The 72,089-nt window shown below is 40.8% G+C and overlaps 3 protein-coding genes and 1 pseudogene across 3 annotated transcripts; 2 read left to right on the forward strand and 2 right to left on the reverse strand.

Moving 5' to 3' along the window:
* Positions 1-18,399: 18,399 nt before the first annotated feature.
* LOC134624241 (nuclear factor 7, ovary-like) lies at positions 18,400-20,752 on the reverse strand. Its single transcript, XM_063469203.1, has 2 exons — positions 20,597-20,752; positions 18,400-20,495 (listed from the first exon to the last, which is right to left on the reverse strand). The coding sequence occupies exon 2, from the start codon at positions 20,476-20,478 to the stop codon at positions 19,084-19,086; it is 1,395 nt and encodes a 464-aa protein (XP_063325273.1). The 5' UTR covers positions 20,479-20,495; positions 20,597-20,752; the 3' UTR covers positions 18,400-19,083.
* Positions 20,753-31,942: 11,190 nt separating this feature from the next.
* On the forward strand, positions 31,943-34,185 carry LOC134620730 (gastrula zinc finger protein XlCGF57.1-like; annotated as a pseudogene).
* An 11,746-nt stretch (positions 34,186-45,931) lies between these two features.
* LOC134620738 (gastrula zinc finger protein XlCGF57.1-like) lies at positions 45,932-58,954 on the forward strand. The gene is made up of 5 exons (XM_065470120.1): positions 45,932-46,130; positions 49,637-49,766; positions 49,918-50,220; positions 51,451-51,544; positions 57,700-58,954. Exons 1-5 carry the CDS (start codon positions 45,932-45,934, stop codon positions 58,882-58,884), a joined length of 1,911 nt encoding a protein of 636 aa, XP_065326192.1. The 3' UTR covers positions 58,885-58,954.
* A 2,878-nt stretch (positions 58,955-61,832) lies between these two features.
* On the reverse strand, positions 61,833-65,081 carry LOC134624240 (E3 ubiquitin-protein ligase TRIM35-like). Its single transcript, XM_063469202.1, has one exon. The coding sequence runs from the start codon at positions 64,825-64,827 to the stop codon at positions 63,424-63,426; it is 1,404 nt and encodes a 467-aa protein (XP_063325272.1). The 5' UTR covers positions 64,828-65,081; the 3' UTR covers positions 61,833-63,423.
* Between the last annotated feature and the right edge of the window lie 7,008 nt (positions 65,082-72,089).

Genomic DNA, 72,089 nt, shown 5'->3' on the forward strand with positions numbered 1-72,089 from the left:
ATTCCAGGATAAAGGAGCAGATAATGAGGTTGGGAGTGAGCAGGCGTGAATGGAGAAAACCCTCATAGGCAGACAACAGGACTGCCACATTGCATTCGGAAGAAGATAGCCATAATAATCATTTGTTATTGTCGCAGTATAAAACTGAACAGCCCAAATCAGGGTCAGACAGCTGTGTTCACATCGAGGTCCAGCGCTGTAAGTTTTAATTCCAATTGCAGAAGCAAATTTTTAAACATCTTTAAAACATCTCACTCTCTCTTTTAAACATCTTTTTAAAAGACAGAGATTTCTCCTGTACTTCCTTCTGAATAAATTCAGACATAACTAACCTGAGAGAACACTTTAATGTCTCCATTCCCCAATTCCCCACTCAAGGTGGCAGGGTTAGAAGAAAAACACACTCAACAACCTACCATTATTCTAACCCATACCATCTGCCACAACCAGCTGAAGCCACGCCAATTAGTATACATTCAGTTACAGCGTTTTACAGGCTTTGGCCTTGAGGTTTCATTGTTGAGTTGTGAATGCAAAAATAAAGAAATCAGACTAAAGAAAAGGTCACAACTGGGTGTCATATGAAAAAGAAAAAGAAAAAGAAATACTATTTTAGCTCTAAACTGTATCTACATCACTGACCTCGGACTTTCAGCTCCACTCGTTTCTTTATCTTGATGTTTCCCCCCCTGCTGATGGTGCAGGTGTAGGTGTTTGTATCTCTGTCTGTGGGAAATTTCAGGGTCAGACTGAAGTCTGCAGGTTTCAGAAGGTTTCTCTTCATCTCTGTTCGGTCTTTGTAATCCTGGTGCTGTTCTTCAGGCTGATCAGAGCCGTTCTCATACACATGAACCTTCCTGTTGTCTCGGTCTTTCCACTCCACGTTAGTGTCTTTAAGAAAGTTAACTATATTTTTGCAGGGCAGCTGGACAGACTCCAGCCCTGAATCCACCTCCACCTTTTGGTAATCTGAGGACAACAAATCATAAAAGAATATAAACTGCACAGACATTAACAGAAGCACTACTGATGGTCACATGACCTCCCTGTCCCCTCCTTGTCTTCTAGTCTCAGTCAGATTGTGTCTCAGTTTGTTCCTGATGTGTTCCTGACTCGTTCTTTGGTAACTAGTCTGCAGCATCCTGTAAAGTGCTGCAGACATGTTGGATGAAGAGCAGAAGAACAGACAGACTGAGCCTCCACAGTCGGCCATGTCTCACACACATCATCACAGAGACCATGAAGACCTCATGTGTCTGCTCTGAACAGTCAAAAGACCACCACAGGACACCTGTTAACCATCAGCATTATGGGTAGTGTAGTAGGAGACACTCACCTGACATGAAATAGTGCCGGAAATAAAATAGAAGACCTCCAGAAACCACAAGAAGAACCAGGAGAACCAGGAGAGCTGTGGCCCAGGATGGAAATGCTTCTGTAGAAAAATAAGAAAACAAAAAGAAAAAAAAACAGAACTTCTAATCTCTGACCTGTATCTACAATATTAACAACTGACCTGCATTTATTACACTGACCTTTGACCTGCAGCACTACTTTCTGTCTCAGGATGTCTTTGTCCCTGTAGATGGTGCAGATGTATCTCCCACTGTCTCTCACTGTGGGCTGTTTCAGGGTCAGACTGAGGTCTCCAGTTCTCAGCAGGTCTTCATTCATCTTTGTTCGGTCTCTGTAAACTTCATCCTGAGTCATGAGGTCATCATTTCTGTTAGAATACTCATGGACTGTGATGAGTCCCACTTCAGAGCGAGTCCACTCCACTGTGGTGTTCTTGGGCAGGTCAGGTTTTGTTTTGCAGGGCAGGATGACAGACTGTGACCCTTCCTCCACCTTCACCTCCACCTGCTGGTCTGAGAGGACAAGAAACCATAACATCAATTTTTGAAGTAGCAGCAGTCATATTGATGGTAATGTGAGCATCACTTGATGTCTACATTCCTTACCTCTGACTCTGTCGTGTAACCAGAGCACACATACACTGCTCAAAACAGTAAAGGGAACACAAAAATAAGACATCCTAGATCTTAATGAATGAACTATTCTTATTAAATACTTTGTTCTTTACATAGTTGAATGTGCCGACAACAAAAGTTATCAATTGAAATCAAATTTAGCAACCCATGGAGGTCTGGATTTGGAGTCGCACTCAAACTTAAAGTGGAAAGAAACACACTACAGGCTGATCCAACGTGATGTATGTGCTTAAAACAAGTCAAAATGAGGCTCAGTAGTGTGTGTGGCCTCCACGTGCCTGTAGGACCTCCCTACAATGCCTGGGCATGCTCCTGATGAGTTGGCAGATGGTCTCCTGAGGGATCTCCTCCCAGACCTGGACTAAAGCATCTGCCAATTCCTGGACAGTCTGTGGTGCAACATGGCGCTGGTGGATAGAGCAGGACATGATGTCCCAGATGTGCTCAATTGGATTTGGGTCTGGGGATTAGGTGGGCCAATCCATAGCATCAATGCCTTCATCTTGCAGTAACTGCTGACACACTCCAGGTATGCTAGAGGACTAGCATAGTCTTGCATTAGGACTATCCCAGGGCCAACCACACCAGCATATGGTCTCACAGGGGGTCAGACTCCGTCTCATGCTACTATTAGAGTGAGATCACTGCCAAAATTCAAAGGTAACCAAAACATCATCCAGAAAGCAGAGGTACTGAGAAGTGGTCTGTGGTCACTAGGGATGGGTACGGGTGTCCGGTGCCATCATAAACGGTAGTAACCAGACTGAAAAGCAGCGCACATTTCGGTGCTTTTTTTTGGTGCTTTTTTTTCCTGAGCCAATTCTAGCCAATCATTTTACGTTTCCGAGGATAGTAGGCGGGTCCAGGCACGTACGTTCTTTTAGAGCAGAGCTACAGATTAAAAATGCCCAAGGTGAAGCCATCAAAAGTCTGGCTGTACTTCACAGCAAAAGATGCAAACTCAGCAGCCTGCAACAAGTGCTTTAAGCTGATACTGTGCAAAGGAGGTAACACCTCGAATCCGATGACACACCTGGCGACGCATAGCGTTTTTTTTAAAAGCCGAGAAATGCGCCATGTTTGATAGCTTGCTGCGAGACCTCACACCGAGCACATCTACTGCGGGTGTGGTGCCTGTTATCGGAGTTAGCAACATCCCCCAAAAACCCGAAGGGTAGAGTCTTGGCCCCTAGCCCTGCCAGTGTAGCAGAAATGATGATGATGATGATGGCAGCAGCAGCCATTCTTCTCTGCGTGAGTAGCTTAATGTTGTTCGTGTGTAATTTACGTTGAGTACACTAACCACATTATTACATTAATGCATGTAAGGTGAACTAGCAAACACCATCATAGTTACATGCAGCTGTCTTCTTGTTTGATGGCAGATATTCCCATCACCCTGGCCAAAAAGGCTAAAATGACCAAAGAAAAAGTGGAAAACAGTTAAACATGAGAGGTTTTTGAACAAAGTTTGTGTTTATTCCATTGTTTAAGCACTGCTTCCAGCCAAGAGTGATACCATATATGCCCTATAGCTGCAGAAAAGGCTAACATTGTTATCTTTTTACAAAAAAACAGCTGAACATGAGAGGTTTTAGGACCAATTTTGTGTTCTCCATTCTTTAAGCACCGGTTTGAGCACCGTTTAAGCACCGCACCGTTTCAGAAGTACCGGTTTGGCACCGGTATCGGATAAAACCTAAACGATACCCATCCCATCCTAGAATTTCCACCTGTTGTCTGTTCCATTTGCTCAACAGCATGTGAAATTGATTGTTAATCAGTGTTGCTTCCTAAGTGGAAAGTTTGATTTCACAGAAGTGTAATTGACTTGGAGTTACATTGTGTTGTTTAAGTGTTCACTTTTTTTGAGCAGTGTATTATAATAATAATCTTTCACTGTATTTGTTTTGAATGGTAACTAAACTGGAACTGAGGAGATGATGCTACAGTTACAAACTACTAATCATATTGAAGGTTTTTGAAATCAGGCCCATAAAATCACTCATCCTGACACGCTTTTAAAAGAAATGTATAAGTTTCAGTAAGATGCAGTTATCTTCTGCTTTGTTGTTCATGCTTCTACTGAGGTCAGGTCTGAGCTAAATGATGCTACTGGTCTCATCAGTAATTTTAGAACACTCGAGGAAATAATTTGCTTCAGTTTGACCTCTGATTACTGTATTGTATTTGACCTGTAATTACAGCAGGTGTTGGGTTTGTTGCCGACCTTTGACCTGCAGCTGGATGTCTCCCAGTCTCCGTTCTTTTCCTCCAGCACTGATGGAGCAGGTGTAGTTGCCGCTGTCAGTCTTTGTTGGTTTCCTCAGAGTGAGGCTGAAGTCATTCGTGATTAAAGCGTAACGATTCATTGACGTGCGCCCTCTGTAACGCTGGTTTTGTCCTCTAAGATTGTCTCCTCCTTCTTGTCGTAGGTGGATTGAATTGGGATCGATGTCACTGCGAGTCCACATCACTGTGGTGTCCTCTGGTATAAAACCTGAGTACAGACACAGCAACAGGACAGACCTTTCCCCCTCATTCACCTCCACCACCACAGCCAGAGCATGCTGGGAAACTGTGAGGACACACAAAGAGAGTTATGAACCAATGTTTGAAAAGAAATACTCCCTTATTTCCTAAGTGGGGCAAATCAAAATAAGGTAGCAACTTCAAAAATATGTTCAAGGGAGTTGAAATCTCTGCATGCCAAGAAACTACAGACACACCTATTCATTTCAAAAACAAGCAGGTCTAATGAGGGATGATGTCCTAACCAAAACAACACAGTGTAAGTGCAGATTTTACAAATTTCTCTCTGAAGTAAACACTGCAATTCAGATGAATGAGAAGCAGCTGTAGGAGAATATGGTTTTCACATGGGTACAAACTCCACACTGTACCCATACTCTGCTAAAACTTGCTTGTTTTTGAAGCTTAAATACTTACGCATACGTTCACGTACAAACACCACTCCAGCTTTAGATTGTTCTCCAGTTATTGGGTTATTATTGTATAAGTCAACTTTTTTCATGTATGAACAAACTCTTTTTACTCGCTCAATTTTTGCTCTGCCCACACAAATCATACATCAAAACAGAGGTATTTTTGTAGGCTGTCAGAAAATGTGACTGTCTTTATTGTGGGAGTTACACTTTTTTGCCAAATCGTCTGAAAGCAACAAAGTCTACCCACTTTCTATAGAAATACAATGAAAATGCTATTTCAAATCAGAGCTTGAAGTCTCTAACAGGACAGGTTTTCGAATCGTCATATTGCCTAAACCATGTGATGTTTCGACATGAGCCTCCTGACCCTCATGATTCAAGATTTATTCATTTTTTCATATACCTTTTACCGTGTTGCCATGAATTATGTTTGTTCAGGGTACCAAATCTGTCCTCCTCAGAGGTTTCAAACTCTGCAAATGAAGCCTTTTTTTGTCTCATTATGTATCTTAGATAGATTAGCGCAGAGACAGGCAACTTGTCATGATTGTTCACCAAAGGCTGCTGATTCTTAAGGTGAAAAAACAGATATTGATAGCCCACATAGTTTACAAGTTACAAAACATTGTCTTCTCATCTATTTAGTTAGGGTATACATTTATAATTATTATTATTATTATTATTTATTAATTTATTCATTCAACACTTGAACATCCTCCATCTGTGTTTTTAACCCCAAAATCCATTGTTCATATTGTTTTTGACTAAAATAATAAAATTAAAAAACAAACAAACTATGGCCCACTCTGACTGCTGAGTGTACCTGCCTCTACGACAGGGATGGATGTCCACTCCAGTGCCTGTATAGAACACCGCGCAAGTTAAACCGTTTGAATAATGATCTTGTCATGTTTCTTATAAACTGTTATTATCACAAGGTTTTATAGGTTTTAGACCTGAGGTAATTTACATTACCTGAACTCAGATCATTTCAAATCTGTTGATCACCTGGCCTCAGTCACGAAGTCACGCCCATATTTTCCCTAGGTAGAAAACGTCTACTTTAGCATACTCATCTAGCTTCTTCAGGTGTTCGGTAGTTGTTTCTGGGTCCTGGACTGTCTCTGACCATCCATGATACTTTTACAAGTGTAGCCACTCATCATTAAATCGTAATATTCTGGCACCGCGCGGGTTTACCTGCGCGACTGTGATCAAAATGCACAGCTGCTGCAGGTAACACAGTCCCCGTTGAAACAGCGTCCAGAGGGAGTTTCTTACCGTTTATGAGGAGCAAGAACAGCAGCAACATCCCCATCCTCCTGTAAAAATCACTAAATCCAGGACAAAGTCTCGATAAATCCTCTGCTGACCGAACGATCCGACACCTGAACACACCTGCAGCTACTGCTAACACACAAAGGAGCGGTTACTTTCTGTTTTACAGGGAGCATTCTGGGCCAGAGAGAGAGACCAGTTGACTCCGCCTCCATTACAACCAACTAGACGTGGAAGCAGTGACGTTTTACTTTAGTGAAAAAGTCAAAGATGAATGTTGTTACATTACCGTTCATTTTTTGTGGGTTACAACAGAAAATGATACATTTATTTAACTCACGTGTTATTTCAACTAACTGAGGACATGTTGCCTGATAAGTATTTGTATCCTCTTGTGACTTCACTGTCTAAAGCGCTAACACCTCCAAAACATCAGGAGTAATATGTCATTATAAGAAGTTTTTGTGAACTAAAAATCAAGAAGGAGGGATACTGTTTGTTTGCGATTTAGACAGCCCAGTGCGTGCTCCAACACAGGGGAACCATTCTGTTGGGGATACCTTGGCACAACATTTGTGTGTCCCAGACTACTGTTAACAGCCCATACCTGATCTAATTTTAGATCAGGTATGGGCAACTCCAGACCTTGAGGGCCCGTGTCCTGCAGGTTTTAGATATCACCCTGGGTTAAAACACCTGAATCAAATGATTAGTTCATTACCAGACCTCTGGAGAATCTGCTGACCTTCTGGGATTTCCAGAACCATCACACAACCATCTCTAAGGTTCGCAGAGAATGGTCCAAATAACATAACCAATGAGCAGTAGGTATCTGGGAGAAAATGCCTTGTTGATGTCAGAGGTCAGAAGGGGTGAGGTCACTAACGTAAAGACTGCTGAAAACACTTAATGGGGAGAGGGTTAGTAGCTTCTCAGTTTTATTGGAATTTCGGGAAGCTGTTCTGCCGGATAGGGTTAAAATAGGATGCATGAGTTTTCCTGTTAGAGCCTACGTGCCGCCGCCCCTCAGGTGCTATAAATACCAAAAATACGGTCACATTGCTGCAGTTTGTAAAGGGAAACAGAGATGCCCCAAGTGTGGGGGTGAGCACAGATTTGACGAATGTGGGGATAACGTTCAGGAGAAATGCAGTAACTGTGGGGGGCAGCACAGGGTAAGTTATGGGGGGTGTGAGGTAAGGAAGAAGGCCATGGAGGTCGAGCAAGTTAAAGTAGCTCATAACGTAAGCTATGGAGAGGCTGTCAGAAGGGTTCAGAAAATGAAGGACGGAACAGGAAGAGTCCAGTCATCGGAACAGGTGCAACCGCATGGAGCTAACCCTGGACTGACAGTTGAGAAGATGATTTTGTTCATGCCTATGTAATAAATTGCACCGATCAAGTCAAACACAAAACGGAGAAAATTAAGATAATAGTTAAAGGAGCGGAGAGGTTTTTTGGTATTAAAGATATTTCTTGGAAACACATCAATAAAAGACTTAGAGGGGAGGGGAAAGCGGAAAGTTCAGGGGAGAGGATAACATGATTATTTTGCAGTGGAACGCCAGAATTTTGATAGCTAATGGTCAAGAGTTTAAGGGATTCATTAGAAACTGTATAAAGAAACCAGAAATTATCTGTGTACAGGAGTCATGGCTTAAACCGACTTTGGAGTTTGTTATTAAAGGTTATGATAGTGTCCGGATAGTGTCCGGATAGTGTCCGGTGGGGACTTTAATGCACACAGCACGTTGTGGCGTAAGAGTAATGATCGGAATGGGGCAGTGATTCAGAAATTAATGGAGGTAAAGAATTATGTGTTTTTGAATGATGGAGGTGGGACTAGGGTCAATGTTAGGACGGGGGTCGAATCATCAATTGATGTTACACTAGTGTCAGACTCTTTGGCAGGCATTTGTTCATTGGAGATATTAAAAGGGACTACAGTAGGGAGTGACCATTATCCTATTATGATTAAGGTAGAGCTGGGTGTTGAGAAACAGGATATGAGTGGTGTCAAGAAATGGTGTTTCAGTGGTGCTGATTGGGATACATTTAGATTAATTAGTGATCAGGAAGTGCAAAGGATCGATGTGAATATTGAGGTGGATGATTTAAACGATTCTATTTGTAAGGCAGTATTGGAGGCTGCAGGTAGGGCAATAAAGAAGAAGGAAGGTATAAGGGAAAAGAGGATTGTACCTCGGTGGACAAAGGAGTGTGAGGACATGATTAGACGTCGAAATAAGGCTTTTAAAATTTTAAAGCGGAATCACAATTTTCAGAATCTTGTTGGATACCGGACGTTACAAGCTAAAGTAAGGCTAACCGTTAAAAAAGCAAAGAGGGATTTCTGGAGAGGTTTTTTTTAACTCAGTTGGGAGGGAGACCAAAATACACAGTGTGTGGTCGATGATTAGAAGGATGAATGGCATAAAAAGGGAGTATGGGTATCCAATTCTGAGGGATGGAGAAGTAACAGCGGTTAACATACGGAAACCAGGAAAGGATGACACCAATCCAGAAAATTTTAGACCCATAGCTTTGACCTCGCATGTTTGTAAAGTAATGGAGCGTATCATAAATGAAAGATTAACGTACTATTTAGAAACTAGAGGCTTTCTCTCTAAACATCAAAGTGGGTTTAGGAGAGGGAGGACTACCATGGATCCAGTGTTGTGTTTCGAGCATGAAGTTAGAAAAGCCCAAATAAACAAAGATGTGTAGTTGCTGTGTTTTTTGATATTGAAAAAGTCTATGATATGATGTGGAGGGAAGGCCTACTAATTAAACTCTGTAAATTGGGTATTAGGGGGACGATGTAGAGGTGGATTATGGATTTTTTTTACTGGGAAGACAAATTCAAGTGAGGATTGGGAAGGATTCTGAAAGGTTTTTGGTAGAAAACGGTACACCTCAAGGGAGCATAGTGAGCCCTTTGTTATTTTCTTTAATGATAAATGATGTGTTTGATGGCATAGAGGGTGGAATGTATAAGTGGGGTTTTAAATTATAAGTGGATAAGACCAAGACAATGTTCTTTACAAGGAAAAGGGTTAGTGAGGTGGTTAAGCTAAAGTTGTATGGTTTAGAGTTAGGCAATTTAAGTTTCTGGGAATGTGGTTGGATGAAAGGCTGACATGGGGGGTTCGTATTCAGAAAACGGTGGATAAATGCAAAAAAGTATTAAATATATTGAGTTGGTTGGGAGGGAGTGGGGAGCAGACAGGAAGTCCTTGAGAGCCATATATGTGGGGTTGGTAAGATCTGTGTTAGACTATGGATGTGTAGCATACTGTTCGGCTGCAGACACAACTCTGGTTAAGTTAGACATTATTCAACATCAGGCGCTAAGACTTTGTACATGTGCTTTTAAAACAACTCCGACTGCAGCTTTGCAGGTGGAGATGGGGGAGATAACTCTAGGACTGAGAAGAACACAACTTGTACTTAATTATTGGGCAAATCTTCAAGGCCATGGACAAGATCACCCAACATGAGCAGTTCTCAACCCTTGCTGGGAGAAAGAAAGGCGGAAATCAAAGAGCTTTGGGTGGATTGTGGGTGGAAGAGCAAGTGAATTTAAACTGGATCAGTTGGACGTTTGTCAAAGAGTTTCGTTACCAGCAATATCTCCCTGGATACTTCCTGAAGCCATAGTTGATTTCACTCTACTGGATAAGAAGACTAAGGATGGGGCATTTATTTTAAATTCCTATACTGTGCAGGCTTACATTGACCAGTTTTATGGTTATGTTCAATTATATACAGATGCATGTAAGGATTCAGCCAGTCACATTGGTGTAGCAGTTGTGGTCCCGGAGTTCATGGTTAAAATAGGAAAAAGGATTACTGATAGTGTAAAGAGTTTTCCTGTACTTCAACTCAGATTGGAATAAATGACACTCAGACAGGTTTTACAAATTAACGTGCACGGGAGAGAACTGGACAGGCGCCGTTCCTTCGCTTGACCTCAGTTGCTCTCGTCCGCTCTCCCGGAACACTGCTCTTTATTGTGGTTACATGTAGATGCATAGGTTCATTAACATATGACATCTTATAGGTATACATGTGAACAAAGAATACCTTGTGTGTGTGTGAGTGTGTGTATCTGTGTATCTGTGTGTGGGGGTCTTCCTGGGACCCCAGGAAGACTCCCCAAAGCTGGTGCCAGGAATCTAACAACAAAATAAACTATCATAGCTATGCAGATGACACACAAATATATATCACATTGTCACCAGGAGACCGAGGCCCTGTACAGGCTCTTGGTAAATGCATTGAGGAAATTAATGACTGGTTGTGCCACAATTTTCTCCAGCTAAACAAAAACAAAACTGAAGTAATAGTCTTTGGTGCCAAAGAAAAACGATTACAGGTCACCAGAGAACTTCAATCTATACACCTAAAAACCACAAACCAGGCGCGAAATTTGGGTGTAGTGATGGATGCAGACCTAAACTTAGAAAAACATATTAAGACAATAACAAAATCAGCTTACTATCACCTCAAGAATATTTCAAGGATAAAAGATCTGATGTCTCAACAGGACCTGGAAAAACTAGTCCATGCATTCATCTTTAGTAGGCTTGATTACTGTAACAGCATCTTTACAGGTCTACCTAAAAAATCAGTCAGACAACTACAGCTCATTCAGAACTCTGCTGCTCGAGTCCTCACTAAGACCAAAAAAGTGGACCACATCAGTCCAGCTCTGAGGTCTTTACACTGGCTGCCTGTCCGTCAGAGGATAGACTTTAAAGTTCTGATGCTGGTTTATAAAGCTCTGAATGGTTTAGGACCAAAATACATCAGTGACCTCCTGACCCAGTATGAACCTTCCAGATCCCTCAGGTCATCTGGATCTGGTTTCTTATCAGTTCCCAGAGTCAGAACCAGACACGGAGAAGCTGCATTCAGCTTTTATGCTCCATATATCTGGAACAAACTCCCAGAAAGCCTCAGATCAGCTGAAACACTCAGTTTATTTAAATCCAGATTGAAGACCCACCTATTCTCAGCTGCTTTTGAATAAATCACCAAATCCACACTTTTAAGCTTAAATTTCAAAACTTACATTTTAACTACTGACTTTATCTACTGTTCTGATTTTATCTACTGTTTTGATTTTTGATTTTAAATACTGTTTTGTTTGTTTGTTTGTTTGTTTGTTTGTTTGTTTGTCTTAATCAATTTTAAATCATGCTTTTTATTTGTTTTTGTTTTTAATGTCTCTGTAAAGCACTTTGAATCACCTTGTTGTTGAATTGTGCTATATAAATAAACTTGCCTTGCCTTGCCTTGCCTTACATCTAAACAAAAGGCTCTTAGACTCAAACAGATATACGTGTGTTTGTTATACCATATATCAGCAAGAGAAGTTACGACGTCTCCTAGGAGACGTGTGATCTATGCCAGAACACTCTGAGGAGGAGTGAACGCACTCCCCTCTTCATGCTGCACAGAGTTGTTACAGACCTCCTAGGATGAGACATTCTTTCAATCTACAAATGACTATATACTTCTAAGCATATATGAGATAAACAATAAGACAAGGTGTGTGACCTCTCCCATGATCCCAGGATGTGGGTGTGAAAGTCAGGGAGCTCTGGAATGCACACAAAGCTTGCACAACGTAACTTCTCTAATAAAAAGAGCAAACACATCTATAAAACCTTAAACAAAATGTACTTCTAAACATAAACATAATAAAATCTTTCAACAGATAGACTCTCAGTATTCACTGGAGAATTGCTTGCAATTCTGTTGGCGATTCAGTGGGTGGAAGATATGAGGCAATTAAAAGCTATTGTTTGTTCAGACTCAAGGGCATCATTGCTTAGTTTACTGTGTAGTCACTCAGATGCAAGAGCAGATATTCTAGCAGAAATTCAGCAAACACTATTCAGAATAAACATGATGGGTCTTACAGTTGTGTTTCTATGGATTCCAGCCCATTATGGAATACTGGGGAATGAAATGACAGACAGAGCGGCGAAGCAAGCCACAAAACATGCGATGGTTGACCTGACTGTTAGTTTTGGTCAAGCTGAAGTGAAGAGTATAATACGGCAAGAACTGAGGAGTAGATGGCAAAAGCAGTGGGAGGAGGAAAGGAGAGGACAGTGGTTGTATACAATACAAAAGGGCGTAGGAGAAATGAGGACCACTGGAAGGAGCAGGAGAGAGGAGATGATCATATCAAAATTGAGATTTGGACATACTGGATTAAATGCTACATTATCCTTGATTGGGAAACATAATGCAGGGAAATGTGCCTTCTGTGGAGACACAGAAACTATAGAGCATGTGATATTGCACTGTCAGAAATATCAGGTGGAGAGGAGACAATTATCTCAAAACCTTATTAATATGAAAATGAAATTGGATCTGGTTGACCTATTGCAAAAGGTTTCTGGAAGTAAGAGTTACCAGGCTTCATTTCAGTTTTTTAAAGCAGGAAGAGCGTTTGAAAGGCTTTTAGGTTGGTTTTGTTTGTTTGTTTGTTTCAGGTCAGAAGACAGTGGTAAGACTGCTTTGAGCTAACAAGAAGTCAACAGTAATTCAAATAAACACTTGTTACTAGGGATGGGTACCGGTTCTGACATAAACGGTAGTAACCAGACCGAAAAGCAGCGGTGCTTTTTCTTCCTGAGATGTCATACACTTTGGATTCTAGCCAATCATTTTACCTTTTCTAGGATAGTAGACGGGCCCAGGTACGTACGTTCTTTTAGAGCAGAGCTACAGATTAAAAACTGGCTGTACTTCACAGCAAAAGATGCAAACTCAGCAGCCTGCAACAAGTGCTTTAAGCTGATACTGTGCAAAGGAGGTAACACCTCGAATCTGTTGAAACACCTGGCGACGTATAGCATTTTGTTAAAAGCCGAGAAATGAGCGTTTTTGATAGCTTGCTGCGAGACCTCACACCGTGCACATCTACTGCGGGTGTGGTGCCTGTTATCAGAGTTAGCAACATCCCCCAAAAACCAGAAGAGGAGAGTCCTGGCCCCTAGCCCTGCCAGAGTAGCAGAAATGATGACAATGATGATGGCAGTAGCAGCCGTTCTCCTCAGCGTGAGTAGCTTAATGTTGTTTGTGTGTAATTTACGTTGAGTAGGCTAACCACGTTATTACATTAATGCATGTAAGGTGAATTAGCAAACACCGTTGTAGTTACATGCGCCTGTCTTCTTGTTTGACGGCAGATACTCCCTTCACCCTGGCCAAAAAGGCTAAAGTGACCAAAGAAAAAGTGGAAAACAGTTAAACATGAGAGGTTTTTGGACAAAGTTTGTGTTTATTCCATTGTTTAAGCACTGCTTCCAGCCAAGAGTGATACCATATATGCCCTATAGCTGCAGAAAAGGCTAACATTGTTATCTTTTTACAAAAAAACAGCTGAACATGAGAGGCTTTTGGACAAAGTTTGTGTTCCCCATTCTTTAAGCACCGGTTCCAGCACCGTTTAAGCACCGGCACCGTTTTAAAAGTACCGGTTTGGTACTGGTATTGGATAAAACCTAAACGATACCCATCCCTAGGGAAGAGCTCAGTGAGGCAATTGAAAAAGACTTCTGCTCTGCCTCAAAGCAATTCTGGCAAACAGTCAAGTGACTCAGGAGGGCAAATAAGTGCTCTACTCACACGGTGTATACTGAGTAGCGATGTGCAAAGCACATTTGTATTCCAGTAAAATTCATAATAGGCGTAAAAATCCAATTTTTTGCATTACACTTCTAAATAACATTATAGTGTAAGTATTCTTTATTTATATCCATTTTAATAATTATGGACATGCAGTATTAGTTGATGTGTTTCCATAAATCCAGCAATGAACATGTAACGTGATTGAAAAGAAAATAACAGCCATCGCCTCATCCATGGTTAAACCAACAACTAATAAAATACCATTGTGAACATCATGAACCCCCGTGTCACTAACCCATGTCAGTCACCTCACACGTCACTCACTCGTCCTTCAGCCTGCCCAGCACAGATATAAAAAGGTTGTTTGGTCACCAGTTATCCAGTACAAGGATTTAGGACCAAGACTGTTAAACCCTGAAATAATGTGTGACAAATGATCATCTGTCAGTATTTTATGAAAATATTTCTTTTAGAAGCAGAGCTTAGCTTACAGAAAATTGTTGCTAAATTCTAAACCCATCTATTTACACAATAAACACTATCTGCCTCATTTGACTGATTCAAATTGAGATTTTGGGTTGAAGCAAGTAAGGTAAGGTATATACCATACATCTCCATTCCTCGAACTCAACTATCACAATTGGATATCATATGAAAAAAAGAAAAAGAAAAAACCTGTACACAATGACCTTTGACCTCTTACCTCTGACTCTTAGCTCCACTTCTTTCTTAATAGATTTGTTTCCCTTCTTGCTGTAGACAGTGCAGGTGTAGGTATTTGTGTCTCCATCTGTGGGGTACTTTAGAGTCAGACTGAAGTCTCCAGGTTTCAGTAAGTTTCTCTTCATTTTTGTTCGGTTGTTGTAAATCTGGTCCTGTTCATCATGGTGGTCAGAATCGTTCTGGTAAACATGGACTTTCCTGTTCATTCTGTCCTTCCACTCCACTTTAGGGTCTTTGAGGAAGTTAACTAAAGTTTTGCAGGGCAGCTGGACAGACTCCACCCCTGATTCCACCTCCACCTTATAAACTGAGAAAACAACAAAGCACAACATTAACTGTACAGACATGAGCAGCAGCTGTGATGGTCACATGACCTCCCTGTCCCCTCCTTGTCTTCTAGTCTCAGTCAGATTGTGTCTCAGTTTGTTCCTGATGTGTTCCTGACTCGTTCTTTGGTAACTAGTCTGCAGCGTCCTGTAAAGTGCTGCAGACATGTTGGATGAAGAGCAGAAGAACAGACAGACTGAGCCTCCACAGTCGGCCATGTCTCACACACATCAGCACAGAAACCATGAAGATCTCATGTGTCTGCTCTGAACAGTCAAGGAGCCACCAGATGACTCCTGCTAACCAGTGGTATTATGGGTAGTGTAGTAGGAGACACTCACCTGACATGAAACAGAAATGACATAAAAGACCTCCAGAAACCACAAGAAGAATCATGAGAACCAGGAGAGTTTTTGCCCAAGATGGAAATGGTTCTGTGGAAAAACAAAAAATATGGCTTCTGATTTCTGACCTCTGTTTACAACACTGACCTTTGACCTGCAGCGCTACTTTCTGTCTCAGGATGTCTTTGTCCCTGTAGATGGTGCAGATGTATCCTCCTGTCTCTCTCTGTGGGCTGTTTCAGGGTCAGACTGAGGTCTCCAGTTCTCAGCAGGTCTTTATTTATCTTTGTTCGGTCTGTGTAAAGGTCGTCCTGAGTCATAAGCTCATCATTTCTGTTAGAATACTCATGGACTGTGATGAGTTGTGATGTGTTGTTTTGCACGGCAGGATGACAGAGTCTGAGCCTTCCTCCACCTTCACCTCCACCTGCTGGTCTGAGAGGACAAGAAACCACAAGATCAACTGTATAAGATGCTGCAGTCATTCTTATGGTAACTGGACCCGAATCACTACATCTACATCCATGACCTCTGACTCTGGTAACCAGTGATCATATACAGTAATAATATTTTCGCTCCTTTTATTTTTAATGCAAATTGAATGGATTATTTTATAAAAGGATGCTACAATTACAAAGTAATGAAATAATATAATGAATGTTTTGATGATCAGATTGTTAAAATCTCTGATTAGCATAAAACATTGATTCTGACACACTTTAAAAAGATCTCCCAATGTTTAAAACATCAGTTAGTGATAAATATATTATGTAAATATATTCATATAAGTGTGGCTGAGCCCACATCTCTGCACAGCAGCTGAAGGACCATAAAGAAAGGGACCTCATGTACTCCAAAGGTTGTAACAGTAGGAGCTGCTTTGCTGTTCATGTTTTGTTGTTTCCACTGTTAGGTTAGGTCTAAAAAGCTGCTGACTTCATAAAGTCTTTCACAACAATTTAAGATTTTTTTTTTTAATTTGAACTCTGACCCTTGTCTGTAGTACTGACTTATGATCTGTCTTTGTCTTTGGGCAGGGGTGTCCAACTCCAGGCCTCGGTGGCCAGTGTCCTGCAGGTTTTAGATGTTTCCTTGAATCAATACAGTTGATTTAAATGGCGATTCATTGATGTGCGTCTGCTGTAACGCTGGTTTTGTCCTCTAACATCGTCTCCTCCTCCTCCTCCTCGTTGATGTACAGATTTGGGATCCAGGTCACTGCGAGTCCACATCACTGTGGAGTTGTCAGGTATAAAACCTGAGAACAGACAGGGCAGCAGGACAGACCTTTCCCCCTCATTCACCTCCACCACCACAGCCAGAGCATGCTGGGAAACTGAGGACACACAAAGAGAAACTCAAGTCAAATACATGTTGTTGGTTTGACTCAATGTTAAAATGATGGAATACAAGTAGCATCATTTCTTTTTTTTTCTTTTTTTATGATCCAAACTTTGTTAGATTTTAATATAAAAAAAAGAACAAAAGAAGAAGATAACAGGATGGATATTCCCAGTTACAACAACACAACAAATTGATAATCAATGTGTATTTCCATCAAAACAAACAAACAAAAAAAAACAAAAAAAAAAAAGCCCAACAACACAAAACACAGCCTAAATACACACTGATGCCAATATTTCACATAGACCCAATTACAGCTATCCTATTTAGTCTGACACCTTAACTACTTTAGCCGGATACGTCACTGACCTGTATGTAAAAAGTAGTTAGCCCACTTATCATTATAATCGTCCTTTACAGCCCTGACCAGCATCCTGCAGCATCTGGAGCAGCTGTGTGGTGCTGTCATGTCAATAAGGATCAAAATCTGTGGGGATGTTTCCAGCAGGGGTTATAACCTGCAGTCAGCAAGGTGTGCCTAATGAAGTGGCCGTGTTTATGTCACAGGGCAGCACCATCAGAAAACGGTGGTTTACATCTCTGTTACAGGAAACCTGAAGAGTTAAAACACAAGAGAAGAAAATCTAAACATTACACAAAGAACATAAAAGAACTAAACTTCATAAAAACTTCACAAATGAAGCTTTAAATGAAAAATAAATCCCTGTAAATAATTCAACGGGTCACATATTAGAACCACCTTAACTAAAACTCTGTAGCCGCTCACTGTGGTTTGTCCCAGCAGCTCTTAGGAAACAAACTGCTAACTTCAGTGTTAGCACACACTGTTAGTAAACTATGCAACACAGAGTTCAGGTTTCAGTTGTGTTAAGTTGTGAAGTTGTGATGAAAGTTTTCTTACTGACACAGGTAGGATGGTCAGGCGTCCTCTGTTCCTGCACCGTTCATGAACTGTCACTTATAAAATGCTGCCAAACATCAACTCCACTCAATAACTAAACGTGTGCAGGTTAAAGTGATGGACGCCCAGATCTGCACTCCAAATAAAAACAGACTAAAGGTGTTTCCTTCACAAACAAAGACAATATTTACAAAGATCTCACAGGTAAACTGTGAGCGATCACAGCAGCATCTCATCCTGACTAACAGCTTTTAGATGCAGGGAGAGCGTCGTGGTTCAGAGGTGCTTCAGCAGATGATGAAGGCCTTTCTGTTGCATTGTGTAGTGCTGTGGATGCCATGATGGTTGACTGGGTCTGGTTCTACTGAACTCACAAACACTTCTGAGGTATTTACACCTGAAGCCTCATTTAATGTGAGTCAGAAACAAACGGCTCACCTGTGATTAATGGATGTTTCCCTGCATTTATATTTGCACACAGTTTATTTCTTACAGCAGGAAAACTGAACAGAATGTATGTAAGAGGTTAGAGTGAGGATGACGTCACTTAATACAGAAAATCCATGTTTGTCTGTTTTGATGATGAAGGACTTCTTTAGCTCTGTAAACAGCTACACTTGAGAGGACAGAGGTGATTTCATGGATCAATAACAATGTGTTTATCAGCTTTCATCATCGCAGTGCAGACATGACGTCAGATCTATCAAAGTGAAGGCCGTCTCTCTGATGACGTCACAGAGCAGAGTCGTTCTGTCCAATAAAGGATCTCAGATCAGCTGCTGCCATCTTGTGGCCACAGTTGGTTACTGTCTCTGAAAGTTGTCTCATGTTTCCTGTTGTCCTGTTAACAAAGGCTGGAGCTCATCATGCTGAGAGGGGAGCAGCATTTTTTGGCTCTTCACACATGTTCATTATATTCTGATGATCCTGGATGGAGACAAACTACAGATAAGTGTGTTCAGCCCAACTAGTTTATCTCATTACAGCAGTTTGATGTTTCCCTTTGAATCCCCCTGAAGATACTGACAGTGAAGCACGTACATAATACTCCAGCCTTTCAACTCTGAGCTTATTTAGTTCTATTAATACACTGAAATCTCATTTGTGTCATGAAGAAAGTCTTTAATCAAACAGAATTCAAAGATCAGAAACATTTCATATATGGAGTTAAACATGAATCATTGTTTCAACAACATATTTATTGTTGTCATAAACAGACAAGAAGACAACAACAAACTGCTCCTCCCATTCAACACATGTCAGTCCATATCCCAGCAAACTAAATCATCTCCATTTACACACATCAAATAGAAACATGAATCACTTGTAATGATTAGAAACTTGATAGAATTTCAAATCTAGTTTGGGGAGTCATTCAGTGAGAAACAGTGAAATGATTTTCCATGTGAAAAGGTGGACAGCAGAAACAGAAAGAAACAGTGAGAACTAAAAGAGAAACAAAGAGCTTTGGAACAACGAGGCAGCAGGAGGACAGCTGCAGTTTAACAGCTTCAATTCACTGACAGGAAACAACATTAGAAACATCATCATCCTCAACTCATCTGCTCCACTGACACTGACACCTTCAACGGACACACCTTCACTTTACCAGCCAGAGTGCTAATGTATGGAAACATCCTGTGAGTGAAAGTGTGTGTGAAGGTGTGTATGTGTGTGTTAGTATCAGGATCAGAGAACGACAGCTTTCCTCTGTTCCAGTCCAGATTCACTCTGATCCTCTGGAGCTTCTTCTCTACTGAGAGAGCAGTGAGAAGAGTTGATGGTGAGTGTGCTGAGTATTTACCTGTAGAAAACCATATTCTCCATAATCCGGACTCTATGTATCCCTTCCTCTGCACAGACTCTGCTAACACACCCAGTCCCCACCGTATACTGTCTCCAACATCAACATCCCAGCTGTGAGTCCCTGAGTTAAAGCCCTCAGAGCCCAGGACAGAGCAGAATAATCCATCAAACCTCTCTGGATTATCAGGAAGCTGCTGCTTCTCTCCTCCTCTCACACTGGTCAGATCTTCAGACAGGATGAGGTTTGGACCAGCAGTGTTTGGGTCCAGAATGAGAGGAGTGTAGGAGACCGTGTCCTTCATGTTGTTCCAGATGTTGAAGGTCAGGTTGCCCAGGTGTTTGGCCTGGTCTATCAGAGCTCCTGAGGGCAGCTGTGGATCATCCAGCAGGGGGCAGCGCTGGACTCTTTCCACTGCAGCCTTGTAGTTGTGCAGGAATGAGACGTCTTCAGCTCTCAGCTCCTCCTCTGTGGCTCTGACTGTGTCTGAAAGAGCTGCTATCTCTCTGCTCAGAGCCTCCATCTTCTCCTTCATCATCCCACTCTTCTGCTTCTCTTCCTCCCTCAGTGCAGTCAGCCTGGCCTCCTCTTCCTCTGCTAGAAACTGCTGAAGCTTCTTAAACTGCTCCTTAATCTGCCTCTCTGTGTGTTGGGCCTGGACCTTAATGTGTTCTGCTGTTTGATCAAACTTCACTTGAACTTCTTCACAAACCTTTAACTTCTTCTTTAAGGGCTCCAGAGTTTCCTGAAGTTCCTTCTTGTGTTGTTGTGCAGCTTCATCGATGGGTCTGAATCTGTGATTGGTGTGTTTTTCTGAGTCTCTGCAGACGACACACACTGGCTGCTGATGGTCCAGACAGAAGAGTTTGAGTTTCTCAGAGTGCAGACTGCAGAGAGCCTCTGAAGCTCTCTGATCTCTCTCCTGTAAGAACGACTCACACAGGTTCTTTAAAGCCAGACTTAAAGGTGGATCTTCCCTTGAAGATCTTCTCTTACAAACTGGACACTCGTGTGTTGGTCTCTCTCTCCACCATCTCTTCAGACAGTCTGTACAGAAGCTGTGGCTACATGACAGAAGAACAGGATCTCTGAAGACCTCCTGACAGACCGGACAGCAGAGATCCTCCTCTGATCTGGAAGCCATTGAGTCTGTGAGTGAAGCTGAAAACAGCAGACAGGAAGTACAGTCAGTCCTGGCTCCCCTCCCTCCTCTACGACCTTCACTGAAACTTCCTTTGAGTCGTGTTTTTGCTCAAACTCACATTCAGTGTGTGGAGCGTCAGCAGCTTGAAGCAGCAGTGTTGGAGTTTCCACTTTTCTCTCCTGTAGCTGGACTCACTCAGAGGAAGCTGCTAGTTTGGTCTGAACTCAGTCTGATCGTCTGTGCGTCTCTCTTTACTGAGGACGAAGAACTTCCTGTTTCCTGGTTTGTCACATTTGAGTGACGTGAGGGGAGGAGAAAAATGTTGCTGTTTGACTTTTAACTAAGGTGTGTTTCAATCCTGCCTGTAGCTCAAAACCTGTAAAACAGGTTTTGTGTCTTTTCACCTCCACAGGTCACAACATGAAACCTGTTGTGAAGTTTATAAAATAAAGTGTCACTCGGTGGTGCAGCTGTTTGTCAGCTTCTATTTTAGACTTTGTTCTGGTTCTTGTTCAGGTTCCCAGCAGTGGGAGTGTAATGCAGTCACACACACAGGTGGTATTAAGGTGGATTCACTTTGTTACAGACAGTGGTGTTATTTCTTGTGACTAAGGGTGTTTTTCACTCCAAAGTTCAGACATTAACCTGCCAGAAGTTGTAAAAGTTACTAATAAAGAGCTTTTATCTCATTTCACATGCAGGTCAGAGCATGAAAGCTGTGATGCAGCAGTTTGAGAAAAATTGCTGCTGATATAAAATATTTTTTGTGGTTTTACAAAGTATATAAAAGAGCAGAAAGAAAAGAAATAAGTGTAAAGAGTGCAGCAAAATGCATGTTTTAGTGTGAGTTGGTTCATCTGATCTGGTTGTGTAAAAGTCACTGCATGACACTGAGTGTTACTTTTGTGTTACTGACACTCATCTCTGACTCAGAGAAACGATTTCTCCCCTGTGATGTTCACACAGTGGTGAGTTACATGTGTGTGGAATTTTTACTCTTTTATAGAATTAAAGTTGTTCTTTTCTCTTACTTTCTTTTTTCTGTTATTTACTAAAAAATCTCTCAAAGAAATAATGAATTCTCCACACGTGTTTGAAGGTTGCATGCAAATATCATGTGATCTAAAAGTCAAATATCTGCTGATGGAGCAAAACAAGATGTTCAGCAGCTGTATCACTGCATGGCATCAGCCCACAGCAGCAGAGACCGTGGAGCCAACATGTGAGAAACAAAGCAACACGCTGAACATCTGAACCACAGCAGGAAGTGCGACTCTTTGTAGACCTGTGGACAGGAAACACACAGCAGGTCCTGATCAGTAACAGGGTCCAAATACAAACATGTGTTTATCAGCATCTGTATATATGAGCACACAGAGAGCTCAGCTGGACACACACTTCAGTCCTCCATCAAACACAACACACCGACACACTGTTTCCACCAGCTGCAGCACAGTCCAGTCTTTACAGTCAGGGAGGGCTTTTAATTTGAAAGGCACCACACAGGAAGTTTCAGAGGAACAGAAGAAGAACCAAAGGATGGTCTGTGATGTTAAGGTTAGTGTGATCAGCATCAGCTGGAAATGTGAAACATATCAAACATGTGAGGAAGAAGCAGCAGCAGCTCACACGTTTACCACAACCACACACAGTCCTCTGAGAGCAGCGTGGCCTCCATCTTTGAAACACACAAACTCAAACGCACAAACTCACTGATTGATTATTGATTGATTGATTTTCAGAGATAAGTAATTAAAGTTTATTTATTAAGCTCTTTTCACAGCGGTCACAAAGCACTTCACACAAAAGGCTCAAATAAACATGAACATTAAGTGGCAAAAAAAGATTCAATAAGACAGTAAAATAAACAGGTAGTTTAAATAAATAAATAATAATTCAATAAAATGTTTGTCATTAGAAAGCCTGTAAAACAGAAACATTTGAACAGCTTTTTAAAGAATCCACAGAGTGGACTAAACGTAGTTGTGGAGGCAGACTGTTCCACAGCCTTGGTGCCACAGACTGAAAGGCTCTGTCACACTTAGTCTTTAGTCGTGTACAGGGAACAACTAACACATCATGAGTCCGTGAACGGAGGCAACGAGCAGCATATATTTTGTAAGAAGTTGAGATAAATAATCTAGGACGTCATCATTTAGTGTTCTGTGTGTTAAAACAAGAATTTTGAAACAAATCCTGAAATTTATTGGGAGCCAATATAAAGAAGATTAAATAGCAGTAATGTGAGCTCGCTTGTTAGAACATGTTAGTCGTCTGGCTGCAGCATTTTGTATAACTTGGAGGTGAGAACGACATGATGTGTCCAGGCTGGTAAACAGGACATTACAATAATCTAAACACGATGACACAAATGTATGAACAGTTTTTTCCAGTTCAGCCGAGGAGACCATATGTCACAGTTAGAAATGTTCCTTAAATGAAAGAAACAGGAACGAGACAGATTTTATATGTGAGTTGAAGCCCAGAGAAGAATCAAATATTCCACCAAGATTTTGAATGTTGGACTTAAAGTTGAACAAAAAGAAGCAAGAACCAATTTTATATTTGTAGTTCATGAGGAGCTGTGATCACGGTCTCAGTCTTGTTGGTGTTTAAGACAAAGTATTTGCTACAGAGTGAATCAGTCCCCTGATTTAAGCAGTTTACAACATAACAGGCCCGTGTGCAATCAACCCACCTTTGTCTACAACATGTCTCAAAGCCTCTGTTTGCTGCCCTGTAATCTTTGTGCTCTACAGCTTTTAACTGAACTCTGCTTGGATTTTGCCTTTTTGCTTTTTCTCCACCTCCTGACTTCTGTATTCCTTCCCTGATCTGAAAGACAAAATCAGATTCATCTAAAACTCAACACTTCAACACCGACCTGCTGGATGATTCACTAACAGCCACTCTCTTCTCTGGCCCTTCGTTACACCTTTCCAAGGTCCCCAGATCTTATGGGGAATATAAAACATCACCACTGCTGATTAAGTGTATTTCTAATTAGTTCGTTTCTAATTAGTTGAGTTAGTTTCTTAGCACGTCACTACAGCCCCCTCAGACTGTGTTTTCTGCCGTCTAAAGGTAATATTGATAGTGTGTGGATTTACAGAGCTGGAGACTTTCTTTTTGCCGAGGTCATTAATCATGTCAAACCGCAGACACACTGACAGAAGACCGCTCGTGAAAACGACCAATCTGCGGATCCACACACGATGAACACACAGAGTGGAGTCTGTAAACAAATCTAACAGTTAACCTGCAGCACAGGGTCACGTGCCTCCCTCAGTTGGGAACTCTCCTAAAATAAAGTACTGGAACGCACCGCGCGCTTTATGGCAACTTGGCTCCGCCCCCACACGTTAGTAATGTCACGTAGTGTCAGTCGTGGGTTTTGTCACACCAGCCCTCATACTTTCACAAACACAGTCGCTCTGTGTGAATCAAACTGCTGGTTCACAGTGTGCATTCAAACAGCGCTCAGAGTCAGTGTGTTCATGAGGAGCAGGAACAGCAGAAACAGCTTCATCCTCCTGTAAACACGCAGAAAACCGGCCGAACGTCCCGTTAAATTAAATGTGCCAAACTTTGAAATGTTAAATGAGTCATTCCACCGAATGGGTGCCATTTTCATCCCCTGGAAATTATATTTATAAATTCTGATGAAGATTAACTGTAAAACACATTTTCTTATTAAACAAAATGTCACACATATTGATCTGATTGAAAATTTAAGATATATGTTGTGAAGGAATAATATAAGAACTGCCTTGAATACTGAAAAAAACAGTATTTGTCACCTGTCCTCATTACATCTTAAAATGAAACATATTGAATACAATCCTAAAGAAATGTTGGGTTTTGTGCATTTTGTGGTGACTGCATTTCCGCTCTATGCATTGCATAAATCTTTGAGTCTTGAATCTTGAATATTTCCATAGAAACCTATAATAATTTTGTTAAATATACACTTTAGTCATGTCCCTGGGTTTTCACCCAGTCCTGTTACACAACAGGACGTTGCATAAGGTGAATCTTTTAAAAGCCATGCAAAGACCAAAAGTACGTTTTCTCATTTATTTGAAATTTAACTATGGCTGAATATCCACATGCAGCCCCATTACCTTAATTATATCTTAGTTGTTATTTGATTATTTTAAAAAATAAAATGTTGGGGAAAATCATTAGATTGTGCTCACTGTCCTCATACTAGCAAGGATGCCATGTGGCTATATTGCAAACTGTATGCTAAAAACTCACTGCTATTACTTTCAGTCCTGTTACTCATATAAAAAGTAGACTGAGTACCAGTTACAGGAGTGAGTAGAGTCAATGGATTAAATGAGTTATTAATGTGAATATTTGTGGATTTTACTCTATTTACCTGATTTTTAAGTTGTACAGTTAAAATTACTCGAGTTGTTGAGATTTATGTTCAGTTTCGTGATATAAATAAATACTGATATGAAGTCAATGCAAAGGTGGAGAAAGACACAGCATAATATCAAGGGAAGAAAAGAAACTGAACTGCACCTTGTTACCCCTCGAGACTTATTGGGACACATATATGTGCAAAATGCATGAGAATCTGGGTTGTTGTGCAGAAGCTTCACCACTTGAAAGTGATCACTGTCGATCTGGATGATCTTGTGAAAGCCATCACACAGAAAACAAACTGCATGTACGGAGAATGTTCTGAGTGCAAGGATCTCTCTTCCCAGTCTCCATCCAGTACAATGCAGAGAGTCAAGTGACTTATCTCCAGCAGGCAGTAGTGGATTAGGAGCACAAGAATGACCCCAGTGGCAAAACATCCAGAGTAACAATCAAAAAAGAGACGAGGCTTGAAAGCACATGAAGACTTGATTCATGTTGACCTCTGAAAATGAGCTCTGAAAATATAGCACAGAGATACAAGCAGTCCACTTCAGAACATCACACCAGCACACAGATGTGCTTTATATACATACATCCTCCCATCCAACGTCCTTCTGCACAGTGTCCCCATCAAGACTTAAGGGCCCACCAGCAATCTGGCAGCACTTGTCACCAGTGCTCAATTACATGCAGAGGGCACATTCACAATCCACTTTTGCAGTGATGCTTTCAATAGAGACAGAGAGGGAATTGTTTTATGTTTTCTACTGAACTGTTCAAACTAGTATTCACTGCTGGGACATGAAACGGCGAGCCACAGAAGGGTCCACTGGATGGTGTGGGATGAACCCTCAAGAGGACAGCACAGAAATAGCACCAACTGTCTTGTCAGCAACGGGAAATTTCAGATGCTGCAGAACTGTTTACTGTGTGGCACAATTTTATATGAGTGCTTGATGATCGTTGTATATTAGCTGCTATGGCAACTCAGATTCCCTCTGGGATTAATAAAGTCTCTTTGACTCTGAAAAGGCAGAAATGGCAATCAAGTTGTTTGAAGCAGTTGAGAAAGCAGTTCAGGAGATGGCTAAAGATGGGCCATCAGTTCCATCCACTGAGGACACATCAGGCAGTTCTCATTTCCCAAGAACTGACATACAGGGATGTCAGCTGCCAGTGCACAGCAAAACAAATTGTGACCTGTGAGTGCTTTAACCTCCTAGGACCTGCCGTCCACATATGTGGACATCACATTTTTGGTTATTTTGACCAAAATACTCAATTTTGCTCTACATGGGGCTGATATCCACTTACAAGGACATTATACTGCTACTGTTCTATCAAAATTTCAAATGAATATCCTCATTTGTGGCTCTCATTTTTCTTAAAAAAAATAAGGTATACAAAAAAATCTGGAAATTCTTTGTTTTTGCATTCGTCAGGCCCCAATATGCTCAAATATCAAAGAGAAATTAAAAATGCATGTCGTGGAAGAGTTCGGGTCTTAGGAGGTTAATACAAAGCATTTCACATTCAATCAACAGACAGCACCCACAGCCACAGAAATTGTGGCAAAAAGGTCACACAAGTTTGTTTTCACAGAAAACTCCCACACACGTGCACACTAAAATCCAAACACACTCAGGACATGTTCAGTACTGTTACCCAATATTCATTCCTTGTTACTTTCTGCAAATATGTTTGGTTGATCTTTCATCCAGTTGGTTAATAAATTACATGATAATAAATTTGATAAGCTTGAGGTTTGTGTCTACTTGAATTGATAAGTGTGCCTCTGGATCGATATGATTTCTGCTTATATGGGGCGATCGTGGCTCAAGAGTTGGGAGTTCGCCTTGTAATCGGAAGGTTGCCGGTTCAAGCCCCAGCTTGGACAGTCTCGGTCGTTGTGTTCTTGGGCAAGACACTTCCCCCGTTGACTACTGGTGGTGGTCAGAGGGCCCGGTGGCGCCAGTGTCCGGCAGCCTCGCTTCTGTCAGTGCGCCCCAGGGTGGCTGTGGCTACAATGTAGCTGCCATCACCAGTGTGTGAATGTGTGGCTGTGTCCCAATTCAGGGTATGCACGCTTGAAGTACGCATTTCAAGTGCGAATACGTCACCGCCACGCGATGACGGCAAAAAACGGCAGAAGGGAGCTGCTGAAGAGTGAACTGTCAAAAGTAAGTACTGTGAGATTATTATGCTATCATAGCCTATCTTATATCTGTAGTTGAATTATGTTAACTGCTGTAGATCATATAATATCCTTTAGTCTAGATTGTGTGCTCTGTATGTAGTTTTAGTTTGCATTATACTTCTGACTTAAAAGAGTGTGAAAATCATTAGATCTATTGGATTGACCTGTATTACTCGACACTGTTGAATGTGTTACACTGTTTCTTGACATTTCATACTGCTGAAACATGAAGAGAATGTTGTGTGCAGGAGACCTTGTGTCTAGGACAGGAGAGACAGACCACATTCCATACCCCCACCTTTACAGAGAGCAGAAAGACAAGGAGCCGAGGTCATAACTTAGGCGCCGGGAGAGAGAAAGAATGTGAATGTTTAGGCTTTTACGACTAGGTGGGGGCTACTAGAGGCTATAAAAGGCTGAGTGACCCGTCACCATTTTGAGACTTGCTGTGACCCTCTGCAGGCAGGTCTCCCCATCATGATGGTTTTGTGCTCATAAGTGTTGAATTGTATGGAAATAAAGTATTGTTGATTGAGCATTTATACACCGAGTATTGTCCTTCCTTCAGCCCAAAGATTAAAAGAATTGGGAGATTTTAACAGTACTGAATATGATGTCACTTATTTATGTGCGAATGTTTAATAATGAAGAACATTAAAACATTACTGTTGGCCACATGTCTGCAAAGTTATGTGACATTAGTGATGTTTGTACTTTCAGCGTTAACTTGGTTTTAAAGCCTTTACTTCTAAATATATATATAGTTGACCTTAATCTTACAGAGAATGCGATGATTTTATGGATAATTAAAGTCAGTCATATATCCACAAACACAACAAGCTGAAAGTCAGTGATGCTGCTCGGTTTGCAGTCCTGAATATCGCGGCACAAGCAGGATTCACTGCACTGTTAATGTTAGCTATGTTATATTGCTGCCTCTGTTCGGTGGTGTCGAGCCAAACGGACTTTAACGTGTGTTTGAACGAGCTGACGGTTCACTCGTTAAGCTGAAAGAAAGATGCTTTAATCACAGGAGTCACACATGTGTCCACTGGACCATCTGGAACTCTTCTTGTTTAGCACTCGTAATAACACAGACACTAAATCCTCCTTCTCTTGTGCTGTTTTGTAGCAGTGTATACACCTGAGACTGTCACCTGTCTGTCTGTCCTGCACTCTCTCTCTGTTTCTTTCTCTCTGATTGTGTAATAAAAGTATGAACATGTATTTATAAGTTACACTTGTGTTTGAATCCTGCAGCTTATCACATATTTGATTTCCACGTGTGACGACTGCAAGTGTCCAGAGTGAGGACAGACTGAGGGACCCACTGCTGCACATCATCTGTGAGGCTTTGCACCCCTGATGATCCACCAGGACAAACTCAGCAGTGTGTGAGGAAGAGGAGGAGGAAGAGCCAGCAGCAGCTGACAGATGGAGAGAATAGACAGACTGTTCTCTGTTTGTGAAGGACTGCTAGGAAAGTTTAAAATAACTAATTATCTGTCCTGAATCAGTCTTATTAGGTAATGTTCAAATAATGTTATCATTCCAGTGTTTTCAGTGTGGGAGAAAGTACTCAGGGCCTTCAAGTTACACACTATGAAAGGCAGCAACAAGTTTAATATTCAGAAACCTAAAGTATGTATCAGCAGCAGAATGGAGCTAAAAATAAATGTTTGTTTCAGTTCTATGAAGCTTTGAGTGTTTTGGATTAGTAGCACTGCTGTGTTTGTTGCATCATATTGCTGTAATTGTTTATATGCTTTATATATTCTGAGGTAAGTTGATCTATAGTGTTACATCATATTCTATAAGGATGTTATGTGTTTGTTTTTTGTGCCCAGTTTGACCCATTTAGCAGAAGTCAGCCTGTTTAAGGCTCTGATATCTATTCTGTGTGACTTAAAGCAGTTATGACATGGTCTGATTTTCAGACCATGTCATATAAATATAAAAAAATTTCAGAGGTTCATCCCTCAAAATTGTAAATGTAAAAAAGTTGCATAAAACAGTTTCCAAATTAATTTTGAGAGTCTTCATAGTTTTATTTTTGAGATACACCAATTTGTATATACTGCAGCCACCAACTTTGAAATTCTCATTTACATGACTTATTTAAACGTTCTCCTCTTGAATGCAAAATTCTTAAAAACATCTTTTATCCTTTAAGAGTAAATAAATCTGAAAGCTGTTCCATCCTAAAAGAGTACAACAATGTGTAGTTTATGATGTTCTAAAGGTTTCAGCATCTTTTTGAATTTGTCACATGTGTGGAAAGGTATGAGTGAGCCTTTGTATCATACTGTGAGTGATGCTCGTCAGCACACAAACCCAGAGTTTCTCTACAGGAACACAGAGAGAGTTATTCCCTGTACTGTAAGGACACATTCAGCATTGTGCAGTAAATCCAGATCATCCCAGTTAAATGATTACATGGATGTGAGTGTGGTCGTCAGAGCAGCACTGATCAGTGTCAGGTTATAATGACCAAGGTGTTCACAAACACTAAGTTTGAGTGTGTGCAGTGAGACTTCAGTCAAAGCATTTAACTGAGGTGTGAAAAATAAGCTGAACTCTACAGCTTGTTGTGGTCCCCTGTGGCTCGACAGCCTTCCAGCTGTTCTCCAGCATTTTCATTTACAGTCATAAAATATCTCCACATGTTGCTCCTCTTTCTCTCTCTCTGCAGTCCAAATGCGTCTTCTGAGCGCATCTGAGTCACGTGACGGCACAGTAACAAATCCCAGCAGGGCAGGAAGAAGGGGGCGGAGCAAAGTGCGTCTGCCGCATAAGAAGAGGTGTTCACACAGACAGAGCTGCTTTTTCATCCACAGCGAGTAAATAGTGAACCTCCAGGAGAGAAACAAACTAAAGTATCGATCATATACCACTACCAACGTTTGGATCGATATCTGCATCGATCTGCACACCCTTGTCTCCTGGATCGTAGCTGAGATCAGCGTGAACCACGTGGGTCTCTGCTCCCTGACCTGTTTCCTGTTTGGAAAGAGTTCCAGCTTCATCACGGAGTTTCTCTCGGTTTGTGGGCTCATCTAAAGGTAAGCACCGAGCTAACTTCAACACTAGATTTACTAACCCTGCGCAAATTTGCAGAAATCCCTTGAACCCAACACCTACTAGAATTACTGACTTTTTTATTTTCTGGTGCAAGTCCCGAGGTGTTAATCACCCCTGCTGAGATTTGTACAGGTCATATGCTCGATTCACATCCTGCTTTTGTTGTGCAAACCACCCATTGTCTTTGAGGCCTGGCACATTTGCTTTTGCACACACATACAAACGCTGCAAATCTGTGTTTGTTTGACAGTGTAAGACAAAAGCAGCAAAAATAAAAACTGTACCAAGAGTACAGTCTTAATGGCTCACTATACAAACAATCTGGAGACATAAATATTGACACGTGTAGGGCTGGGCTATATCATACCGTTCACGGTAATACCGGTGTAATTTTAGGCAACGATAGGAAAATGAAATATTGCGATAGAATATGGGTAAAACGCGCATGCGCAGTGCATATGTTTACATACGCACATGGTGGCGAGAAGAGAATTGTGGGTCGTTAAATGAAACGGATGAACCAGAACCGGTTTGTAAAAATGCAACTTCAGTGGTGTGGAACTGGTTTGACTTTCGTCCGTCAGATAAACAACAAAACACTATTTTTGGTAGAGCATGCTAGCGGGCCGTCGTTATTACCGTGTTTTTGGAAAATACTGCGCACTTAAAATCAATCCTTTGATTTTTCTGAAAATCGACAGTGCTCCTTATAATCCCGCGTGCCTTATGTAACTGTGATTCCAGTCATATTTAACTCTGTCAAATGTTTCAGTACGACTTTGCTCAGCTACGAAGCCGCACCGCTTGATGGTAGTGGTGTGTGATAGTGCATATTTTGGTATCGATCCGATACCAATACAGATACGATACTTTTCAATAAATAGGGTGGATGCCTCAGTGAATTACTAAATCGCAATTAATTTTCATGACCTTAAGTGTTTTTTGTGATGTTTCCTTTGGTATTATTAATTAGTTAAAACCCAGGACATAATTAGGAGAAATAATTTATTTTTTAATTAAATAAAAAAGGTCTTATTATTGTGGCGGCTCGTGGTCTGCGATGCCGCTGCAGGCGAAATGGACTCACCTTCACTTCATCTACAATGATGCCTCGCCGGCTTAAAACCTGTGTGGTGCTTGTGCTGTTGTTGTTTTTGGTGTATGTGTACAGCTCGCAGCAGGAGAGCTGCAGCCGTTGAATGTAGGCTACTGTTACAGCAACCGTGTGATCACTGTAAGGGTGGACAGCACGCGGCTCGCGGTGAGCCGGAGCAGTGGAGCCTGCCGCTTAATTTGACTCAACACGTCAAATATATATATATATATGAGATCTCTGCAGCGTCACTCACAGAGTTCTCAACTTTTGTATATTAAAGTCCAGCCTCACAATACGTAAGCAGATATCATAATATGCGTCAGTTTTTTGACTTCTATAACACTTAAAAACCGTCCTCACTGTCTCACACTCTGTGTTTCCTGCTGTTGTTTCTCCTCGTACACGTCTCTGAAACATCCAGAGTACAGTCTGTGCTAATCTTACTGAGCAGGCGTACAGGCACAGCCAAATGTCTCTAATCTTTGCCCTAGAAACAAGTCTAATATTTATCTGTGTCTGTAAGCGTGTTTGCATTGATCCTCAAAATACTGAATGCCAACTCTCATGAGCACATTTGCAATGTGTGTATGAAAATAATTATAAATACTTATTTAATAAAAGCTCACAAAATACCACTAATAAAAGGCCGGTTAGAATAATGTATTTCCCACAAATCACTGCCTCTGTTTGCAGGGCCAACGTGGATCGAGAAGTCAGCGCTCTCAGGAGGCCGACAATTTTGTTGAAGAAAGAAGTGGAAGAAAAAAATACAACCGTGACGAGTTTGGGAAAGATTTCACTGTGAAAGCTTCCCTAAAAATGCATCAGGTCATCCACACCGGAGAGAGACCATTCAGCTGTGGAGACTGTGGAAAGTCTTTTACCCACTCTGGAAGCTTAAAAACACACAAACTCATCCACACTGGAGAGAGAACGTTCAGCTGTGGAGAGTGTGGAAAGTCTTTTACCCACTCTGGAAGCTTAAAAACACACAAACTCATCCACACTGGAGAGAGAACGTTCAGCTGTGACGAGTGTGGAAAGTCTTTTACGCAGTCTGGAAACTTAAAAACACACAAACTCATCCACAGTGGAGAGAGACCGTTCAGCTGTGACGAGTGTGGAAAGTCTTTTACGCACATTTCAAACTTAAAAACACACAAACTCATCCACACTGGAGAGAGACTGTTCAGCTGTGACGAGTGTGGAAAGTCTTTTACCCACTCTGGAAGCTTAAAAACACACCAACTCATTCACAGTGGAGAGAGACCGTTCAGCTGTGACGAGTGTGGAAAGTCTTTTACCCACTCTGGAAGCTTAAAAACACACCAACTCATTCACACTGGAGAGAGACTGTTCAGCTGTGATGAGTGTGGAAAGTCTTTTACCAAGTCTGGAAACTTAAAAGCACACCAACTAATCCACACTGGAGAGAGACCATTCAGCTGTGGAGACTGTGGAAAGTCTTTTACAAAGTCTGGAAACTTAAAAACACACCAACTCATCCACACTGGAGAGAGACCATTCAGCTGTGGAGACTGTGGAAAGTCTTTTACAAAGTCTGGAAACTTAAAAGCACACCAACTAATCCACACTGGAGAGAGACCATTCAGCTGTGGAGACTGTGGAAAGTCTTTTACCAAGTCTGGAAACTTAAAAAAACACCAACTAATCCACACTGGAGAGAGACCATTCAGCTGTGACGAGTGTGGAAAGTCTTTTACGCACATTTCACACTTAAAATCACATCAACTAATCCACAGTGGAGTTAAAGCGTACACCTGTGATCAGTGTGGCAGAGCTTTTACTCACAGTTACAGCTTACAGAGTCATCTAGTTACCCACTCTGGAATTAAGGCTTACAGCTGTGACATTTGTGGAAAAACTTTCAGCCGGATAGGGAGCCGAAATACACACCTACGCATTCACACCAGACATGATGTGTACAGCTGTGATCAGTGTGGTAAACAATTTACTACAAACGCAGAGTTACGGCGTCACATGTTTACCCACACTGAGGAACGACCTTATAAATGTGACCTGTGTGAGAAGACTTTTAAATCTCCACATTACCTGAGAGCACACCAACAGATCCACACCAGAAAGACTCTACAAGTGCAGTTACTGTGAGGTATGTATTTATATTTTTATCTTGTCAGCCCGACTGTTTGAAACAACTCTGCTCATCAAAGTGTGTTAGCATGTTAGCAATTCTACTGGCAGCTCTGAATGATTATTCAGACTCTAATCACAGGTTTTTAGGGATAGTGTTTGAGAATTGTGTTATTGTTATTGTAGCATTAAACTAGTATTACTTTAACGTTTTTACTCTTATATTTTTTATAGCACATTAAATTGAGCTGAGTGTGATAATGTAAACAGTAAAATGTAATTGGACTTTGGCAGAGACGCTCTTTATTTCAGGTGACGTTCAGGATAAAAATGTTAAGGACTGACTTACACTGTCTTTGTGTTTTTGTTTAGAAGCAGAGCGACACAGATGGATCAAGTTCTCAACCCTGTCATCGCTGTGGGGAAGACTTTTGTTGTGACCTTTGTGGAAAAACTTTAACTAATTGAAGGACTCTGAAAATACATCAACGTAGACACACTGGAGACAAAATGAACTACTGTAAAGAATGTGGGAGAGGCTTCACCACTTCAAGGACTTCAAACAATATGAACTCCTTCACAGTGGCGTTAAAAAGCATGTCTGCGATCAGTGTGGGTCATCCTTCATCAGTGCACGTCAGCTTGAAAAGCATAAACGAGTCCACACATGAGAGAAACCATACAAGTGCAGACACTGTGACAAAACCTTTTCACAATCATGTGATCATACTAAGCATGAACGCAGACACATGAAAGAGAACTTCATCACGGCGCCCCCCGTGTGCGGCAGCCTGTTACAGCAGCTCTGCTCGTTCTGAGTTTCTTTCTTTCTTATCTTTTTCTTCTCGTAATTTTTTTTAATAACTAACGTATTAGTAATTAGATAACAAATTTCCCACGTGTGGGACTAATAAAGGTTATCTGTGAAAGAGTTTGAGTAATCTCAGTTCATACTCCAATCTGAAACGATTCCATGTTACAAATAAACTGTTACGTCTTGATTCCTGCTTTTACGTTAATCTTGTAAACAGTACATTTGCATAACAACTGAAACCGGCCCAATGAATGAACAATGGGTTGTGAGGTCAATTTCTTCATCATTAATATGCAAATTCTTATGAGCATTGATCAACAACCACTGGTCAATGGTCATGAGTGCCATTCACAGAGTTAATATTTGCAATAATGATTATGAAGTTTACTGTTACCAATGTTCAAAAACATTTACTAAATTATCTTCTCTGTGCAAACATCAGCGTGATGCAGGACTGAAATCATTGCCATCTCTGGATCACAGTGAATCTGCAGAGACAGAAAGATCCTCTTCTGGTTTCAGGGTCAGACTTAAACCCTTGAGATCAGGCTCCACAGAGTTCAGGTGGAGTCTTCTGTAAAGATCTGATGAGGCACCTGTCATGGTTCGTATTTGAGGTAAAAGACAAACGACTACAGTCCAAGTGGGTCAAAACAATGATTTTATTACACACACGTGTGTGGGGAAGATGAGCTCTGCAAAACATCAGCCTCAATCTCCCTGAAATACCACCTGAAATACAGACTTTAATGTAATATCCGTAAAATGATAAAATGATGATTAATGTAATAGTAATGATAATGATTATGAATAGTAACAGTAAAATAATTTCAAATCTCCACACACCCATGAATGAAAATGTGCCTCTTGTTACATTTTAAGCTTTCTAAACTGTTCTACTGTAGTGTTTGTGTTGAGTGGTTCGCTTTGTTCCAGCAGTTTGATTAAGAAATCTGTTTCCTGTTATATTTTTATTGAATGCATTGATCCATGTGTTCTGCAGGTTGAATTCAGCTTTTTTGTGTAATGAAATCCTGCAACAAATAAACCAAAATTTTATATGTTAAATAAAGAAATGGTTTACTGACAAAGAGTTTGAGCCGTGATGTCATTTCCTGTATATCAGAGCAACACCTGAAGTGACCAGTGTTTAAAGTCAGAGTCAAATGTTGTGTCAGCATGACCTTGTGAAAACTGCTTGGCGATGCTTCACTACGTTATCTGCTAACTGTTAGGGTGTAGAAGGACGAAACTCCCAGTGTGACCAGTGGCAGGAGCTTCCTGATGCAGAGAGTTGAGTGTGGCGGATATAAAAGAGAAGCTGAGGCATCCCAAGGTTAAAGCTGGCATAACTGAACTTTAATGTTTGATGTCTGTTTTGGCTCTCCTGCGCGCAGTAATTAATAGCTTGAACACAGCAGAGCTTGATATAAAGACCTGGGTGACAACTAACTTTATGCTGCTGATTATACTTGGCCCTAAAATACCTAGAAATATGGTATCTAACCAGATACTTGCTCTTGATGGCATTACCTTGGCCTCCAGTAACACCTTGGAGTAATATTTGACCAGGACATTAAACAAATATTTAGGGCTGTGTGATGAACCAAGTTGAAAAAGCAGAAGGAGTCACAAGAATTATTAGAAAAACAAAGTTTTCATTCATTTAACCCAAATATTATATTTATAAAAGTAATTAATGTTAAGCTCATAAAAAATGTCAAAGAAACAAAACTGAACTCAGGCAAAGAACTGCAAACTTAACAAACCAAATGACTGCACAAAGAAATATAACTGACCTAAACAAACATAACTGACCTAAACATGAAATGGCACAGAAGGGTAAATATATTGTCTGATCAGACCACTATGACACACGAGGAGTTTTTCCTTTCCAGTCACCTTTCTCACTCACTATGTGTTAATAGACCTCTCTGCATCGAATCATATCTGTTATTAATCTCTGTCTCTCTTCCAAATCATGTCTTTATCCTGTCTTCCTTCTCTCACCCCAACCGGTCGGAGCAGATGGCCCCGCCCCTCCCTGAGCCTGGTTCTGCTGGAGGTTTCTTCCTGTTAAAAGGGAGTTTTTCCTTCTCACTGTTGCCAAAGTGCTTGCTCATAGGGGGTCATATCATTATTGGGTTTTTCTCTGTATCTACTGTACAATATAAAGCGCCTTGAGGCTACTTTTCTTGTGATTTGTCGCTATATAGATACAATTGAATTGAATTGAATTTGTTCTTTAGTATTTCTAAAGGGTTAAACTGCTTCCTCACATCTGCTTCATGAATATGAAGGGTTGTAGTGGGAGAAGGCGGTGTGAAATCCTCATAGGTGTGAAGTGAGGAGGTTGCTCCTGTGGGTGAAGTCTTTCATAGCATTAATTGCTTTGTTTTGGGGGGAGTGGGGAAGGTGGGGGGATGGGGTGGCTGTAGCTCAGGCGGTAGAGCAGGTCACCTACTGATCGCAAGGTTGGAGGTTCCTCCAGTCTGTATGCCAAGTATCCTTGGGCAAGATACTAACCCCAAGTTGCTCTCCGATGCATCCATCAGAGTATGAATGTGTGTGAGTGTAGTTAGAAAGCACTCAGTATAGAGGTATTGCTTGTGAGAATGGGTGTGAGTGGGTGAATGTGGTGTGTTGTATAGAGCGCTTTGAGTACTCCAGGAGAGTAGAAAAGCGCTATATAAGAATCAGTCCATTTACCATCACTCTATTGTTGGAGAAGTCTCTATTGCAAGCCTATTCAAATGGCGGCCCGCGGGCCACATGCGGCCCAGAAGCAACCTGCAAGTGGCCCTGCCTGTGGTCCTGGCAGAAACACAGAGAAAACGCAAAAAATTAATTAATTAACTAATTAAAAAAAATTTAAAATTCCTACAGCGTAGTGTAGACTGTGAATGCAACACTCCTAGTAGCCTAACAATATTTAACCCACAATGCGCCGTGATGTAAACATATTAAACAATAATCGTAATATATGATGCGACAACAGCGTGTCTTTCTCAGTCCAAACGCGTAAATTTGACAGTGAAAACCGTCGGTTTAACCCTGCCTGGACTGACAAATGCTTATTCATTTTACCGCCAAATGCCAAACCTATGTGTTTAATTTGCAGAGAGTGTGCTGCGGTACTTACGCAGGCACCACAATGACAAACACCAGACTTTCTACACAAACTTTCCAGATCAATCTCAGGAGAGGGATGCAAAAGTACAGTTTAATTGCGAGTTTAATAATCTTTCAGCCGGAGTTGTACTACCCTTGTGAGGGTCCTGTACAGCCCAATAGAGAGCTGCAGCAGCTTCCCTTCGTGTTTGCTTCTTGGCGAAGAAGAAAAGGCCTTTCACAGATTCTGAAACAGTGAAATACTGCATGCTGGCCGTGGTGGATGCGGTGATAAGTGACGAAAAAATTAAAGTAAGTGTGACATCTGCTATTTAAAAACGTGCCCCTGTCAGACAGTTCAAATATTCGTAGAGTTGAAGTCCTGGCGTCAGATGAGTTTGAAATGCTGTTAGGTGACCTGAAGAACACTGATGTTTATAGCAGGAGATGGGTTCACAGCCAGAACTGACAATGCACAGTTGTGCATATATGTCCGATTTCTGGATGGGAAATTGCTCGGCTTACTACCGTTAGAGGGACACAAAGCTGGAATAATGTTTGAGAAGATTTCAGCTCTTTTTAAGGGAAATGGTCTGGATATGAAGCGTGTCTGTACACGGATGGGGCTCCATCCATGGCAGGAAAAATGAGTGGTCAGCAAAATATTTATTTTAATTTGAAAGGGAATTATCAAAATGTTTTTTTTAATTATTATTTCAAATATACAAAAAATAGTTTAGTTATAGCTCCCTTTTTTTAAATGGACCTTTTGGTGTGCATTTGTGAGAGGTCACCAGATTTACAGGGGAAAAGGAATAAAAAAATTACTTGTTTTTAAATACAGTTGTGTGAATTTGAAATTGACATTGATCTGCTGCTTACTGGCTGCAAAAAAATATCTGGCCCAGATAAATTCCTCGGGTTGAAATCTGCACTGAAAAAAATGCAATAGGGTGGTTGTTGAATTTGCATAGAATTACTTCATATATCCAGCATGACTAATTTAAATTTCATGTCTAAACACATTTTTGTCTTTTAATTTTCACATATTCTTTAAGAATATTCATTCTTTTAGAACAAATCATGTTGAAAAGAAACAAGTTAGTCGTGTTTTATCCTCAAGCTCCGCCCCCTGGAAAGGAAAAATCGGCTGCACTGTCCGCCATTTTTGTCTCTCGCTTTGGAAACTCTACTACCATCTGGAGTTTTACACTTGAAGGTAAATAAGATTTTAAAGCTAACACACCAGTGAGAAAGAGTGTAGACCCTTTATATATGTGGACTTTTACTGGGGTGTTGTTATTTTACAGGTATGTGGGCTGTTTATCGAAAACCATGAAAGGCCAATGTTAGGCTCCAGTTAGCTAATGGTAACAGAAATTATGCGATAAGCAAATTAGTAATTAACATATATAATGTGAGTTAATATTGTTTGTATATTCTTTCAGTCTAAATTAACAGACTATTACAAACTTGCATCGGTGTCTGTAGTAAGTGGTGGTACCTGCAGTGTCTTAACCATTAAACAAGCTAATGTAGGGCCGGGATATGACTAGTTTGTTGAAACATGTCTGCTGCCAATGTGACTGCGCACACATGGTAACATTACCAGCACATAGCCACAGCCGCCATAAACATGCTAAAAGGCCAATCTAGCTTCTGTAGTCAGCAGCTGGAAGACTCAACACAGACCCAAGATTCAGTGTAACGGTTATCTAAATGTTGTGTGTCCTGTTTGTAAGCCCAGAAAAAGAAATTAAATAAAATGACGACCTTGAGCTTCAAGCTAATGTAAGCGTAATGCTATAGCATAAAGCTAATGCAATGATGAGGTTGTTAAATTAGTAAAAATACAGTAAATATATCCAACATGAATCATTTATATTTTTGGTCTAAACATAATTAAGTCTCACGCCTTTCACTTGTTTTAGAAGGATGTTCAGTCTTTTAAAACCAGTCATATCAAAATAACAGAAAATAGTTATGTTTTCTGTTGAAACTCCACCCCCCAGGGTGTGTTCTGCGAGGGAAAATTCACTGTGGCGGTCCGCCATTTTTTGTCTTCGCTTTGTTTACCTTTGGTGCTGAGCTTTACTTTGTCGAGGTAAACTGAAAACTACATGTTTGAGAGGAAACGAAGAGAACATCCATTAGATGGGGAAGTTTTTCTCATGAATTGCCGTTGAGCAACATAATGGAAAAAACAAGTCATTCCTTAAGTTAACTAACGATAATGCTAGCTTAAGCTGCGGGACAATATTATGTGCATTAGCTTTTTTTCAGTGCCTGCCCAGTCACATTCGCTTGTTTTTTCTCAGTGAATACAGACTAACAAACTTGTGTCCATTTAGTTAACTGGTTGTACCTAAAATGTTTTAGTTAAACAGTTAAACAAGCTATTTTGCCATGGGGTGGGCTGTGTGTGTGTGTGTGTGTGTGTGTGTGTGTGTCGGGGGGGGGGGGGTCTTCACTAAAGTCCGTTTATTTAGGGCATGACACCTATGCAGTACTCATTAGGAGACGAAGAGCATGACGTGGGGCTTTATTTCATGTTCTGGGGCAGTGAATGTAATGTACTGATAACATGTTAAAGACACACAAAAACCCAACAAATTATTTTCACTGATTTATAGAGAGACTGAGAGGAGGGCTTAAAGAGATAAGAAAAAAATGACAATATAAATATGTTTAATTTATTTTTTCTGTATCGATATATGGTGCTTATCCCTGCTGAAGGGCAGATTGGTGTTGCTTCAGAACAATTCTCTAGCGCTGTTACGTAGAGGTGTTACAGTTAAGGTTTTAATAACATTATTTTATTTACTAGTGAAGATTTGCATATGTTATCTCGCATTCTGTAAGGTAAATTTTCTGGAAAGGTCAAATTAACTAATAATAACTAAGTATTAATGAAAGACCTTGATGTGTATATGACAATAATAGATGTAGTTTATGGGTCATTTTCAGAACTGCAAAATGGCCAGAAGGAGGCAACTGCTGTGGTTGCAAACAGGCTTTGGGTGGTATGGAAGTAAGGGCAACTATGGAACTGCTCAGCAACATGGGAGCCATAGCTAATAAATAGTAATATGACAAAAATAACAACTTTGTGTGGATGTAACCTTGTGAGATCTGAGATTTTGACAGCATTTTTATGTGACAACTTCTCTTTTTAGATAAATGCAGAGTCTAAGTGCTTTACCACCATGCCACTGCAGTCCAGATTACTCTCGCAGATAGATGTGCTACCTGACAAACTAATAAAGGTCTTCAAAAGGCGAGGCGGACAAATAGGAAGAAGACTTCAGAACATTCTGGAGCCCACGGCCCAGGTAAGAAAAAAAATAATTTGTGTATACACTTAAGGGAAAATAATAATTTTAACAAAATGCTGCTTGTCACTCTATGCCAGGAGTATGTTGAAAATCACCTGGGATTTTCACAATTTACCATGGGTGCGTTTTTTTTTTTTTTCTTTTACCTGCATTAGAACTATGTGTGGAGTTCATAGTTGAACACCTCTCTATGCTCTGACAGTATTCTGCTTCTTTGCATTGAGATTTCACTTCAGAAATGCATTACCTTTTTAAGCATTCTGAGGACTCAAATCACATGCTGTAATGAATCCATTTTTGTTCACCTAATGTGTTAATGTTAACATTTTTTGGAATAGTGACACAGATTAAAATAAGATTTGGTATAATGTTCTTTGACCAGTGTTCTGTTTAATTAAATTTTGGAATTCTGCATTTTCTAGGCCACAGATGAAGCCATTATCCAACGATCTAATAAGGAAACAACCATGGGAATTTACATCATCAAGTCAAGAGATGCCAGTGGCAGCCCTGAGGACATCAGGATAGTCCTTGAAGGCCAGAGAGTCTGGCAGGATTTGGATAACTATACCCTAGCAGCTGCAATGCTGTTTGGACTAATGTACACTTTGAACCTCACCTACCCACTGGAAAAGTATACCTTCGAGGTATTATAGAAACTGGTTATGGAGCTCAAAAGGAACAGCCTTTCAAAGAAGGCCCAGGTTTTCAGGACCAGACTGTACGATTGAACAGTTTTCCAGTTATGATGTGGGAACAACATGTTTACCTCTTCGAATATGTACCATCCTTTCTTTTAAGCCAGCACTGGTAAAGTTGCAGTACATAGTGAAACTTATTTTTCTGGAACTTTTCAACTTGGGGCCTTTATTACTGCAGTGTTCAGTGTTCACTTTTCAAGCCATGGCTCTTTTGAAAAAAAAATTCAAACTTTGAATGTCCATTTTTCTCAATGGAAATGGTGCCTTGCACCAATTTCACCAGTTGGCAATTTCTTTCCCAAGGTGCACCACTACAAACAGATTGCATGGTCTAGTATTAGTGATTGTGATGTTTAGTGATAGAAGCAAGCCAATACTAATCAGTTTAGGTCTCTTGGTTTTGTGCCTGTGGGTTATAATGTTATTTTAAGTCTCTTCTTTGTGTCATTTTAATAATTACACCCCTGTTGCCATATTACCTTATGGCTCTTACATTTAAAAAACTATTTTTTACATAAGCGTGATGTCATAAGGCCCCACAATGTTGAATCCAGGTTACAGCAGATAACTTTGAGGAATGTTGTGGAATGTTTTTCAAGAGATCCATTGTACAAATATGACTCATGTATATTTTGGAAGCCTGAATTGAAAGTCCATTGTTACAACTGTGTAGTATTTTCAAAAATACAGGTCATTGTTCAAAAATGTTTTACTTTTTTCTTTGATTGAAGAGAAATTGTACAGTACATACAGTAAGATCAGCCTTAATTTAGTTTTATTTATTGAACACTCAATTATATATTAGATTATATATTATATATTAGAAATTTGTTATAAAATAAAATAAGCTTACCATAAAATAATCTTGTCAATATAACACATAGTAGTCCAATACAATTAACACAAAAAGTTCATGTCTGATAAACATGAATATTCTATAAATATTTGACCGGAATGAAAAACATAACAACAACATAAAAAAGTCATGTTCATGTTACCAGAAAAATGTGTGCAGGTATAACATAAAAAACTAAGGTTAATCAAACATAACTTAATTTCGTGCAACCGATTACAATAATTTTTTTATGTTTATCCCACTGATTATTTTTTTCAGTGTGGCCCAACTAACTTCTTAGTTGAATAGCCATGCTCTATTGAGTTGTGAAAGCTGCTTGATGTCTCATCAAACCGTTGAGGGCGTTGGCCAACAGTGGAGTGGGGCTGTGTGCTTCCTGAAGTGAAAATCTGGCATTTAAAGATGAATGGGAAAGACTCGCTCACAGCTGACTAATGAACATTCGAATGTAATCTTATATTTAAAACACTGACAGGATGTTCAAGTCAGTGCAGTACTTCTTGTGTTTAATAACCACCAACCATCTACAACTACAGACATAAGTAATTAGAGTTTAATTATCAAAAGACGAACAAATTAAATAAAAAGAATTGAAGTTGGACCTGGGGCTTAGCTGCACTTCTATGTAATAGCAATTTCATCCACAAGGTGGAGCAGTGAGTCAGAGTAACCTTTATCTAATCAAGGAAAGAGTGCATTCTTATTTACAGTGGCAGGAAAAACAAAAGCACTATATAAATACACATTAGTTACTTACAGTGAGAAATTATTCACAAGAAATGACGGCTGCCACTTTCACCAAATTCAGACCATGCAATCCTCAAAGAAGGTGCAACAAACCATAGAGATGCATGTCAGACTTACCAGGCCTCGTTTAGCATATTAAATATAAAAGTTCTCATATTCCATATGTACGAGGTACGACCCCCCTCTTGGTTGTGGCGTGTGGATATTTCTTTAAGACACTAGTAAGTATGTGTGATATCCTGACATTATGAATTGTAAATGTACAAACCGGATTCCTAAAAAGTTGGGACACTAAACAAATTGTGAATAAAAACTGAATAAAATGATGTGGAGATGGCAAATGTCAACATTTTATTCAGAATAGAACATAAATCACAAAACAAAAGTTGAAACTGAGAAAATTTATCATCTGAAGGGAAAAATATGGTGATTCAAAATGTCATGGTGTCAACAAATCCCAAAAAAGTTGGGACAAGGCCATTTTCACCACTGTGTGGCATCTCCCCTTCTTCTTACAACACTCAACAGACGTCTGGGGAACGAGGAGACCAGTTTCTCAAGTTTAGCAATAGGAATGCTCTCCCATTCGTGTCTAATACAGGCCTCTAACTGTTCAATCGTCTTGGGCCTTCTTTGTCGCACCTTCCTCTTCATGATGCGCCAAATGTTCTCTATAGGTGAAAGATCTGAACTGCAGACTGGACATTTCAGTACCCAGGTCCTTCTTCTACGCAGCCATGATGTTGTGATTGATGCAGAATGTGGTCTGGCATTATCTTGTTGGAAAATTTATATTTTTTCTGCATTGATGGTGCCTTTCCAGACATGCAAGCTGCCCATGCCACACGCACACATGCAACCCCATACCATCAGAGACGCAGGCTTCTGAACTGAGCATTGATAACAACTTGTGTTGTCCTTTTCCTCTTTGGTCCGGATGACATGGCGTCCCACATTTCCAAAAAAGAACTTCGAATCGTGACTCCTCTGACCACAGAACAGTCTTCCATTTTGCCACACTCCATTTGACATGATCCCTGGCCCAGTGAAAACACCTGAGCTTGTGGATCTTGCTTAGAAATGGCTTCTTCTTTGCACTGTAGAGTTTCAGCTGGCAACGGCGGATGGCACGGTGGATTGTGTTCACTGACAATGGTTTCTGGAAGTATTCCTGAGCCCATTCTGTGATTTCCTTTACAGTAGCATTCCTGTTTGTGGTGCAGTGTCGTTTAAGGGCCCGGAGATCACGGGCGTCCAGTATGGGTTTACGCCCTTGACCCTTATGCACAGAGATTGTTCCAGATTCTCTGAATCTTCGGATGATGTTATGGACAGTTGATGATGATAACTGCAAAGTCTTTGCAATTTTTCGCTGGGTAACAACTTTCTGATATTGCTCCACTATCTTTCTGCGCAACATTGTGGGAATTGGTGATCCTCTACCCATCTTGGCTTCTGAGAGACACTGCCACTCTGAGAAGCTCTTTTTATACCCAATCATGTTGCCAATTAACCTAATTAGTGTTAATTGGTCTTCCAGCTCTTCGTTATGCTCAAATTTACTTTTTCCAGCCTCTTATTGCTACTTGTCCCAACTTTTTGGGGATTTGTTGACACGGTGAAATTTTGAATCGACATATTTTTCCTTTAAAATGATACATTTTCTCGGATTAAACTTTTGATCTGTCACCTACGTTCTATTCTGAATGGAATATTGAAATTTGCCATCTCCACATCATTGCATTCAGTTTTTATTCACAATTTGTTTAGTGTCCCAACTTTTTTGGAATCCGGTTTGTAGTTAATTTTGTAATATTTTTCAATTTTTCTTCCTTCATTTAATATTTCTGTCATGTTGTTTTTGTTGTTGTATTTAGTTTTTTATCTGTGTGTACTTTTTTAATCTGGATGAAAAAGTTGGATGTAGCTAGCTGTGATGTGTGGTGCATTAAATAGTTGGTGTTTATTCTACTTTTCATTTTTGGGACTTTTGGAAGTGACGTCACCTTTGGTTGCCATGGAAACAATCCGTGCATCAGAGCTCTGTGAACTTTATGATGATGACCATTAATCAAACTTCATTCACATATAGACTATAAGAAAAAATGAGCTTTCATCATCTGTTTCATTTGTAAGTGACGGTCAGTCGTAGTTCTAATGAATCAAAGGATGTTCACAGTGTTTTGTTACTTATTTTAGTTTTATTTAACACTTAGTTCATGTTTCAGCTCCAGCTGTTTAAACACTGAACAACCTTAAGGTGAAAAGTATCTAACTGGGTTTTCTTCCTATATTATCTATATGTTGAATTTCATTCATGTAGCTGATTGATGAGCCCTTCATGTCAGTGTTGTTTTATGACAGTATTTGGATCATTTTCTCCAACCTGTGAAACTTTATGTGTGTGAGAGCTGATTCACTGATGGAGGAATTTGTGAAAGAAGAGCTGAAAGAAATGCTGACACAGGCAGAGTTGAGTCCCTTTAAACTGACACGTTAGATAATGAGGAGACATGGCATTCCAAGAAAGCTGAATATAAACCTGCAGGGGAATACTGTGTGTTGGTAGTCATGTTTCCTCATTATCACAATAAAATTTTAGATACATCCATAAGATTTAAGCTTTTTTTTGGTTTGTTTTTTTTAATCAGTTTTAAATATTGATTTAATAAAAACAGTTTTTATGTTGTCGTCACCACTGAACATTAAGGTAGGACTTTCCTCTCATTTATTTAAGTGAAAGCTTCCAAATGTTTTTTTTTTTTTCTCTTGGCGAAGGCAGTCACACTTCTCTCCTCCCCCTTCCCTTATCTTCCCTGCTTAGCGTCTTGTGTCCTTGTCTAGTCTCATGTATTTTCTTACTTTTTCCCTGGAACACTCTCTCACAGTCTGTTCTCTAAAACCTAAAAGACAAATTATGGATTTGATCAACTGGCCCCTGAATGCAATTGACACCCTCTTCTCAATGAGAAGCCTGGGCTCAGGTGAGCCTGACTGTAAGACACTGAAGACACCTTTTCGGAACCATGATTACAGGGTTCTTGCTGATCGGCACTGGCTTAGCCCTGGCTTATCGAAGAATAAAGAAAGCGGAAACGGCTGTTCAAACCCCCACAAGGCTGCCCACTATGTTGATTGGAACAATGGAGCGAGCTGTGGCTTCTCAGAATGGGTTCATTCTACGCAGCACGGATGACATCTTGGAGAAGCTTGTGGCTGCTGTGAGTACTGAGACCGACAACATCTGACAACATCTCAGAGAGGCTCACGACTGTCGTGAACACTCATGCTCTATGAGCACAATGGATAACATCTCGGTATGGATGGATGACATCGTGGAGAGGCTAACAGCTGTCCAACGGGAATGCTAGAACATCTTTGAAAGTCACATGAGTTTTTTGCACTAAAGTGAAAACCGCCATCACTTCATTTAACACAAATTTAATCCCACATGTGTGAAAGAAAAACAAAACACTTTTTTTTAAAAGTCTGTAACAAAACCATCAAATCTGATAAAGGTTATTTAAATGCTGCAAAAGAAGAATGGATTGGAATAAAAAAATACATATGCTAACCTTAATTACTGGGGGAGGATAATGAATTATGCTCATAGTGAGTAAAAAGTAAACTGAGTGCAATTTATGGACAGAGATTCACTTTTAATGTGAATGTATAATATAATACAGATACATTAAAAAATGATCCCAAAACAGAATAAATTATTACAAAATATGAATAAAAACTATAAAAATGGAGGCAACTTTGCTTGTGGTAGAATGTATACAATGTATGAAAAAATCTTTATTGCAGACACTAATTTTACTAATTCAATAAGACTAATTTTGTGTTGTCAGATTTATGAGTTTCATGCTTTCATCGTGGTACTTGAGAGCTTGACATTTTCTCACACTGTAAAAAGTTTGAGAAACACTGATAAGTGTGTGTGTGCTTTTAGAAAACATTTAAAGCTGCAGTACAGAATCTTTGAAACAAGCTTAAAACATTTTTAGAATATAAACAGAGCATCTGCTTCTCTTCACAGCTCCTCACTCCTGACTTCAATACTTGAAATGTGCAATTCACTTGTATTTTCACTTGTATTTTCACTTGTATTTTTTTTTATTCCTATTTATTCTATTTATCCCCTTCGTATAATTTATTTATATATGTCTCTGTATTTTTATGTGTGTATATATAATATTCTGCTCATGCTCTGTAATTTCTGTCAGTGCTGTGCTTTTGGAAACCGAATTTCCCAGAGGAACCCACCCGAGGGATTAATAAAGTTTTATCTTATCTTATCTTATCTTATTTTATCTTATCACTCCACGAGGGCTCCGTTTGGCTTTCTGATAGTGAGCAAATGCGATGTAGGTACTGCGGCAGTCATACAGACAACTGGACGGTCCAAAAGTTGGCCTACCTATTACTGGCTGAGGTTTTAGTAGAGTTGTGGCTGAACCACATACGTATATATATATTATTAATTTTAATCTCCCCATTACCATTGATTATTAATTGATCAATGATAATGTTATGTTGGAATGTTGAGCGTCAAAAATGTTTCAACCCAGTTTGTTTTGCAGATCCTGTAAAGCAGCTTTAACACAGGGAGAGAAAAACTTCCAGATTGTACGAGTAAAATCATTTTTTTTTCTTTGTCAGTTTAACAGTTTCTGTTGCCTGTCACTGTTCCCCTTCTGTTTTCTTACCTGGTTCTTCCTGACCTTTAACTTTCTCCCCACGTTACCCTCTTTCCTCTCTCCCTCTTTGGACTGACAATCATACACAAATAAATTGTATTCAATTATATTAAAAATGACATTAATATGAAAAAAATATTATTAAGATCACTAACAAAGTCCTGTCTCAGTGTACTTTCAACCAAAAGGCAAATAACCAAACCACATGAACATCTAATAAAAGATATAAATATTGAAACACTGATCCAACATTATTCTTGATTGACGGATCATTTGATTTTACACTTTTACCTGAATGTGGCTCCTTTAGAAAAAAAAACATCAACTTCCTAACATCCATTATGAACCTGACTCTCTCTGTACACACACACACACAAACACACACAAACACACACACACACGCACACCAGGAGTTATAAGGTTAATGGGCATTCAGTCAGTTAGCTAGTTAGTATCCATTTCAAACAGGACAGTGGTAACAGCAGTAGCTACGGACAATTATAAGTTTTAGATTTTAAGTAGGCTGTATACATTTCAATAGGAGCAACAGGACGGTCAAATATCACTGAATTTACTACAGAGCAGGACGGATTGTAGGGTAGCAAACATCGTCAGAAAACAAGTTTTCCACACTGCAGGATACCTGGTGTGATGTTCTTCGGGGCTTTTTGATATACATAATAATATACAGTACATACATAATACATAATATATATATACATAATATACAGTCTGACGTTATCTCGGTCTAAATGGAGAACAGAAACGATAAAGAGGCAGAGTGATGTGTAGCTGGGAAGAGGAAAAGAAGATAAACCAGTAGAGCAAGTTAACTTGAAACCATGACATGTTTCCATTTTGGGCGGGGGGGTTAAATTGCCCCCTAACTCATTTCCTGCATCTGTACTTGCATCCTGACAACAAGTCCACTTTTTTCACCACACAACACTGACGTTCGATTTCTTGTAAGCCCAACAATTTTGTCCCAGGGCAGTTTCATGGCCGTTACACTTTGACATACGTTTCTCCTCAGGCTCACATTTGCCAAAATCTGCGTTTTGTCTGGACACAAGACGTCGCACACCTTCATCATGCAGCTTTTCAGAAACTCTCCCTCGGTAACCGATATATATTTTTAAATATATATCGTGATAAATATTTTGGGCCATATTGCCCTGCTCTACTAGATATGAGCATACTTTACATAACTGTGTATGAACGATGATCAAGAGACAAACTTTGAAGATGCAGAGCATGATGTCGCATCATCAGACTGTAAACAAACATCCACCAGGCTTCTTTGCTGGCAGAGGTGATGATTCTCCCATCAGGGATCAGTAGAGTGTATTAACCTGTGGTATAAGCAGCAGTCAGTGAAATATTACTGTTTCAGATAAGAAATCTAGCACATGAAAGCCAGGGTGGGAGGGATCTCTGCAAACTGACTCACCTCTGCAAGTGTGAAGCTCAACAAAGATCTGACTCTGCAGTCACAGACAAACAAAAAACTCCAGCTGGGAGATAGAAAACGCTGTCTGGGTCTTGCTGGATGTTGCTGGTCAGAGTCCCAAACTATTTTTATCACTTTGGTGTATCTCAACATTCAGTTATGCAGACATATGTGTTCTTAAAAGCAATTCTTTGTTTTGCGGGCGGAGTGGAAGCCGTTATGCTTCACAGTGCACCTTAACAAAGAGGGGATGCTTTTTATTTACATCTAGTCAAAAGTGTTGGTAATAGTGTTTTAATCACACTAATTTTATAATTCTGACAATATCTCAGCTTGCAGCGATGCATGCATTTTATTTTAAAAACGGCACAAGTGGGAATTTCTTCTGAATGGGTAATCTCAGCTTGTTCACAAGCGTTTCATTTAATCAAACCACTAGTTTTAATTTAACTAGTTTTTACGCATCTACTGGGGTTTCTTTCACGGGTTGATGAAATTATTTTATTCGGGATTTCGGAATGTTGAACTAAGAGTGAGACAGGGGCTACTACTATCTTGTTATTGTTCTCATTTTTCAGAGGGAGACATGCAAGCAGGGGACCTCTCAGACACGCCAGACTCCGAATTGCCCGAGTATTACTGTGACACCCACTATGATGATGTGATGCTGAGGCTCAAGACATTCCGATTCATCCCTGCCACACGCTTGTTTGTACGCTCATACACAGTCGATGGGACTGGAACACAATTCAGCAGGATTGCAGAACACACCATGACTGCACTGAGATCATCACAACATATAGCGTGATGGAAATTCAGTTTCCAGTAGCACAGCACCGACAGAACTTGCATGTTACAGATACGCTAAGGGAAATGAGAGTAAGGATATAAGCACACAGCCCCACTCCACTGACAACCTGCTGTTGGCCAACACCCTCAACGACTCTTACTGCTGGTTTGAAGAGACATCAAGCAGCCTTGACACCTCCACCTTCCCCAACAATAGAGACACTTTGGTCCATCATCCCCCCACCTCCCCACTCCCACCAGCACAGAGCCATCACCACCATCAAAGACTTCACCCACAGGAGCCCCCTCCTCACTCCACAGCTATGAGGATTTCACACCACCTTCTCCCACTACAACCCTTCATATTCATGATGTGAGGACGCAGGTTAACCCTTTAGACCTACTAAAGAACCCAGTCCGCCTGAGCTTATCTTTATATTTTTACATGTTGTAGTGCCATTTCTGGGAGTATTTTAAGTTGCTATACATCAATACAACCATTATATCCCAAATTTTAATCATATGTATGCACTAAGTCATCAGTAACTACATAAATTGCAATAGTGGTATTTTTACACAAATTTCTAGTTAAAGTAATTTCAGAGGTTCATTCCTGAAAATTGTAAATGTAAAAAAGTTTCATAAAACAGTTTCCAAATTAATTTTGAGTGTCTTCATAGTTTTATTTTTGAGATACACCAATTTGTATATACTGCAGCCACCAACTTTGAAATTCTCCTTTACATGACTTATTTAAACATTCTCCTCTTGAATGCAAAATTCTTAAAAACATCTTTTATCCTTTAAGAGTAAATAAATCTGAAAGCTGTTCCATCCTAAAAGAGTACAACAATGTGTAGTTTATGATGTTCTAAAGGTTTCAGCATCTTTTTGAATTTGTCACATGTGTGGAAAGGTATGAGTGAGCCTTTGTATCATACTGTGAGTGATGCTCGTCAGCACACAAACCCAGAGTTTCTCTACAGGGACACAGAGAGAGTTATTCCCTGTACTGTAAGGACACATTCAGCATTGTGCAGTAAATCCAGATCATCCCAGTTAAATGATTACATGGATGTGAGTGTGGTCGTCAGAGCAGCACTGATCAGTGTCAGGTTATAATGACCAAGGTGTACACAAACACTAAGTTTGAGTGTGTGCAGTGAGACTTCAGTCAAAGCATTTAACTGAGGTGTGAAAAATAAGCTGAACTCTACAGCTTGTTGTGGTCCCCTGTGGCTTGACAGCCTTCCAGCTGTTCTCCAGCATTTTCATTTACAGTCATAAAATATCTCCACATGTTGCTCCTCTTTCTCTCTCTCTGCAGTCCAAATGCGTCTTCTGAGCGCCTCTGAGTCACGTGACGGCAGAGTAACAAATCCCAGCAGGGCAGGAAGAAGGGGGCGGAGCAAAGTGCGTCTGCCGCATAAGAAGAGGTGTTCACACAGACAGAGCTGCTTTTTCATCCACAGCGAGTAAATAGTGAACCTCCAGGAGAGAAACAAACTAAAGTATCGATCATATACCACTACCAACGTTTGGATCGATATCTGCATCGATCTGCACACCCTTGTCTCCTGGATCGTAGCTGAGATCAGCGTGAACCACGTGGGTCTCTGCTCCCTGACCTGTTTCCTGTTTGGAAAGAGTTCCAGCTTCATCACGGAGTTTCTCTCGGTTTGTGGGCTCATCTAAAGGTAAGCACCGAGCTAACTTCAACACTAGATTTACTAACCCTGCGCACATTTGCAGAAATCCCTTGAACCCAACACCTACTAGAATTACTGACTTTTTTATTTTCTGGTGCAAGTCCCGAGGTGTTAATCACCCCTGCTGAGATTTGTACAGGTCATATGCTCGATTCACATCCTGCTTTTGTTGTGCAAACCACCCATTGTCTTTGAGGCCTGGCACATTTGCTTTTGCACACACATACAAACGCTGCAAATCTGTTTGTTTGACAGTGTAAGACAAAAGCAGCAAAAATAAAAACTGTACCTAGAGTACAGTCTTAATGGCTCACTATACAAACAATCTGGAGACATAAATATTGACACGTGTAGGGCTGGGGTATATCATACCGATCACGGTAATACCTGTAATTTTAGGCAACGATAGGAAAATGAAATATTGCGATAGAATATGGGTAAAACGCGCATGCGCAATCCATATGTTTACATACACACATGGCGGGTCGTTAAATGAAACGGATGAACCAGAACTGGTTTGTAAAAATGCTGCAACTTCAGTGGTGTGGAACTGGTTTGGCTTTCGTCCGTCAGATACACAACAAAGCTCCAATTTTTGGTAGAGCATGCTAGCGGGCCGTCGTTATTACCGTGTTTTTGGAAAATACTGCGTCTTAAAATCAATCCTTTGATTTTTCTGAAAATCGTCAGCGCCCCTTATAATCCCGCGTGCCTTATGTAACTCTGGTTGTGTTTACTGACCTCGAAACGATTTTATGTACACGGTGCTCTAAAATCTGTCAAATGTTTCAGTACGACTTTGCTCAGCTATGAAGCCACACCGCTTGATGGTAGTGGTGTACTTTTCAATAAATAGGGTGGATGCCTCAGTGAATTACTAAATCGCAATTAATTTTCATGACCTTAAGTGTTTTTTGTGATGTTTCCTTTGGTATTATTAATTAGTTAAAACCCAGGACATAATTAGGAGAAAGAATTTATTTATAATTAAATAAAGAATGTTTTATTATTGTGGTGGCTCCTGGTCTGCGATGCCATTTGTCATATGGAGACGGCGACCTTCCAGGCGTGAAAGGTCAGGATTTGATGCGAAAGCCATGGTGTTATTTAAACAGTGGGAGAGGCTTAGGATCCAAAATGGAGTTCTCTATCGGATCACAAAGGACCCCCTGAGTAAACAAAGGAGACATCAGTTTGTTTTGCCTGAAAGTATTAGAGCAAAGGCATTGAACGGTGTCCATGATATTGCAGGACATCAGGGGCAAGCGAAGACTTTATATCTGGCAAGACAACGGTTCTTTTGGCCGAAGATGGAGTCTGATATAAAGGAGTATGTCAAATGCTGTCAAAGATGCATCCTGGCCAAAACACCAGAACCCTCTGCTCGAGCCCCACTTGAGAGCATCAGAACCTCCGCTCCTATGGAGTTGGTGTGTTTGGATATTTGGAGTGCAGAGGATAGTAAGCAGCGCTCAGTAGATGTTCTTGTCCTTACAGATCATTTCACTAAGCTAGCCCATGCCTTCCCTATGCAAGAAACTATGGGACATGTTTTCTGTGTGTATGGGTTTCCTGAGCGTTTTCCTGAGCGGATTTACTCTGATCAGGGACCAAATTTTGAAAGTGAGCTCTTGGCAGAACTGCTCAAGTTCTCGGGGGTCTCCAAATCCCATACTACGGCATACCATCCCATGGGAAATGGAGGGACTGAGAGGTTTAATAGGACACTGGGCAACATGCTTAGGTCCTTGCCCCTCAGAGAAAAGAACAAGTGGCCTCAACAGATACAGAGTTTGACATTTGCATATAATGCAACTGTACATGAGACCACGGGTTTTGCCCCATTTCAGCTCATGTTTGGCCGCATGTTTGTTTAAACAGGTGCTCTGTGATCCTGTAGTTGTGGATCACAAAAGTTATGTGAATACACTCATGTCACATCTTCATGAGGCAGCTTGGATTGCCCAGACTCATGTCATCAATGAACAAGACAAACAGGCAAAAGGATATAACAGAAAAGTAAAGGGCACTCATTTGAACATAGGAGACAGGGTACTCATTGCAAATAAGGGCGAGAGAGGAAAGAAGAAACTTGCTGACAAGTGGGACGCAACCTATCTGGTAGGTGGCTTATACAGCTGAGACTAGAGCTTATAGCTTGGAGGTTTAAACCCATGCCTAGGAGCCATAAATTCTGTAGATTTGTCCCGGTATTCCAGTTAGATTGTTCACCTGACTGTTCTGGATTTTGGTGAAATCTAGGAGGGGTGGATGTAACGGGTGTATTAAAAAATAATTTATATTTCACCAAAGATCCATCCTGCAGTGTTATTTTGATTTGTCAGTATTGGTTATGTATATGTGTTTATTTGTATATGTTTATGTTAATAGAATGTTAACTATAATGTCAGTATTATCTTTTAATTATATAGGTTTACTTATGGTAGAATGCTGCATGTAATCATTTGTGTTTAGAAGTATGTAGTTGATAGTGTAGAATTAAAGAAATTATTTTACTGCTATTGTTCATATTACCATGGTATTAATCACATAATCTCCAAGTAGGGATAGTGCATTTAGATGAGCAAACATATTGGCAGTCTGGTAAAGACCCATTCGTAAGGAAAAGGATTTTAATCGCTTTATACATGATTGCATTTGTGCTTATTAAAAGAGCTGTGGCTCCTGGTCAAGTGAAGGTCAGGAACTCTTGGCAGACGTTATGATCAGCCAATACATGGTGAGGATGACGGAGCTCTGAAAGGAATTGCAACACACCTGCTTACATGTCATATTTTGCAGTTATTTGATTATCCTTTATTACTTATATTCTTTAGAGTTAAGTTTTAAGAGTTAAGTAGTCTAGTTCATATTTTTAGAAGCATCATTTGAGTGTGACATTTAGTCTAGAAATTACACATATCGTTTCAGCTGTGTACGTGCGGGCCTTCTGTGGGTGTGAGGTGCAGAAGGGGTCATGACACCATACACAGAGCACACACACACACACACACACATACACCCATACACGAGCATAGGGCTGTTCGATATAACGATATATATCGGATGACGATAGAAAAACGTCTATCGTTTCATTTTACGCTATCGTTTGTTTCGTGGTGTCGCAAAATAAACTGTTTATGGCAATATTGTTTTCATCATTTTGATGGTCACTGTAGTGGCTATATTAATTTCTTAAAGTTCTCTCTTTCTCTTATATTTAATATAACCACACTACGGACGGACAAGCGCTTGTTTTTTATGCGTTTTCGTTAGCAACAACGACGGTAAAACCACGGCGTGTCCGCTTGTTTATTTTCCACATAAACCTTTCACAATAAAGCTCAAGATCCTGTTGAGGCTTTTCAAAATAAAACGAGTCACGTGAAAGATGCAGAGTATTTACGGATGAGAAGCAAAAAAGAGCCGCCAGGTGCTAAAAAATAAACCTTAGACTCAAACGTTAGAACAGACTTTTCTCCGCAGCACGCTGTGTAATAAATACTCACAAAGAAAACGGCGGCCGTTACAACTTATGTCTAAAAATGTATAGTTCCATGCATCAGCTAAAACACTCGACTCCAGGTACGCGACGCCCAGCTGGAAACACTTCACGCAAGTCGAGATGCCCGAGATTCACAGAATTTACAGGAAATGTTACATTTTTGTAATTTATATCGTTATATCGACGATAGATTTCTTAATATCGGGATATGAGATTTTGGTCATATCGCACAGCCCTACACGAGCATAGGAGTAGAATCATTGTAGTAGGTTAGAAGTTGAGATGTGTTTTTGCTGTAACCACAAGTGTGCCGAGGCTGTCAGTTGAAACAGGAAGACGCTAAATAGGTCATTAAGATAAGAGCGAGCTTGTGGGGACAACACCTGGATGGAAACGAGACAATGTTCTTTTAAACTGTGTCAAAAGTTAACTGAACGGTTGTGGTTTTGGATTGACGTATGTTTTACTGACACACTGGCAACAGGAAAGGGGGGCTGTACCATTTCACCCCTATAAAGCCTTTGTTCTGAGTATTGTCAGGAGTTCAATGCTGAATCTGCTCAGTGTTGAACTCCATGCATGTAACCAATAAATCTTCGCTTTGATCATACCTCGTGGACCAGAGTTGTTATTTGTTTGAGAGCCCTCCGTACTCCTTTCTCCAATTTTGAATCTTAACAATAGTATCCTGGAAGAATGTCTCATCCTAGGAAGCTTGTGTGATTCCAGAGTGTTCTGGTTTTCACACCCACATCCTGGGAGCATGGGAGAGGTCGTACCTTCTTTTATTGTTTTATGGCAGGATAAACGTATCTATGTCTGTTTTACTCTAAGTGCATTTTGTTTAGATGAACTGCTGGACTTCCAGGCCAGCAGGTTAGGAAGTCGGTTATGGACACACACACACACACACACACACACACACACACACACACACACACACACACACACACACACACACACACACACACACACACGCACACACACACACACACCTAAACATCCACATTCCAATGTAAAGAACAAACACCCACTGATGTATAAATAAAGAACAGGGCAATGGCACGGCGCGAGTCTCAGAGCCCGCACCTCTGTGCGAGTTCTGTGGCTGCCCTTGCTTCCAAGTAACTAACTGCAGTGTGTTTCTCCTCCCTGATTCTCAACTGAAGAAGTGTTTTAGAATAAATCTCTTGACAGTTTATTTTCTGTATTTATATTTTGGGAGCTTTTATTTTGTTTGTGTGACCTTTGACTTCCCACGAAGTCACTTCCTGTAGCTGCGCGCTATTTTCCTCAGTCGCCTAGAGGTCCCGCTGAGGAGAGGTGAGCGTACGCTAGTGTTCTCAGTAACAGAGTGAATAAACACAGTTAAAGTAACTAAAAGTAATTCAAACACTGCTTGTTCCCTTTGTACATTTTGTCTCACAGTTCTGTTAGATGTTTTAGTGTGAATTATTGTTTCTCTGTCGAGTACAGCACTTTATTGTAACATGCTAGTTAGCCATTTTCAGATGAGAGCATATGAGCATGCAGGTGGCTTCTCATGTGGTCCGCTATCCTTCTCTCTCCCTTAAAGGTGTTCATGCAGAAGTCCAGTAAAGTGAAGTCGCTGTACTGTTTTATTTTTATTATAAACAGGTATGTGAGCTCCCTCTTTTATTTTTGTGTCATGTGTACTGGTTATATCTTTTGTTTGTGATTCATGTTCACTGTTTCAACTTACTGTTAGATATATGTAACTATATGTAATATATGTAAAGTCTCCCTAAACTATAATTTTGTTGTTGAGGTAATTGTCACTATATGGTCACGATGCAGTGCATTTTCATTTGTTATATATGATTATAAATACATTTTAGCAGTATTATTTGTTAATTGGATTTGTTGTGATGTTGCACCTCAGTCGCCTAGAGGTCCCGCTGAGGAGAGGTGTTCATGCAGAAGTCCAGTAAAGTGAAGTCGCTGTACTGTTCTATTTTTATTTTCAACAGACAGTTCAGAGAGAATAAATCCGCCCAGCTGGCAAAGTGAGAGCTGACTCCTCTGGTCATTCGCACAACACAATGCAGAGAGCTAGCGGCACTCAGAGTTTGAGGCCAGACCGGCTACACATACATACATACATACATATATGACGGTGCAGTTACTGCAGCGTCACTTACAGAGATCTCAACTAGGAAGCACACATCACAATACTTTTGTATATTAAAGTCCAGCCTCACAATACGTAAGCAGATATCCTAATATGCGTCAGTTACTTGACTTCTATAACACTTAAAAACCGTCCTCACCGTCTCACACTCTGTGTTTCCTGCTGTTTTTTCTCCTCGTACACGTCTCTGAAACATCCAGAGTACATTCTGTGCTAATCTCACTGAGCAGGTGTACAGGCACAGCCAAATGTCTCTAATCTTTGCCCTAGAAACAAGTCTAATATTTATCTGTGTCTGTAAGCGTGTTTGCATTGACCCTCAAAAGACTGAATGCCAACTCTCATGAGCACATTTGCAATGTGTGTATGAAAATAAGTATAAATACTTGTTTAATAAAAGCTCACAAAATACCACTAATAAAAGGCCGGTTAGAATAATGTATTTCCCACAAATCACTGCCTCTATTTGTGTCTCTGTCACTGCAGGACCAACGTGGATCGAGAAGTCAGCGCTCTCAGGAGGCCGACAATTTTGTTGAAGAAAGAAGTGGAAGAAAAAAATACAACCGTGACGAGTTTGGGAAAGATTTCACTGTGAAAGCTTCCCTAAAAATGCATCAGGTCATCCACACAGGAGAGAGACCGTTCAGCTGTGGAGACTGTGGAAAATCTTTTACCAGGTCTGGAAGCTTAAAAAGACACCAACTCATCCACACTGGAGAGAGACCGTTCAGCTGTGACGAGTGTGGAAAGTCTTTTACCACGTCTGGACACTTAAAAACGCACCAACTCATCCACACTGGAGAGAGACTGTTCAGCTGTGGAGACTGTGGAAAGTCTTTTACCCAGTCTGGACACTTAAAAAGACACCAACTGATCCACAGTGGAGAGAGACCGTTCAGCTGTGATGAGTGTGGAAAGTCTTTTACCGAGTCTGGAAGCTTAAAAACACACAAACTTATCCACACTGGAGAGAGACCGTTCAGCTGTGGAGACTGTGGAAAGTCTTTTACCACGTCTGGACACTTAAAAACACACCAACTGATCCACAGTGGAGAGAGACCGTTCAGCTGTGACAAGTGTGGAAAGTCTTTTACCGAGTCTGGAAGCTTAAAAACACACAAACTTATCCACACTGGAGAGAGACCGTTCAGCTGTGGAGACTGTGGAAAGTCTTTTACGCAGTCTGGACACTTAAAAAGACACCAACTAATCCACAGTGGAGAGAGACCGTTCAGCTGTGACGAGTGTGGAAAGTCTTTTACGAGCATTTCACACTTAAAATCACATCAACTCATCCACAGTGGATTTAAAGCGTACACCTGTGATCAGTGTGGCAGAGCTTTTACTCACAGTTACAGCTTACAGAGTCATCTAGTTACCCACTCTGGAATTAAGGCGTACAGCTGTGACATTTGTGGAAAAACTTTCAGCCGGATAGGGAGCCGAAATACACACCTACGCATTCACACCGGACATGATGTGTACAGCTGTGATCAGTGTGGTAAACAGTTTACTACAAACACAGAGTTACGACATCACATGTTTACCCACACTGAGGAACGACCTTATAAATGTGACCTGTGTGAGAAGACTTTTAAATCTCCACGTTACCTGAAAGCACACCAACAGATCCACACCAGAAAGACTCTACAAGTGCAGTTACTGTGAGGTATGTATTTATATTTTTATCTTGTCAGCCCGACTGTTTGAAACAACTCTGCTCATCAAAGTGTGTTAGCATGTTAGCAATTCTACTGGCAGCTCTGAATGATTATTCAGACTCTAATCACAGGTTTTTAGGGATAGTGTTTGAGAATTGTGTTATTGTTATTGTAGCATTAAACTAGTATTACTTTAATGTTTTTACTCTTATCGTTTTTATAGCACATTAAATTGAGCTGAGTGTGATAATGTAAACAGTAAAATGTAATTGGACTTTGGCAGAGATGCTCTTTATTTCAGGTGACGTTCAGGATAAAAATGTTAAGGACTGACTTACACTGTCTTTGTGTTTTTGTTTAGAAGCAGAGCGACACAGATGGATCAAGTTCTCAACCCTGTCATCGCTGTGGGAAAGACTTTTGTTGTGACCTTTGTGGAAAAACTTGAAGTCATTGAAGGACTCTGAAAATACATCAACGTAGACACACTGGAGACAAAATGAACTACTGTAAAGAATGCGGGAGAGGCTTCACCACTTCAAAGGACTTCAAACAATATGAACTCCTTCACAGTGGCGTTAAAAAGCATGTCTGCGATTAGTGTGGGTCATCCTTCATCAGTGCACGTCAGCTTGAAAAGCATAAACGAGTCCACACATGAGAGAAACCATACAAGTGCAGACACTGTGACAAAACCTTTTCACAATCATGTGATCATACTAAGCATGAACGCAGACACATGAAAGAGAACTTCATCACGGCGCCCCCCGTGTGCGGCAGCCTGTTACAGCAGCTCTGCTCGTTCTGAGTTTCTTTCTTTCTTATCTTTTTCTTCTTGTAATTTTTTATAACTAACGTATTAGTAATTAGATAACAAATTTCCCACGTGTGGGACTAATAAAGGTTATCTTATCTTATCTGTGAAAGAGTTTGAGTAATCTCAGTTCATACTCTACTCAGAAACGATTCCATGTTACAAATAAACGGTTACGTCTTGATTCCTGCTTTTACGTTAATCTTGTAAACAGTACATTTGCATAATGAACAATGGGCTGTGAGGTCAATTTCTTCATCATTAATATGCAAATTCTTATGAGCATTGATCAACAACCACTGGTCAATGGCCATGAGTACCATTCACAGAGTAAAAATTTGCATAATGATTATGAAGTTTACTGTTACCAATGTTCAAAAACATTTACTAAATTATTCAGCTTGTTTGTGTAATTAAATCCTGCAACAATTAAACCAAAATTTTATTTGTTAAATAAAGAAATGGTTTACTGACAAACAGTTTGAGCCGTGATGTCATTTCCTGTATGTCAGAGCAAAACCTGAAGTGACCAGTGTTTAAAGTCAGAGTCAAATTTTGTGTCAGCATGACCTTGTGAAAACTGCTTGGCGATGCTTCACTACGTTATCTGCTAACTGTTAGGGTGTAGAAGGACGAAACTCCCAGGGTGACCAGTGGCAGGAGCTTCCTGATGCAGAGAGTTGAGTGTGGGGGATATAAAAGAGAAGCTGAGGCATCCCAAGGTTAAAGCTGGCATAACTGAACTTTAGTGTTTGATGTGTGTTTTGGCTCTCCTGCGCGCAGTAATTAATAGCTTGAACACAGCAGAGCATGATATAAAGACCTGGCTGTAGCTCAGGAGGTAGAGTAGGTCACCTACTCATCGGAAGGTTGGAGGTTCGATCCCAGGCTCCTCCAGTTTGCATGCCAAGTATCCTTGGGCAAGATACTAACGCCAAGTTGTTCTCCGATGCATCCATCGGAGTATGAATGTGTGTGAGTGTAGTTAGAAAGCACTCAGTATAGAGGTATTGCTTGTGAGAATGGGTGTGACTGGGTGAATGTGGCGTGTTGTATAGAGCACTTTGAGTACTCCAGGAGAGTAGAAAAGTGCTATATAAGAATCAGTCCATTTGCCATGAGTGACCAAAGTGTCTCTATTGTTGGGGAATTCTCTATTGAGTTGTGAAAGCTGCTTGATGTCTCATCAAACCGGCAGTAAAAGTCGTTGAGGGCGTTGGCCAACAGTGGAGTGGGGCTGTGTGCTTCCTGAAGTGAAATCTGGCATTTAGTCAGCTGTGAGCGAGTCTTTCCCAGCTGACTAATGCTTAAGAACTGCATTGACCCCATTTCATGATTTTACACTTTTACCTGAATGTGGCTCCTTTTTTAAAAAAAAGAAAACATCAACTTCCTAACATCCATTATGAACCTGGCTGTCTCTCTGTACACACACACACACACACACACACACACACACACAACAGGAGTTATAAGGTTAATGGGCATTCGATCAGTTAGCTAGTTAGTATCCATTTCAAACAGGACAGTGGTAACAGCAGGAGCTAAGTTTTAGATTTTAAATAGGCTGTATACATTTCAATGGGAGCAACAGGACAGTCAAATATCACTGATCTAAACGTTACACGAAGAACACACCTGAATAAAAGATATTGATATATACAAATAACATAATAATAAAATAACTGACCAGCATCCTGCAGCATCTGGAGCAGCTGTGTGGGGCTGTCATGTCAATAAGGATCAAAATCTGTGGGGATGTTTCCAGCAGGGGTTATAACCTGCAGTCAGCAAGGTGTACCTAATAAAGTGGCAGTGTTTATGTCACAGTGCAGCACCATCAGAAAACGGTGGTTTACATCTCTGTTACAGGAAACCTGAAGAGTTAAAACACAAGAGAAGAAAATCTAAACGTTACACAAAGAACATAAAAGAACTAAACTTCATAAAAACTTCACAAATGATGCTTTAAATGAAAAATAAATCTCTGTAAATAATTCAACAGGTCACATATTAGAACCACCTTAACTAAAACTCTGTAGCCGCTCACTGTGGTTTGTCCCAGCACCTCTTAGGAAACAAACTGCTAACTTCAGTGTTAGCACACACTGTTAGTAAACTATGCAACACAGAGTTCAGGTTTCAGTTGTGTTAAGTTGTGAAGTTGTGATGAAAGTTTTCTTACTGACACAGGTAGGATGGTCAGGCGTCCTCTGTTCCTGCACCGTTCATGAACTGTCACTTATAAAATGCTGCCAAACATCAACTCCACTCAATAACTAAACGTGTGCAGGTTAAAGTGATGGACGCCCAGATCTGCACTCCAAATAAAAACAGACTAAAGGTGTTTCCTTCACAAACAAAGACAATATTTACAAAGATCTCACAGGTAAACTGTGAGCGATCACAGCAGCATCTCATCCTGACTAACAGCTTTTAGATGCAGGGAGAGCGTCGTGGTTCAGAGGTGCTTCAGCAGATGATGAAGGCCTTTCTGTTGCATTGTGTAGTGCTGTGGATGCCATGATGGTTGACTGGGTCTGGTTCTACTGAACTCACAAACACTTCTGAGGTATTTACACCTGAAGCCTCATTTAATGTGAGTCAGAAACAAACGGCTCACCTGTGATTAATGGATGTTTCCCTGCATTTATATTTGCACACAGTTTATTTCTTACAGCAGGAAAACTGAACAGAATGTATGTAAGAGGTTAGAGTGAGGATGACGTCACTTAATACAGAAAATCCATGTTTGTCTGTTTTGATGATGAAGGACTTCTTTAGCTCTGTAAACAGCTACACTTGAGAGGACAGAGGTGATTTCATGGATCAATAACAATGTGTTTATCAGCTTTCATCATCGCAGTGCAGACATGACGTCAGATCTATCAAAGTGAAGGCCGTCTCTCTGATGACGTCACAGAGTCGTTCTGTCCAATAAAGGATCTCAGATCAGCTGCTGCCATCTTGTGGCCACAGTTGGTTACTGTCTCTGAAAGTTGTCTCATGTTTCCTGTTGTCCTGTTAACAAAGGCTGGAGCTCATCATGCTGAGAGGGGAGCAGCATTTTTTGGCTCTTCACACATGTTCATTATATTCTGATGATCCTGGATGGAGACAAACTACAGATAAGTGTGTTCAGCCCAACTAGTTTATCTCATTACAGCAGTTTGATGTTTCCCTTTGAATCCCCCTGAAGATACTGACAGTGAAGCACGTACATAATACTCCAGCCTTTCAACTCTGAGCTTATTTAGTTCTATTAATACACTGAAATCTCATTTGTGTCATGAAGAAAGTCTTTAATCAAACAGAATTCAAAGATCAGAAACATTTCATATATGGAGTTAAACATGAATCATTGTTTCAACAACATATTTATTGTTGTCATAAACAGACAAGAAGACAACAACAAACTGCTCCTCCCATTCAACACATGTCAGTCCATATCCCAGCAAACTAAATCATCTCCATTTACACACATCAAATAGAAACATGAATCACTTGTAATGATTAGAAACTTGATAGAATTTCAAATCTAGTTTGGGGAGTCATTCAGTGAGAAACAGTGAAATGATTTTCCATGTGAAAAGGTGGACAGCAGAAACAGAAAGAAACAGTGAGAACTAAAGAGAAACAAAGAGCTTTGGAACAACGAGGCAGCAGGAGGACAGCTGCAGTTTAACAGCTTCAATTCACTGACAGGAAACAACATTAGAAACATCATCATCCTCAACTCATCTGCTCCACTGACACTGACACCTTCAACGGCAACACCTTCACTTTATCCCATGTATTAATGAATGGAAACATCCTGTGAGTGAAAGTGTGTGTGAAGGTGTGTATGTGTGTTTTAGTATCAGGATCAGAGAACGACAGCTTTCCTCTGTTCCAGTCCAGATTCACTCTGATCCTCTGGAACTTCTTCTCTACTGAGATAACAGTGGGAAGAGTTGATGGAGCTGATGGTGAACATGCTGAGTATTTACCTCCATCAAACCCTATTACCCATAATCCAGACCATATGTCTCCCTTCCTCTGCACAGACTCTGCTAACACACCCAGTGTCCACCCTGTACTGTCTCCAACTTCAACATCCCAGCTGTGAGTCCCTGAGTTAAAGCCCTCAGAGCCCAGGACAGAGCAGAAATGATCAAACCTCTCTGGATTATCAGGAAGCTGCTGTTCATCTCCTCCTCCTCCTCTCACACTGGTCAGATCTTCAGACGGGATGAGATCTGGCTCAGCAGTGTTTGGGTCCAGAATGACAGGAGTGTAGGAGACCATGTCCTTCATGTTGTTCCAAATGTTGAAGGTCAGGTTGCCCAGGTGTTTGGCCTGGTCTATCAGAGCTCCTGAGGGCAGCTGTGGATCATCCAGCAGGGGGCAGCGCTGGACTCTTTCCACTGCAGCCTTGTAGTTGTGCAGGAATGAGGCGTCTTCAGCTCTCAGCTCCTCCTCTGTGGCTCTGACTGTGTCTGAAAGAGCTGCTATCTCTCTGCTCAGAGCCTCCATCTTCTCCTTCATCATCCCACTCTTCTGCTCCTCTTCCTCCCTCAGTGCAGCCAGCCTGGCCTCCTCTTCCTCTGCTAGAAACTGGTGAAGCTTCTTAAACTGCTCCTTAATCTGCCTCTCTGTGTGTCGGGCCTGGACCTTAATGTGTTCTGCTGTTTGATCAAACTTCACTTGAACTTCTTCACAACCCTTTAACTTCTTCTTTAAGGGCTCCAGAGTTTCCTGAAGTTCCTTCTTGTGTTGTTGTGCAGCTTCATCGATGGGTCTGAATCTGTGATTGGTGTGTTTTTCTGAGGCACAGCAGACGAGACACACTGGCTGCTGATGGTCCAGACAGAAGAGTTTGAGTTTCTCAGAGTGCAGACTGCAGAGAGCCTCTGAAGCTCTCTGATCTCTCTCCTGTAAGAACGACTCACACAGGTTCTTTAAAGCCAGATTTAAAGGTGGTTTTTCCTTTGAAGATCTTCTCTTACAAACTGGACACTCGTGTGTTGGTCTCTCTCTCCACCATCTCTTCAGACAGTCTTTACAGAAGCTGTGGCTACATGACAGAAGAACAGGATCTCTGAAGACCTCCTGACAGACCGGACAGCAGAGATCCTCCTCTGATCTGGAAGCCATTGAGTCTGTGAGTGAAGCTGAAAACAGCAGACAGGAAGTACAGTCAGTCCTGGCTCCCCTCCCTCCTCTACTACCTTCACTGAAACTTCCTTTGAGTCGTGTTTTTGCTCAAACTCACATTCAGTGTGTGGAGCGTCAGCAGCTTGAAGCAGCAGTGTTGGAGTTTTCCACTTTTCTCTCCTGTAGCTGGACTCACTCAGAGGAAGCTGCTAGTTTGGTCTGAACTCAGTCTGATCGTCTGTGCGTCTCTCTTTACTGAGGATAAGAAATTCCTGTTTCCTGGTTTGTCACATTTGAGTGACGTGAGGGGGGAGAAAAATGTTGCTGTTTCACTTTTAACTAAGGTGTGTTTCAATCCTGCCTGTAGCTCAAAAACTGTAAAACAGGTTTTGCTTCATTTCACCTCCACAGGTCACAACATGAAACCTGTTGTGAAGTTTATAAAATAAAGTGTCACTCGGTGGTGCAGCTGTTTGTCAGCTTCTATTTTAGACTTTGTTCTGGTTCTTGTTCAGGTTCCCAGCAGTGGGAGTGTAATGCAGTCACACACACACAGGTGGTGTTAAGGTGGATTCACTTTGTTACAGACAGTGGTGTTATTTCTTGTAACTAAGGTTGTGTTTCACTCCAAAGTTCAGACATTAACCTGCCAGAAGTTGGAAAAGTTGCTAATAAAGAGCTTTTATCTCATTTCACATGCAGGTCAGAGCATGAAAGCTGTGATGCAGCAGTTTGAGAAAAATTGCTGCTGATATAAAATATTTTTTATGGTTTTACAAAATATATAAAAGAGCAGAAAGAAAAGAAATAAGTGTAAAGAGTGCAGCAAAATGCATGTTTTAGTGTGAGTTGGTTCATCTGATCTGGTTGTGTAAAAGTCACTGCATGACACTGAGTGTTACTTTTGTGTTACTGACACTCATCTCTGACTCAGAGAAACGATTTCTCCCCTGTGATGTTCACACAGTGCTGAGTTACATGTGTGTGGAATTTTTACTGTTTTATAGAATTAAAGTTTTGCTTTTCTCTTACTTTCTTTTTTCTGTCATTTACTAAAAAGTCTCTCAAAGAAATAATGAATTCTCCACACGTGTTTGAAGGTTGCATGCAAATATTATGTGATCTGCAGCACAGTCCAGTCTTTACAGTCAGGGAGGGCTTTTAATTTGAAAGACACCACACAGGAAGTTTCAGAGGAACAGAAGAAGAACCAAAGGATGGTCTGTGATGTTAAGGTTAGTGTGATCAGCATCAGCTGGAAATATGAAACATATCAAACATGTGAGGAAGAAGCAGCAGCAGCTCACACGTTTACCACAACCACACACCGTCCTCTGAGAGCAGCGTGGCCTCCATCTTTGAAACACACAAACTCAAACACACAAACTCACTGATTGATTATTGATTCATTGATTTTCAGAGATAAGTAGTTAAAGTTTATTTATTAAGCTCTTTTCACAGCGGTCACAAAGCGCTTCACACAAAAGGCTCAAATAGTCAAAGGAGTTTGCAAAGAAAAGCGTCTGGACTTCTTTAAGTTGCTTGAAGACGTTTCACCTTCCATCCGAGAAGCTTCTTCAGTTCTAAGGTCAAATGGCCGAGAGTCCCAGATTTAAACCCAGTGGGAGTTTCCCCCCAAAGAGGGACAAAGGACCCCCTGTTGATCCTCTAATCACATGAGTCAAGGTGTGAAAGTGGGTGTGGGTCCCAATCAGCCAGGGTTTCGGGTGAGCTCATTGTGAAACCTGGCCCCACCCTGTCATGTGAATTCCTGAGGTCAGATGGCCCAGGATGTGAGTGGGCGTTAAGTCGTCTGGGGAGGGAACTCAAAACTGGATTATAGATGGCAGACAGTTGGTGTCGTAAACCACCGCCTCTGTTCAAAGATGGTCGCTCACAGTGGACATAGATGGCCTCTTTCACTCCTCTTTCAAACCATCTGTCCTCTCTGTCTAAAATGTGAACATTGGCATCCTCGAAACAGTGACCTTTATCCTTAAGATGCAGGTGGACTGCTGAGTCTTGTCCCGTGGAGGTGGCTCTTCTATGTTGTGCCATGCGCTTGTGAAGTGGCTGTTTGGTCTCTCCAGTGTAGAGGTCTGGGCATTCCTCACTGCACTGTACAGCATACACCACGTTGTTAAGTCTGTGTTTTGGAGTTTTGTCTTTCGGGTGAACCAGTTTCTGTCTGAGTGTGTTGCTGGGTCTGAAGTACACTGGGATGTCGTGCTTGGAGAAAACTCTCCTGAGTTTCTCTGATACACCGGCTACATAGGGGATGACAACGTTGTTGCGTCTGTCTTTCTTATCCTCCCTCGCTGGTGTCTGATCTTCTTTTCTGTGCCTCTTTGCTGACTTTATAAAGGCCCAATTAGGATAACCACATGTTTTGAGTGCTTCCTTTACGTGTGTGTGTTCCTTCTTTTTCCCTTCAGGCTTAGAGGGAACATGTTCTGCTCGGTGGTGTAGGGTCCTGATTACTCCAAGTTTGTGTTCCAGAGGGTGATGTGAGTCAAAGAGGAGGTACTGGTCCGTGTGTGGGGGCTTCCGGTAAACTTCAATGTTGAGGTTGCCGTTCTCTTCAATGTGCACAGCGCAGTCCAGGAAAGGCAAACAGTTGTCCTTTGTGTCTTCCCTGGTGAACTTGATGTTTTTATCCACAGCGTTAATGTGCGCAGTGAAGGATTCCACTTCTCGTGTCTTGATTTCACACCCGATCAGATCTGCACACTGTTTAAATGAGAAAAGGATTTAGATTGAAGCCTGAGTGAACAGTTTTGGAAGAGATATGAGCTTTTGCAGGTGAGCTATAGTGTTGTGCTAAACTGTAAGCGTGTTTTGCCAAATGATCTTAGAGTTTTGAGAATGTAATTTCTGTTTCGAGAAATGGGCCAAACCAATGGAGAAAAACTGTAATAAAGTCTCTTTGATTCTGAAAAGACAGAAATGGCAATCAAGTTGTTTGAAGCAGTTGAGAAAGCAGTTCAGGAGATGCTAAAGATGGGCCATCAGTTCCATCCACTGAGGATACATCAGGCAGTTCTCATTTCCCAAGGAGAACTGACATACAGGGACGTCAGCTGCCAGTGCACAGCAAAACAAATTGTGACCTGTGAGTGCTTTAATGCAAAGCATTTCACATTCAATCAACAGACAGCACCCACAGCCACAGAAACTGTGGCAAAAAGGTCACAAAAGTTTGTTTTCACAGAAAACTCCCACACACGTGCACACTAACATCCAAACACACTCAGGACATGTTCAGTACTGTTACCCAATATTCATTCCTTGATACTTCCTGCAAATATGTTTGGTTGATCTTTCATCCAGTTGGTTAATAAATTACATGATAATAAATTTGATAAGCTTGAGGTTTGTGTCTACTTGAATTGATTAATGTGCCTTTGGATCGACATGATTTCTGCTTATATGTCAAGGTTAGTGCTGTGGCAAGCAAGATGAGGACCCAAATGCAGGACTCACAAGACACAGAGGGATAGGGAGGCAGCTGTATTAGTATAGCAAGCCATTCTGTTCAAAAAAGCACAAATAACCAAAACTCAGGAAACTAGGAACTAGAAACATGGAACTAAAGCTAGGAAACTGGAAAACCAAGACTGGAACAGAAAACTTGGAATCACGTGGCGCTCTGCAGAAACACAGCAACACAGGATAATGACGTGACAATGGACAGAGGAAAACACAGAGCTTTAACACACCAGAGAGTGATGAGGCAATGGGACACAGGCGGGAAACACAGCTGGGACCAATCTGACGAAATGAGACAGGGCGGAAGCAAAACTGAAGACTCTGAACCAGGACACAAGACTGTCAAAGTAAAACAGGAAACATAAGACAGGCACAGAGATGCAGACTTGACAAGGAGGCAGTGATGACAGGGGAGACCGAGAGAACATGGAGCACAGAGACAAGAGTAACTCACTGCGACATGGAGACACACTGACTGGGCATGCACAGCAGATAGATGAACATAGGGATCGGGGACACTAGACATGACACGTGGAACACAGGGAGGCACAGAGACAAAATCTAAATCCTTGAAACTGCAAGAAAGACGAGTATAAAATAAATAACACAAAATCAGAAAGAATTCAAAACAGGAAATACAAACCCTGGTCCTCAGACCCAGTACCTTGACAGTACATATAGGGATGTTTTTGGTCACAAATATCACTTATTTTAGCATATAATCAACCATTCCATCAAAAAAAGACCTTTTTTGTGGGGAAAACAATGAAATTAGTTGATGCTTGCTTGCTTACATGCTTTTTTAGATGTCACATGAATTTCTGGCTTAAAAAAACTCATAAAAATGTAATAACATCTCCTGTGATTGACTAAAGTCCATTTAGAATAGTTAGATATGTATGTTACTACATTCAGTTTTAAAAACTATATAAAAAATATATTATTTCATGTTGGAGATGGCACCCATTCGGTGCAATGACCCCTATAAAAGAAATAAACGTTGAAAGCTGAAGTTAGTCTTTGTCCTTGCCAGCTCATTTGTCTCTGTTCTCTGTCATTTCCTTGTCTTTTATTATCCCTGTGCACTGTCGGATTCCTGATTTGTTCATTTGTTTCGATTCAGAGACTGTTGAAATAGCCGATAAATGGCTCACTCAGATTTTATGTCAGCTGCCTTTACGTCCTGCATTTCAAAACGTAAAAAAAACGTAGAAAGATTTAGCCATGAAATTCTGACTCAAATCCATCTGAAACATACAATTATATTGGAAAAACATTTCAAGTTATACATAACAGATTTGTTGCAGATTAACTGTTAATAATTGGTATCAAATAATTGGATGAAATTCACAGTAAGTGCAGTTGTTTGCGTCTTTTATTGTCATTTTTTATTGACATCTTCATGTTTACTATGAAAACACACACAGGTGTAAGAACAGCCAATGGAGAGGAAGCAAGCAATAATAAAGGAAGGATGTCAGGAAATAAATTAGGACAAATAAAACAGAAAAATTAAATACAAATACACTCACACACAGGAACAGCCAGCTGTCTGTACCAAAGATCAAACTTTGGTACAGACAGCTGGCCCTGATCTCTGACATGATTAAGTTTGAAACCTTTAACTGTGTTTTTATCTATCTATCTATCTATCTATCTATCTATCTATCTATCTATCTATCGTTTTTGTTCTTTTGTTTTCACTGATCAATAATCAAAGAACACACAGATCAAACTGATTGATCAGTCATCAGAGGAGTCGGATCAATGGAGCTGCTTCTGTTCCTGATGTCCCCTGTTTGATCCTGGACCTGAACTCTCCCTGCAGAGGAGACACAACACAGTCAGACAATGAAGTCGATCATTTCTAGTCAAAGCAACTCTAAAAACGAAAACACTGAAGTGATATTTTATTCACATCAGAATTATATGTGAGAAGAAAATGTTCAACCTCATTGTTCCAGACTGTCAGAATCAAAGAGCATCACTGACTCACACTGGAATGTGGCTTAAGGGCAGGAATAGCTCAGTAGGTAGAGTGGTTGCCCCATGATCAGAAGGTCGGGGGTTCGACTCCACTGAACAGCTACCTTGAGGTACCGTCTCTACACACTGCTCCCCGGGCGCTGCATTGGTGGCTGCCCACTGCTTCACTGGGTGAATGGGTTAAATGCAGAGGAATAATTTCCATATGGGGACTAACACATACACATTACATTTAAGTGAAGCTCTAAAATAACCGGTCAATTTATGTCCCTACACTCACCTGTGGTCGTGAGCTTTGGTAGTGACTGAAAGAACAAGACTGCAGATACGAGTGGTGGAAATGAGCTTTAACCTGGGTGAGGTGTTTTGAGCATATATCCACCAGAAGGAGGCCCCGGGGAACGTCTTGGTGCTCCCCAGTCAAGCTGGAAGAGGTGGCTGGGGAGGGAGAGGGAGGACTGGGCTTCTTTGCTTAGGCTGCTGCCCCGGTTAAGAGGAAGAAATGGATAGAAGGTACTTAAAGATTAAGCTGTTGCTACTGTAAACTGTGGTACCTGGAACTCCAGTTATTAGTGTCTGTGTATGATGATGATTGTAGAAGGGAGAGTAGTCGCAAATTAAATTTATGGAAATGTCGCGTTAAAGTATCACCAATAAAACAGCATCAAGGCTACTAAGTCAGTTTCATAAATCTCATTTTCCCACTTGTTGATGCCCAGACTGGTTGAAACTAGATTTAGTTTGCTTGCTGTTGAAACATAATCCAACATAATCATTCTAACAAGTCAAACTCAAATCACAAGACAGTCAGATAGAAACAAACAAGTAAACAAACCTTTGACTCCAGCAGCACCGTTTTGTATCTGTAGATATTCCTGCTGTCAACTACACAGTTGTATCTCCCACTGTCACTCACTGTGGGCTGTTTCAGGGTCAGACTGAGGTCTCCAGTTTTCAGCAGGTCTTCATCCATCTTCGTTCGGTCTCTGTAAACCTGGTGCTGTTCTTCAGGCCTCCAGCTGTTCTGATACACGTGAAGCTTCCTGTTGTATCTGTCCCTCCACTTCACTCTAACATCTTCAGGCAGGTTTTCTGTGGTTTTGAAGGGCAGCTGGACAGACTCCGCCCCCTCCTCCACCTCCACCTGACAGACTGAGAGGACACAAACACACCGTGAGCTAAACAGATGGCAGCAGCAGCAGTTTGCAGCAGAGTTATAGAGAAAGCTGAAGGAGAGAAGCAGACCACAGCAGGAGGTAACAGGACAGAGATCTAAAAAGTCAAAGCAGTTTTTAAAGATGTTGGAGACGATCAGAGTCTGATGGTGCTGCTTCACAGTCATGTCTCCTGTCAGTGTGGATCTACTTACTGCTGAAAGTGTTTGTGGACCTAAAATGAAACATTAGAGAGAAGAGTTCAAGGAGTTCTGATCACAGATCCTGTCTTCTGTCAGGATCGGTTTCTTTGTAGGACAATATGACTCAACAAAGCACCGGATTTAAAACACATCTTCAACCTGGAGCCTCAGAAACTGTCACACATCAAGGTTTCATTATTTCTACACATCACTAAGTCCTCAGGATCAACACAGCTCATCTCTACAGTTCTGTTTGAGCTGCTCTGTTGGACCAAAGAGTTAAATCAGCTCCACTGAAACCTGCTGATAATCACATGACCTCAGATGAGCTGCTTCCTCCAAACAAACTGAATGACTGTGTGGATCTGTTCATCAGTCATGTTGAACATGAACAGCTTTGCAGGATGAAGAAAACAGGACAAAAGTTCAG

This window comes from Pelmatolapia mariae, linkage group LG3_W, assembly GCF_036321145.2.
Source record: "Pelmatolapia mariae isolate MD_Pm_ZW linkage group LG3_W, Pm_UMD_F_2, whole genome shotgun sequence".
NCBI classification, from domain to species: Eukaryota; Metazoa; Chordata; class Actinopteri; order Cichliformes; family Cichlidae; genus Pelmatolapia; species Pelmatolapia mariae.

Bases quoted from the DNA above. Each gene is read 5' to 3' on its own strand.
- LOC134620738 (XM_065470120.1), top strand. From the start codon at position 45,932: ATGATTACAGGGTTCTTGCTGATCGGCACTGGCTTAGCCCTGGCTTAT. The intron at 49,767-49,917 runs GTTTGTACGCTC...TGCATGTTACAG, and splicing joins TTCATCCCTGCCACACGCTT to ATACGCTAAGGGAAATGAGA. The intron at 50,221-51,450 runs GTGAGGACGCAG...AGATCAGCGTGA, and splicing joins CAACCCTTCATATTCATGAT to ACCACGTGGGTCTCTGCTCC.
- LOC134624240 (XM_063469202.1), bottom strand. From the start codon at position 64,827: ATGGCTTCCAGATCAGAGGAGGATCTCTGCTGTCCGGTCTGTCAGGAG.
- LOC134624241 (XM_063469203.1), bottom strand. From the start codon at position 20,478: ATGGCTTCCAGATCAGAGGAGGATCTCTGCTGTCCGGTCTGTCAGGAG.